General features: G+C 54.5%; 2 protein-coding genes across 8 annotated transcripts in view; both read left to right on the top strand.

Moving 5' to 3' along the window:
- The window catches only part of NDUFB6 (NADH:ubiquinone oxidoreductase subunit B6), a 2,883-nt gene extending 37 nt beyond the window's left edge, over positions 1-2,846 (top strand). The window contains exons 1-4 of the mRNA XM_063414488.1: positions 1-271; positions 347-439; positions 1,509-1,553; positions 2,694-2,846. The exon at positions 1-271 is cut by the window's left edge and continues 37 nt beyond it. Coding sequence (XP_063270558.1) covers positions 92-271; positions 347-439; positions 1,509-1,553; positions 2,694-2,762 — 387 coding nt within the window. The 5' untranslated portion in view covers positions 1-91 and the 3' untranslated portion in view covers positions 2,763-2,846. The remainder of the gene's footprint in view (positions 272-346; positions 440-1,508; positions 1,554-2,693) is intronic.
- Positions 2,847-8,853: 6,007 nt separating this feature from the next.
- CAPN15 (calpain 15) lies at positions 8,854-65,159 on the top strand. Of its 7 annotated transcripts, XM_063414471.1 has the most exons (16): positions 8,854-8,992; positions 14,212-14,604; positions 14,693-14,877; positions 17,490-17,530; positions 24,877-25,196; positions 50,926-52,420; positions 55,722-55,930; positions 56,144-56,327; positions 58,973-59,196; positions 60,099-60,224; positions 60,840-60,992; positions 61,158-61,319; positions 61,977-62,203; positions 62,374-62,534; positions 62,810-62,988; positions 63,299-65,159. In XM_063414471.1, the coding sequence occupies exons 5-16, from the start codon at positions 25,021-25,023 to the stop codon at positions 63,474-63,476; spliced, it is 3,474 nt and encodes a 1,157-aa protein (XP_063270541.1). In that variant the 5' UTR covers positions 8,854-8,992; positions 14,212-14,604; positions 14,693-14,877; positions 17,490-17,530; positions 24,877-25,020; the 3' UTR covers positions 63,477-65,159. The 7 variants fall into 7 exon arrangements, with proteins under 7 accessions (XP_063270541.1, XP_063270540.1, XP_063270542.1 ...); XM_063414470.1 differs by lacking the exon at positions 17,490-17,530 and having other exon boundaries at positions 14,696-14,877; XM_063414472.1 differs by lacking the exon at positions 17,490-17,530 and having other exon boundaries at positions 24,898-25,196.
- The last annotated feature ends 2,844 nt before the right edge of the window (positions 65,160-68,003 follow it).

Here is a 68,003-nt window from a genome sequence, read left to right as displayed (position 1 = left end):
GACCGGAGCGAGCCGAGCCGAACGGGACCGGAGCGAGCCGAGCCGGGCCGAGCCGAGCCGGAGCGAGCGGGCCCGGGCAGGCTGAGGCGCCATGAGCGGCCCCCTGGAGGATGAGAAGCTGCGGGTGCAGCAGCTCCGCGCCCTGCGGCGCCGCTGGCTGCGGGACCAGGAGCTGAGCCCGCGGGAGCCCGTCCTGCCGCCGCGAAAGCTCGGGCCCGTGGCCGCCTTCTGGGAGCGCTTCCTACAGCCCGGGGATGCCTGGCGGCAGCAGGTGAGCGGCGGGACGCGGGCACCGTGCGGCCTTTCCTGGGCCGCTGCCCCAGCGTGACCGTTCCTGTGCCCGCAGGTGCACAAGGTCTACCAGGGCAGCCGCTTCGTCTTGCTGCGGGTGCTGCTCCCCGCCTGGGCCCTCACCTACTACCTGAAGTACCACGTCCAGGTGCGTGCGGGGCGCAGGGGGTTTAAAGGGAATGCCCGGGAAGGGGCGGGGGAACGCTGGTAAACGCCCAGGGCCGAGGGGGATGGTGCGAGGAGTGATCCCACACCGGCTGTGTGAATGTGCTGCTTACATTCGGTTGTAGGTGAAGGTTGGTCCCCGTGGCCTGTTCACCACTTGTTTCCTTGGTGGGGTTGCACTTATATATAATTTTTGCGTGATACTTCATCACAAAGAATCACCCATGTGAGACCCCACCTGCAGAGCTGCTCTACCCCTGGGGACAACAGCAGCAGGACCTGGACCTGCTGGAGAGAGTCCAGGGGAGGTCACGGAAATGCTCCAAGGGCTGGAGCCCCTCTGCACTGGGGCCAGGCTGGGAGAGCTGAGGGTGCTTATCTGCACAAGAGAAGGCTCCAGTGACACCTCAGAGCCCCTGCCAGGGCCTAAAGGGGCTCCAGGAGAGCTGGAGAGGGACTGGGGTCAGGGGATGGAGGGACAGGACACAGGGAATGGCTTCCCACTGCCAGAGGGCAGGGATGGATGGGATATTGGGAAGGAATTATTCCCTGGGAGGGTGGGCAGGCCTTGGGACAGGGTGCCCAGAGCAGCTGTGGCTGCCCCTGGATCCCTGGCAGTGTCCAAGGCCAGGCTGGACGGGGCTTGGATCAACCTGGGATGGTGGAAGGTGTCCCTGGACATGGCAGGGGGTGGAAGGCTTAAGGTCCTTTCCAACCAAAACCATTCCATGATTTATGATAGTGCCCAGCTTTTCCTGTGATGTGAGCAGAAAGGTTGTGTCTGAATTGTTCCTGTCCTGCAGGAACAGCCCCGGGAATAACCAGGGCAGCTGTTGGTGTCGGAGGGAAAAGGGCCAGCCCTGCCCTCCCTGGCAGGTGTGGCTGTTGCAGCCTGAGGTACTTCTCTAAGTAATGGAAGGTTTAGTAAGACTTGTGCTTAGCACAGTTTGTATTCTGGAAGGGTCATGGTGCCCATTTTGAAAATCCTTTGTACCTCCTCTCAGTAACACTGTTCTCTTTACCCTTTCCCTCTCTTCTCCCTCTGCTTCCAGAAATCGCCGCATGGTGCGGTTATGACAAATCCACGGATATTCCCAGTAAGTCTCTTAACACTTGTTTTACCTTCCAGCTGTGTCACACAGATGGGAAGGGATTTCCAGGGAGGTTTGTGCAGCACCTGAGAAATGTCTAGTGATGACTTTCCCAAGGGATGTGCTGTGTCCTGTGGGCGCACAGGGACAGTGGGTTTGGCCACTTTCATCTTGTCCTCAGTCCCTGTTTCAGTGTTACCTCCTCTGTAGCACCTGGCTGTCAGAACCTGGCTGATGCTGCCCATCCTGGGTGGAAAGTACAAACATTCCCTTTGGGAACGTGTGTTCAAAGCCCCAGTGATTTTTAGCACATGGAATCACACAGGAGTGGCTCTGCTTCTCCTCATTGTCAAACACTGAGAATGCTGGTTCTGGCTTGGTTCCAGTTGTCCCTGAAGGTCCCCCACACTCATGTGTCCCCAAAGGGCTGTGTCACCTCACTTGAGGAAAGTTTCATGTAGCAGAGAGTGTCACAGTGTTTGGCCTTTCGTGTTTTCAGGCTGCTCTGAGCTGTTACTGTTTGGTGTAACAAGTCAGAGGGCAAATATTCCTACAGAAGGTCAACTCTGCCCTTTCTGACTGCTGCCCATTTTTGGCATAACACCTCCTAACTCTGCTCTATCTAAAATAAAATTATAAAATATTCCATCCCAAACAACCACAAAGCAACACACTTAAATTCAAGCTGTTGGCCTCTGTCTTCTGCCTAATTTTTCAGTCCAGTTAGGTCAGCTCAGCAGGCCAAGACTGTGCCTGGAGCTGGAACCAGCAGCACTGGGGCAGCAGGTAGATTTTTTGAGGGATTCCATGGTCACCATGGGCTCTAGGCTGTGGGTTTGGACTCACTGATCACTGGTGGAGTGGGTTATCCAGTGCTATGAGTATTTTTAAAACAAAACAGGCTCAAAATGTGTGGCCGCTGTTGTGTAGCGAAAACGAGGGGTAAAGCAAGTACAGACTCCGTGTAATTTTGCTGTGATGTTATTCCAGCATTCTGGGAGTGTTGGGTGAATGAGAGTGTTCTGAGTGAGTTGTGGTGAGAGTCCTGCCTAGCAGTGGGGACAGTTGCAGGTTCCCTGAAGGACTGGGCTTGGCAGGGGGAGTCTGGGTGCCACAGGAAATGCTCACCATGCTCTCATCCCACAGGGGGACAGGATTTTAGAGACTGGAGAGATCATGCCACCCCTGAAAGATGAGCTCCACAAGCACCACTGATGGCCAGGAGCCGATTTCCTCCTTGGGTGAACATGGCAAGAGCTGCACCTGCTTTGTCTCTTCCATAAAAATGTCTTTATTCTGCATTGTCTCAGCTCCTCTGTCCTTTGCTGTCTCCTTAGTCCATGTCATTCCAGGTGCTCCTTATGTGGGAGTTCATTATTGCTGGATCCTGGGGATCTCCAACCTCGTTCCTCACCTTTTACTGAGACCTGGCAGCAGGACAGTGTGGGCTTTGGGGTGACGAGAGAGACAGTGGATCCCAGGGATTTTGGAGCAGGCTGCTGCAAGTAGCAGAGTCGTGCTGAGCTCCTCACGCACACGTGGTTCTCCTCTCCCACTCTACCAAATCCTTTCTCCCAACCCGTTCTGACAGACTTCCAGTGAAAACTTAGCTTCCACCTATGTCATCCCACGTCTCTGCCTAGGGAGGGTGGCAGAAGAGGTACTGCTGCCAAAAATCATTTTTACCACTCTTTCCTCTGCCTTCAGCCCTTTCTGAGGAGGAGTCTTCCAGCCCCTGGGACACTTTGTATTGGGAAGACTGGTCTCTTTAAAGAGCAGGGAGCCAGAGGCAGTGGTTCCTGTGGGTCCCTCCCAACTTGACATGTTCGACCATTTGAAGTGTTTTAGTAGCTATGTTGGGGATAGGAATGGTTAAACCAGCAATCCAAAAGGGTAACCTAGGGTCTGTGACAGAATCCCCCATGGAGCCATGAGAGACCAGCCCAGCCCTAGAGTGTGAGGAGCAGGGGACAGGTCAGAGCCCCTGTACTGTGTTTGGGGACAGCCAGACCCTTCATAATGACTCTGGTAGGGATTTGAACCATCAGGACGTGGCAAACACAGGGAAAACTGTCCAGCAGTCAAAGGAGACCAGGGAGGCCATGGACACCAGGTCCTTGCCAAACCCACGTCCCTTTCTTTCCCTGGAGCAACAGTGGCTCAGGGTGGGACAGCAAGCGGGGAATGAGGTGGTGGGGCAGTAGGATCCTCTGGGTCATCACTGGGGGTCGCTGGTGGGGCTGGAGAGTGAGCAGGGGCTGTTGAGGAGCACTGGGAAAGTAGAGTTGAGGAGATGGGGTGTTGATGGGCTGTTGAGGGGTGGTGGGGTTGATAGAGGGGCTGCAGAGGGATGAGACCTGTCCTTCCCGAGGCCCTGGGGGTCCCTGTCACTGCCCCTGCCTCAAGGTGTGTCCAAGGCCACAGCGAGTCCACCCCCCTGGCCAGTGGCCTGGGGAGGCCTCCCCTCCCTGGGGTCCCCTGACACCCCCACCCCACTGACAACAGCTGGGGTACCCCAAATCTCTGAGGTCCCTGTGCACTTGTGCATTGCTTGTGAGGAACTGGGGACTGTGACATCTCCTGGGGACACCACACACCCAGGGGGATGCTTGATACTCCCAGAGCTCCCAGATTCCCCCAAGAAGGCCCTGATACTCCCAGGACTCTCAAATTCCCCTAAGGAAATGCTGACAACTCTCCTCCTCTACTGAGAATTCCCCAGGACTACAGGGAATTCCTAGTACCCCCAGAGTGCCATGAACATTCCCACAGCTCCAGCATCCCAAGACACAGCCCAATCCCCCATGTCCCCATGATTTGGGGCCCAGGGGGCCATTTTAGGCCACAGACTCAGTCCCAAGGACGGGTGTGGGGTCCTGAGATCACCTGGGGGTTTTGGAACAGACAATCCCCCCTGAGTAGGGGGGATGGATACCTTCCCCTCAAGCAGGGAGAGGTTTGAGTGTCATAACCACATCAAAAAAGACAACAGAACACACTGAACATACCCTGGCACAGCTGCAGCAGGACCATTCATCTCCATCCCCTCGGCTGTCCCACTGCAGGTGACAGCACATGGCCCTGGGTAGGAGTAACCGTGAGCCTGGTGTCAAACCACACACTGCTGACAGCTGCTGGATCTCTGCAATGACCATGTGCCTCCACAAATACAGTCTGGGTCTTCCCTGGGGCATTCCGGTACCTCTCAAAGTCGTCAAGTCCAATTTCCCTCATACCAGAAATGTGGGTGATGCATTCTCTTGACAATAAAAGCAAAACTCTTCTGGGTTTGTACCATATTGTTCCCTCAAATGCCTTCAGTGCTGCACTTAGATATTACACACAGGACTATATCTTCTGCTTAACTTTGAGATCCCTACCAGCTAAAAACATACCACTGATCAGTGATAGATGTACACATGGATAATCACAGAGTCATAGAAGGGTTTGGGTTGAAGGAGCTTTAAAGCTCATCTTGTCTCACCCCCTGCCATGGGCAGGGACATCTTCCACTGTCCAGGTGGCTCCAAGCCCTGTCCAGCCTGGTACTGGACATTCCCAGGGATGGGGCAGTCACAGCCTCTCTGGGCATCCTGTGCCAGGGCCTCCCCACCCTTATACAATACATACCAATTATGTATTTAGTAAAGGGTTGCATTTCCTTGTACCTGCCTTGCTGCAAAAAGCCTTGCATTGCAACAGCACAGGGAGGAAGATCTCCCAAATCAGTAATGGATCATATGACTTTCTGCCCAGCCCTTTGGCAGCCATCAGGACCTCCTCATTGCTCAGGCTGCAGCTGGGAGGGTTCAGGGCAGCTACCAGGAAAGAGTCCCTTGCCAGTGTGGAGGTCACAGCAGAGGTGACAATGGAGGGAAGGCTCATTCAGGCTTGGTGTCTTGGGAAACAAGGACTGGAAGATCCTGGGATATGGAACATGCAAACCCTTTCTCTCTCTCACCTGATGTGCTCCAGGCAGGAGCTGCAGTTTCCAGCACTGCCAGAACACAACGGGAATTCTCTCTGTGCATCCTCCAGTCCCTGCCAACCCTGGGTGCGTACCCCTGTTCTTGGCCAGCTGGGTCTGCTCCAGGCCCTCCCATGCTCCGGGGTATCCCATGGCACAGTAGCTCGGGATCAGTGCTAGGGGAGCTCCCAGAGAGTTCCGGAGCCGTGTCTGGGCTCACACACATCGATCCACGGCTGGCTGGATCTCAGCTGTGCAAGTCCACGGGGTGGGGAGGGCTGGCTGACACTCTCCCCTGCCAGATTTGGGAAGTGGTGGTGGGTGGGGGGAGGACCTTTGCAGCCAGAGGAAAGCAACGTTTGTACAGTCAAAAAAAGCTCAGGATGGCCCAGGCAACCCAGCAGCTCTAGGAAAAAAAACCCATGGAATGTTCATTTCAGGAGGCATGGCAGGTGGAGGAGAAGCTGGGGAACAGTCAATGTAGAGTTACAGTGCTTGAAAATTATTGTTTTCTGTGATGAGGCTTGCTCAGGGCAAACAGGAGGTGACATTCCCCTCACCTTTAGCCAGGCTTTCAGCCACGGCATTCCTTCATTCCCAGAAATGCAGCTCACTGCAATATTGATGCCTCTGCTGCAACAACTGAATGTTTGATCCACTTTATCACCAATGAAAGGAACAGGAATTTGTCTGGAATAACTGAAATCCTCCATCTTTCTCCAGTGCTCATAGATGCAATGGGCACTGCCAGTTATGGGCCTCAGTTTATCCAGCTAAAATTAGGGAATGTGAATCCCAGTTCATTGAATTTCTGACAGGCTGGGAGAGCTGGGAGTGTTCACCTGAAGAAGGGAAGGCTCCAAGGACACCTCAGAGCCCCTTCCAGGGCCTAAAAGGGCTCCAGGAGAGCTGGAGAGGGACTGGTGAGAGTGGATGGAGGGACAGGACAACTGTCCACTGCCAGAGGGCAGGGATGGATGGGATATTGGGAAGGAATTGTTCCCTGGGAGGGTGGGCAGGCCCTGGCACAGGGTGCCCAGAGCAGCTGTGGCTGCCCCTGGATCCCTGGAAGTGTCCAAGGCCAGGTTGGACAGGGCTTGGAGCAGTCTGGGATGGTGGAAGGTGTCCCTGCCCATGGCAGGGGGTGGAATGAGATGAGCTTTAATGTTCCTTCCAACCCAAACCTTCCTACAATTGTAATTCCTAACTGAACACGCTGAAATCATCCACTTTTTGAAATCACTTTCTAGCTGGGCAAAGTTTGCTTCATACATTTATTCTCCAAATAATGAGAGCCAGGCTGGTGATGTAACTCCAGCCAGGACCTCCCTGTCATGCCAGAGCTGGGGTCTGTGCCCTGTAGATGTTGAAGCCCACATGAGCTGTAGGGACTCCTCTGCTGTGTTCTTACACTGCTCACACTCATTAATAACCCTGAGCATACCAAAAGGAGCTGAACCCAGCTCCCATACATGGGCATGTTTGGGGTGCTTTGAGGAGCCAGCTGCTGTTCCGTAAGGCTGAAGAGATCAGGGATGAAGACACCCAGCAGGTCTCATGTGACCTGTGGGGCAGGGACCTGGACACCCGAGGGTACTCATGTGGCACCAGAGTGCAGCCACTGAATGTCCCCAAGTGCCCAAGCTCCCACTCCAGCTCATGCTCCATAGCTGGTGACAGATCTTACTGGGAACGCCCACTATCCTGGAGCCAATGTATTCTTTTAAGCCCAAATTCTCCCTTTGGATCCTGAGAGGATCCTGAGAGGTTTTGCCCTACAATGGGCAAGGCAGCCCCACTGGCCATGGCAGGATTCCTGGGGATGTCCTGTGCAGGGCCAGCGGTTGGACTTGATGATCCTGGTGGGTCCCGTCCAGCTTAGGATACTCCATGATCCTGTGATTTTGGGGATACCTGCTCTGTGCTTTCCTCAGGCACTGCTGGAGCACTGAGGCCTCCATTTCTCAAATTTTCCCAAAGAATAGTGGCAGAACTGCATCTGCAGGCTCTAGAACAGATCTCTCTGCAAATAAATGTGTTGATACAACTGGCAGTCAAATCTTACAGAGGGATGAAAGGAAGCCCCAGCTCTTCATCAGCTTTCGGTCCCTGCATTGTCCTACAGAGGGTCTCATGAACATTTGCCATTTCAGCAACCCTCATCTGACCACAGAGAAAGCCTAGGGTGCCCTTTGGGGAGGGTCCAACAGCCTAAAGAGAACATTTTCCCTATTTAGCAACTGTCCTGTTTCACTTAGCAGCCAGTAATTCCCCGCCAAGATTGGTGGCTTAAATTATGTATCTTTTGCTGGAACAACGACGACTGATTTCCCATCGGGGTGTGCTGGACCAGCTGCGTGGGGTCCCATCTGGGATCCCCTCCCCGTTTTCACTCGTGGCTCCGGGAGGGCGCAGCCCAGCACGGTGAGTGCAGCAGGTGCTGCACGAACTGCTCCCAGCTCTCATCTCGTGGGGTGGGAGGGTTTGAAGGTGCTTCTTAACCCGGCGAGTCTGGCCTGGGGCTGGGTCGGGATGTGAGTCTGGACTCCGAGGCTGGGTGGGGGTGCAGGCCCCAGCTGCAGCTGCCCGAGGGCCGCGCCCGCTCCCGCCATCCCACGCCGAACCACGGCTGCACATCGCCCGCAGCGCTGAGCACATCCCTGCCGGCTCCACCTTCGCTTCATGTGCCGCCAGGTCATTAAGAGCTGTAATTACGAGCGGCTTCTGCCCAGGTTGGCTCAGCCGCGGGCTCCGATCCTCACAGGGAACGCCCGGATCCTCCATCCCCTCACGGCGGCGCCTTCCAGGGGAGCGCGCAGGGACGCTCAGGGGCGCGCGGACCCTCCGCGTGAGGGCTCAGGGCTACGCGCCCGCCTTCCCAAACCGCGACTCCGGACGAATGGAACCGCGGGATCCCCGGAACGCGCCAAGACCCCGCAGGATCCTCCGGACCCTCAGCCCGGGCAGGTCCCGCCGCCCCCGAGGGCAGCGCCACCCGCGCTGCGACCCCCGGCCGGGGGGCGGCGCTCTCCCGGGGGCCGCAAGGCACGCTGGGAGTCGTAGTCCTCGCCCGCCGCACAGCACCCGCCGCCCCTCACCGGCCACTCCGGCCTCCGCCCTCCTCGCGCCCGGAGCTCACCGGTACCTGGGTCCCGAAGCACCGCCGCAGCCCGGGGCTCTGCCAGGCCTGCCCCGGCCCCGAACCCCCCCTCCCGGTGCCCCGCTCGGCCGCCGCCTTCCGCTTCCTGTGCGCGGCGCCCCTCGGGGCTCGTAGTCCCGCCGCGCTATTCACGACGGTCCCTGCGCCGTCTCCGCGCCGCACGCCCGCGGCCGGGACGGGGCGCTGCGCCACGGCGGCGGCGTAGGGCGGGCGGGAGGAAGGGCCGGCGGGGCGGCCGGGGCGGGTGCGAGCTGCTCCGCCCGGGGGAACGCGCGGGGCCGGGGGGACGGAGCGGCAGCGCGGCGCCTCCACCCCCAGGTGAGCGGCGATGGGGGCGCGGGGGAGGGAGCGGGGACGGGCCGCCCGCCCGGGGCCTCCCGCCGCGGGCCGCGGCTCCCGCCCGCGCCGGGGGTCGCCTGGGGCTCTCCCGGCCGGAGGCAACGGCTGGGCCAGGCCGCCCCCGGGCCGGCCCGCACCACCTGTTGCCGGTGGGCCCGAGCGGGGGCTGGAGGCCGTGGCGCCGGGGGAGGCGGGCGGTGCCGGGGTCCCGGCTCGGTGCTGTGCGGCGGCCGGGGTGCCTTGCCCAGGGCTTTGGGGGCACCTGGGGGCTGCGGGGGCTCCGCTCGCACCCCAGCCCGGGCACCCGCACAGCCGGAGGGGTTTTAACGGGCTTGAGGGTCGTGCAGCAGCCGATGGGGACGGGGAGGCTCCGTTAGGCTGCAGTGCCTGACTTGCCCCGCGCCCGGTGCGGAGAGACCGCAGCTCCCGGGTCCTCCCGGCTCCGGGGAGACCCGCTTAGGGCACCGCCGAGTGCCGGCTCCGGGCTGGAGCCCGGCAGAGCCCCCAGGACCCCGGGCTGCCTGTCCTTCAGGTCTTCACTCTCACCTCCAGCTTAGACGTCCTGGGGCTGAGCAGGGTTTTATGCAGAGTTTCTGAAGCCTCTGCGAGTTTGCCCTTTAGAATCAGTTGGCTGGCTCTTATCCTTGGGTCTTGAACATCCTGAGGCTGTTGGGTCCCAATGTCTCATCAAGACCCCTAGATCTTGCTGCATGTCAGCTCAGCTGCAGTTGAAGCCTCCAGGTCCTGGATGCAGGAGTCTTAGAGGATGGGATGGAAAAAGCTCTGTACTTGCCAGCCTCTCCATTTACTCAGCTCTCTCCTCTCCCTGCTTGTGCTCTTGGGGTATATTCCCCCAAGCACCAGGAAACAACTGTTCGGGGTGGTCATCTGTGGGCCTGTAAGAGGAGATGGGATAATGTGAACGTTGTGTTTGAAATGTCATACTGTTTCCTCCAAGCATTTTTTCAGCTGGGAATCTCAGTGAAGCTTGCCGCTCCGTAGGCCTGCAGGCCCAGGATGTGGCTGGGTGGCTTCTCATGGTCGGACAGAAGGTTATCTGGGAATTGCTCATTGCACGTGGCCTGGGGCACTGGTGCAGGACAGTGCTGCACTGCTGTGGGTCAGTCAAGAGCTGATGGAGACTGGGAGATGTGTTTGGAGGGAGCCAAGGTGGAGGTGAGGGGTGCATATCCCAGACTGTGGCTCTTGTGCCTCTGACTGCAGAGATCTTGCCACGCTTTGCACGTTGTCACCTGGGACTTGGAGGGACTTGTGCTTCGGGGCTGTGCTCTTCGCTAAACTGGAGCAGACCTGCAGTGACAGACTGGCTGCCTGCGACTCGTAGAGTCTGCTGGTGGCTTTTGTCTCACCGTTTTTTGAGATCCTGCTGAACAGCCTGGCTTGTGCCCCTGAGTGCCCCAGAGCAGGGCTGAGCTCTGCATGAGCATAATCTGTCCAAGGCATGATTCAAATTACCCTGATTTTATGTATGTGGGGATATTAACTCATTTCAAGTTGCATCAGCTTCTGTTTGTGTCCAAGGCTTTCACAGTTGAAGGCAGAAGGCAAGACCCAACATTGCTCTCTTCCCTGGGAGGGGTTGAGTGGCTGGAGAGCCCTTTGAAAGTTTGATGTGACTGGCTGGGTTTGCTAAGCCCGATTGCTTTGGCAGGAGGGAGAGCAGCCTCCTCCAGCCTGATGACTTGGTACATAAGGGAGCTGGAGGTGTGGGCCAGGCACAGTGTCTCCTGAACCAGAATAAATCTTGGAAAACAACCCAAAAGTGCTTAAGTTGCACGTAAAAAAGGTCGTGCCCAGACTCGGAGCTGTCTCATGGTGGTGGAAGGGCTGAGGGACCCCATAGAGGAGCCTGGATGCCCTCACATGCACTGATTACCCCTCACTCTCCTGGCTTGCTCCCCCCTTATCTTTGCTCTGGATACCCTTTATCTTTGCTTGGAATTCTGCTGGCTTTGCAGAGGCAAGTGGCCACGGCCCTGATGTTCCCTCAGCCAACTGAGTGCAGTTGGCTTTAACTCGTGGAAAACACGCTGCTCTCTTCTGTCCCGGAGGTTTTGTGGGAGCTTTCCAAGTTTGCAGCGGCTGCATGTGAGATCTGGAGAGAAACTCAGCCTGTGCCGTGTGTCCATGGTCATGTTGATCCCTGCTGGTAGAAACATCATCTGCTCCTATGTGGAGAAATGCAGTTTTCCTTCCATCTACCCGCTTCATCTGAATCTTGTTTTTTTCTGGCTTAGTTCTGACCCTTCCTGTGAGAGGGGGAGGGCCTCCTCCTGGAGAAGACCAGACCCTGTGGCATTTCTCCAAGTGAGGGTTTTTATGAAGCAGAGGGAAGCTGGAGTTAAGGACTGTGGCCGCCTGCGGTTAGAGGAGGCAGATTTGGAAAGCCCAGTGTCCTGCCACCATGGCTCTCTCCCAGTCCCCAGAGCTGGGGGAAACTGGGAGCTCCCAGTTTGTGAGCTTCAGATTTCCTGGAACTTGGGGCTCTGCGCAAGGTCGCACTCAGTGCAGCCTTTGGTGGGAAAGCTGCTTACGCGGGTGGGACAGGTGAGTCAGTGGCTTCCTCCTCATTTTCCGTCATAATCCCACTCTCTGGAGCGAAGTGAGCTGCCTCCCTGTTCCCTGGAAGAGGGATCTGCCTCTGCCTGTGTTTGCCTCAACCTTGCTGGTTGCTGTTGGAGCCTCCCTGAGAGTCTCCCTCCTCTTCAGGCCACAGTCACTGAGCTGGGCAGGGAGGAGCAGGCTGCTCCGAATTTCTGTCACATTTGCTGTTTGGAGTGTTGACACTTGCCTTGCATTTAGCAATGGCAGCTGAGGAAGCCAAGAGAGGCAGAAGAGCTGCTGCCTGCTCACAAGAAACATTTAACTCTTGCCCTCACAGCTCCCTTCTCCACGTGCTGGCAGCTCTCAGGTTGGCTGACAGGAAATGCCGATTGTGTTCCCAAAATTCGTTTGTGTTCAGTTGCTTAAAAGATGAGAGGGTTTTTGTATGCCATTTCCTCTTGCTCTGGAGGAAAAAAATCCTGCTGCCCTGGTGCCTGGGCAGAAGGGAGAAGGGGGAGCCCTGGCAAGGAAATGGGATCCAGAGAAATGTGTCACCAGCAGAAAGAGCAATTGTTTTCCTGCATTTCCATGGCAGAGCCTTGTCCTGTTCAGGCAGCCCGTGTTTGACAGCCAAGATAATACATTTATATTGATGTAATTAGCGGGACGTGGGGTTTGCTGAATGGCTTGGGGGCAGCCTGCTTTTCAGACTAACTCCAGCAAATAGATCAGGGAGGATTGGAAAGCTGCCGTGGGTTGCTGGAATTGGCCCGTTGGGTTTCTGGAGGTTGAATACATAACTGCTGATATTTCCTATTGTGCTGTACCCTGCCTATTTGAAAAGAAAATAACTCAAGGGAACGTGGGTCTATTTTTGCCAGCTTGAGATGATCAAGTTTGATTTCTAAAAACTGAAGCCGAGTCTTTAGGCTTGCACATTAAAACCAGTGTTGGAACCATATCTCTGTTCCTCCACAAATGCGTGCCTCCACACTTTGCCAACGGTGTAAACTCTAATGAGTGTTCATAAAAAAAGAAAGAGCTTTTCTGTTCCTGCAGTGCAGCCCCTTTTGTAGGAAATGCTGTGGGCCTGAGCAGGCTCAGCATCAGGGACGGTGACAGTGACACTGTGTCAGGGGACTGAGCTGGTGTCCTGCCCCAGCCTCGGCGTGGGCAACCCTTGCCAAACCTCAGGGTTATCAGTGCATTCTCAATTTGGTGAAATAGAGACAAAGACCTTACAAAAAGCTGTTGTCCTCTCCAGTGATGCTGCCCAGTTGCATTTCTAATATGATGCTTCCAGTGGTACCAAAGTTTCCCCTTCAGCATCTTTTTCCCAATCCCAGCCGAGGTAATTTCAGTTTACTGGGGGTATCACAGGCAGCTTTCCCAGCTTAAGTCTTTCTGCTCCTGTAACAAGAAGGTTTGCAAAGAAAGTTACTCATGGACAGCTTTGCTGGCAGCTAATCCCCTGTGTTTGTGCTGGTCCATGGAAGTGGGAGCACAGGGTCCTTGTGTGCTGAGCTCTGTCCTCTCCTGTGGCCATCCACAATCCACAGAGGCTGCAGCACTGATGTGGTCAAGGTCTTGCTCTCCAGCTTGCCCCTTGTCAGTCTGCTTCCTGCAGACTCTGGCCAGCAGGCAGAGCTTGGGAAGTCCTTGGAATTCCAGCCCAGCGGGTCTGTGCTGAGCTGTTTCCCTTCTTATCCCATGGTATGTGTTAGGATAAAGATGTGATGTGGCACTTGGGGGGTGCTCTGTCTGCTGGTGTTGGTCTCATTCCCTTGTTAGCTCTCCTGGATCTCCCACCTTTCCAGTGTAGGGGCAGCTCAGCGAGTACCTTAGAGATGGAATTCCCTGGAATTCCCTGTGTAGCTGCATAGGCCCTTGGGCTACAAGGATCAGGGTGATCCTTTTGAACCTGCAGGCTTCCTGAGTGAATCCCTTATTTGCTCATTACTGGTCCCCAAGTGGTGTCCCTTGCCCATTCTGTACACCCTCCCTCTGCTGCTCTGGTTCTGTTAGCAGCACCTGTCCAGGTGTTCACCACAGGGTGTTTTTTCCTTACTGCTTGGAATTGTCAGTGGTGGGGAGTGCTGGAAGTGCTCTTTGTGAGTTCACTTAGCCCAGGGGTATCACGCTGCATCTGATGGTGTGGCTGTGGGGATGGTGAGCAAGGTGAGGGGGCAGAATGGGGTCTATTGCTCTTCCATGCTCCTGAAGAGGCTCACTGATCACATGGTGCCAGCTGAATCCTTATTTTTGTCTTCCCTCCCCAACCTAAAATAGAGGAAGTAAGAGTGTGCTGGATAGCCAGACACTTATGGACTAGGGTTCTTGTTGTCTCCATCTGCTAAAAGCCCATCCCAAAGGAGAGAGCACTTTCCCAAAGCAGGAATTTCATTAAACAGGTTGTTTTGGGAGCAGAGACTATGAAGGAGGAAGGGGAAATATCTCGGAGGAGGGAGGTTTACCGAGGCAACTACTCAAACGTCATGGCTTCTGGGGGTGGGATGGGCATGTTTGGCATAATCAGAGGAATTTGTACTTCAGAATCTCCAGGAGATGTAGCTGCTAATGATGTCCTGGCTATGCAGAGTAATTAACATCTGTTTCTGTATTTGAACATTCAGGCAGCGTGCCCCGCCAGACATCGCTGCGTTCCCATCCGGCCCCTCGGGAGATCCTGCCCTGTTGCTAATTGCCGAGAGCTGTCCAGAGTCCTTCTCCATACGATCCTGCTGTGCTCCATCCCGCTGTGCTCCCGAGGTGTGGCATTCCCTGCTCTGATGACAGCTTGCACCAGGATGCTGAGCAGCGGCCGCTGGCAGGGAGTGAGGCCAGTGGTGGGCACGGAACTGTAAAGTCACAGCCAAAGGTTCTGAGAACACAAGTGAAGAGTCTGAGCTGACCCAAAAGCTGTCTCCAGGGGGGACCAAGCTCCAGCTGGATGTCCTGGGAAGCACAGAGCCCTCTGCGAGCTGGAGTTCAAGGGGATGCTGACTGAGGGACCAAAAATGTGAGAGGTTGGTTGTCTCTGCTGGTGCTATGCTGATGGGCCTGGAATCTCAGCAGTCATTTATTCTTACGTGCCTTTTTTTACTCTCTGTCCAGCAGCTTGGGACAGCAGCTGCTCCTCCCAGGCTTGGTGTGCTCCCAGTGCTCGGTGCAGGGGCCTTCTAGCATGCTCCTCCAGCTGGGCCACTCAGCGGGTGCCAGCAGCGGCTGCTCGGGACCAGGGACACCAGGCTGACCCTACACAGACTGGCACTGGACCTGCCAAGCAGGGATTGTGTTGGGTGAGAGGCTTTTCTGACTCAGCTGGGGCTGGGCTGGGAGGGGCTGGAAGGAAGGAGACCACCTCTCCTCTGGTTTGTGAGCACAGTTACCTGCTTCATGTCTCTCATGCCGCTCGTTCTTGTCTTTCCTCCTTGTCTGAATTCCTTCTCTGAGTGTTTCCGTGCTGTCTGTGTGAAGGCTACATGCTCAGATGGGTGGGGATACAAATGTCCTCTGGTTGTCTCATGGTGAAGAGGAAACTGTGAGAGTGGAAGAGAAGTTGTGGGGTCTTCCAGCACCTCACAATCAGTTGAAACTGCATGACTGTGCCAGGGCAGGGCAGTAAGTCAAGAAACTCTTCATAGCTTTGCCTGCAGTAACCACAGAGCTGTGGCAGTTCCCAGCCCACTGGGACAGAGAGGTGACTGTGCTGTGCCTTATGTGGCTGGGCTGCTCTCAGCCTGGGCATTCAGAGCCTGGGCTAGGGAGGCAGGACGAGGTGGTGGGAAGCCAGTCTGAGCTTGGACCATCAGGATACAGCATGTGTTGGTGTTGTCCTTGGATTCAAATGGTCCAGGTTGACGTGGCCTCATCCAGGTTGGGGCTTTGGATTAATCAGATGGATTAATTAACTGGTGCTTGCTGTGTGTTGGCCCATCTGGTCTGGCTGGATGTTTATGGACTAGCTGGAGTCTTTATGTGTTGTTGATGTCCAGCCACAGCAGAAGGTCTGCAGGAACCTCTCATAGCTTTGGTCAGTGAAGCCAGGCCATGAGCACTCCAGTGTTTCAGTGGTGACTGTCACCAGGTAGCTGCTGGTCAGATCTCCACCATGGCTTGTTCTCATAGATGAGAGGGATGAGGTGGTGTCCCTGCTCTTGGATCTGTTTTGATGCAGCATTGGAATGTCCTCCAAAAGTTACTGCCCTTGTTCCTGTTGCCTGACCTTGCCATGTCTTAGCAAGCAGAGCCTGCTGGAGGGGAGCCTGGGGGTCTGCAGCACCACACAAGGCTCGGGCAGCTGGATGAGTCTTGCAAGGCATGTGGGAGTGACTCAGTAACATGATCTCCTCTCCATCTGCCCCTTTGGTTCAGGATGCAGCCAGCAGCCGCTGGTTAAAGCTCAGCTCCCTCCCCGTGCTGGAGGTGCCTCACATGGCTGACTGGCTTTGCTCCACCATTACTCAAACCATCTGCATTGTGTTTCAGCCCTCTAAGACTACAACCTTTTCCTCATATGACCATTGTGTTTGTTCAAATGACTGGTCCCAGAAAATATTGCTTAAGGTGTGTGTAATTTAACACATCCTACAATTCCAGCTGTACTGGTGTAGCTGAAGAGGAGCCACTTGTGATGGAAACATCAAGCCAGTAAAACTACTCTGGTGAGGAGAGGGGAGGGTTGTGGTGGTGTTAGGCACTGCTTTGTTTGTATCATTTCCTTGTACCAGGTGTTTTCCACACCTATAATTTCAATACAGTATAATCTCCTAACAGAAGCAATGGCATGGCTGCCACATGAGTGTGCAGAAGGATTGATGTGTTTTTCAGGTGTCATCTGGAGGTGAAGAGGGGTCAGCAGTAATGTGGTGCTTTTGCATTAAGTGATTGTGCTGAGCTGTACTTTTCTGAGCTACAACTGTGGCTGCCCCATCCCTGGAAGTGTTCAAGACCAGACTGGATGGAACTTAGAGCAGCCTGGGCTAGTGGAAGGTGGCAGGGGTGGTAGGAGATGGGCTTTAAGGTTCCCTCCCACCCAAACAATTGTCATTTTATTATTCTAGATGAGGAACTTCCTCTCTGCCCCCTGAGCCTGTCACATCTTGTTCTCTCCCTGTGCTCACGGTTCCCTGTGCTCCTGGGGAGGGCAGGAGCCTCTTGTGCAGCTCTCAGAAATTCTTTTATCTCTTGGTTGTTTGTGATGGAAATGCCAAATGGCACCGTTGTCTGACAGGCTTCTCCCACCTCTGCGCTTGCCTGAGGCACAGCCAGAGATGTGTTGGCTTAAATCTAGGCCAGTTGGTTGGAAATTGGGACGTGGTGCCTGATGAAAGCCAGGGAAGGCCAAATTGCATTAAAATGGCAGAAGGAGACAGCCAGGTGCTGCTGCCTGTGTGGCTTGGGCAGGGCACTGCACTGAGGACTGGAGCTATCTCTAGGAATGGATGCAATTGGGTGTGTCTTGGGCAAATAATATATTTACTGTCTGTCTAATCTGTGTTAGAATTAAAGCTGTGACTGGAGTGTGTGGGGACATTGTGCTTGGGGGACATCTCCACCTCCTGCCTCTCAGACTTTGCTTTCCAAATCTGTGCCCTGAGTTTTCACCAGCTGTGAGACTCTTGCTGCAATTCTCTTCCCCTCCCTTCTGCAGTGGCCAGCCCTTCATCAGCTTATCTGTCAGCTTAGCATGATCTGAAGATACAATCCCTGCTGTCCTTTTGGGAACGACCTCGTGTTTGTGCTGTGTCTGGGCCTCTACAAATTTGGGTTGCTGAGTGATTGGGAGGAAGGAGCTTCATGGGTCATGAAGTCCAGTTCCGCGCTGCCGAAGACGGGCAGTCATCTCACACAGGTCATGAACTTGTCCAGGAACTAATTGTTGGAACTCATGCTGTGCTTTTTTCCCCAGTGCATCTGGAGCAGCTGGTCTAGAGATCTGCTCTTGGAAAGGTTAGAAACCCTCCTCACACTTCAGTGTCCACTTTTCTGGGGTTGGTTTGTTGTGCCTGTGTCATTGCAGAGTGTCAGCTTGCAGATGAGATGATGACTTGCACATTTTTTTCCTTCCCTGGTTTTCTGTAACCTTTATGTCCTGCAGCAGTTGTGGCTCTGGATGGAGATTTGTCCTGAGAAATGTGCTGAAGGCTGTTTTGTTCTCCCGTTTGGGCAGCTTGGGTTGGCTGGGCCCATTTGTTTCCTTGTTGTGCTTTTGAGTGTTTCAAGTGCAGGTGGAGCTGTGAGCTGCAGTTTGTGAATGTTAGCGAGTACAGAAGAGCACTTTTTGTGCTGCTGTCATTTCTGTCTTTTTTAATGTTTGTCCTTGCTACTTGTGCCATCTTGTCCCTTCAGGAGGCAGAGATGTCAGAAACATTTGAATCAAGGTGAGCCTGATAAAGCAGTGTATTGAAGAACCAGTGCCTGGCTCTTACTCGTGGCTCTTATTCATGTTTATCTCTAGCTGTGAATGTGCAATAACAACAGTTCTGTTCAGCACAGGCTGGCACAGCCTCAGACAGGAAGATCTGCTGTTTACCAAGCAACACTCTGCTATAAGTGAGAAAGAGGGGAAAAAAGTGGTTTATTGCTGCTGGGTAGCTCAGAGTGTAGTTAAACCTTTCTGAAAAAAGAGGAAACTAAGAGCACATGTGTTACTCAAGATGCATTTTTCCTGGCAAGAGTCCCATGTGTGTGCTCCTCTTGCAAAGCATCCCTGCGTATGCTCCTTCCCATTAAATCCATAGCATATTGAGAGCAAGCAGGCAAGAGCTTCCTGTTTTTATAATGCAACTGGTCTCAGCAGGCAGTCTGTCGAGGTGATTTTTCAGCCTGACATCTTTTGTAGCTGGGGCAGCCTGTGAGCTGAGTAGGATGACAGAACTCTGCTGCAAGGGTTATAAACACGGGAGGAAAAGATCTGGAAATAAGATCTGCTGGTAAAGCTTCCCAGGATAGGATGCTGTGGCTTTTGCTGTGTTGTTCGTTCCCTTGTGAGTCTCTCTGTGGCATTTCCTTGAGAGGGCCCCCCCAGCCCACCCCCGCCGTGGGGAGCTCCGGAGTCACCACAATTGGCCGGGAACCGCGGGACACACGCGGCTCGCTGCACTTCACTGGAGCAGTGTTAATTGACTTAACAGAGCACTGGGGTCGTAGGGATTTCCTTGTGTGGGTTTTCTTAAACATGTGTGCACTCAGACCCTTCTGCAGCAGTGCCCTTGTTGCCATTTTCATGCTTGTTCAGAAATTGCTTTGCAGTTGTCAGTGGAGATGAGGTTTGAAATTAACCCTTATTTCTGAAAAAACCTTCCTGCTTCTCTTTTTCTCTCTCCAGCTTGTGATTGAGATGCTGAATGCCCTTTCAGATCTGTGTAATCCTCTCTGTCAAAGTGACCAGGATAAATTTCCAGTAGCTCCCTGGATTATCTGTCACTGGTTTACAGTGTCCAGTGCAAGGGAGAAGAAGAAACTTTGTTCAGACTTTGATGGTAGTTGCTCTGTGGCTAAGCTGGCTCTGCCATACATCTACTTCTATTGATCTTTCACTTCAGGCTTTGGACACCGCTTCCTCTGCCTGCATACTTATGAAGAGTCAGTGCTGGGCATTATAAATGCAGCTTAGCCCAACTCAGCTGCTGTGTATGAATTTCTTCTGGGCTAAAGTTGGGCCAGAACCAGTTTCAAGGCAGCTGAAAGAAGGTAAAGACCCTCAAGCTTGCCTTTGCATGTTGGTGTCTGTGGCCAGAGATGTGTGCTGCTGTTCTGGACTTTGTAGCATGGAGCATGAAATCCTGTTCTGTGCTGGTCTAGGACTCTAGGGTCAATTATCTTGTTACCTCATTAATAGCCCATCTGGAAATCTGCTTCAACACAGTTCACTTCAGCTAGTGATATCTGTGCAAGTGGTGTACCAGTCTTATTTCTCACCAAGACCTGGAAAACAGTTCACCTAAAGTTTCCTGTCCCCTCAGTTTCCTGCAAGGCCAGAATATCTGATTCTCTTCTCTCAGCCTTCTGCCCCAGAACAAACATTTGGGTGGGTGCATTTCACCTTTCTCTCCTTTTTCTATGTCCTGTGCTTACTGCTATCTGCAGTGCTTACACACTGCCTGTCAGCCTCCTGCCTTGCACACCTGAAGGCTCTTTGGCCCTGGCAGGTAAGGCAGAGCTGTCTGAGTCACAGAACCCCGGGCAGCTCTGAGCATGAGGGCTGGAGAAGCCCCCCCCATCCCAGCTGAATGTGCCAACCACTGTCCCATCCCTGTGGTTATACCCCTGCCTCAGTCTGTCCTTGGAGGTGCCTTCCCACCCCTCCCTGCTCAAAGCTTTGCAAGGAATTGGAACTTGCTGACACCTTCATTTTCTGCCAAGACTGCAGCACTTGCGCTGGCTTCGCAGGTGAGGGCAGGGAGAAAGAACAGCAAAACTTTGTCTTGTCCCCAGCTGTGTGCATGACACCTGCTCAGCACAGAGTGTTCCAGCTCGCTTACTCCTGCTGCACTTGAGCCGTGGAGCTCTTGTTGGGTTGGCGTTTGCAGCTTGGGTTTCAGTGCTGTGTCTGCCTGAGGTGGGTGTCTTGTTGCTTGTCTTCTCTTCCCCTGTTGCCTTGTGGAAAGAGAGAGGATTTTTCGCTTCCTCTCCTGGGGTTACTTCTTTTCTCAGGGTCATCTCAGCCTGGTGAATTCCAGCCATGCTCTTCTTGGTGCTGGTGCCTGGTTCTGCACATCCTCAGGTCCTGCCATCCTGCCTGGAGCTTGGGGCTGGCTGGATCACATAAACACTTGAGCTCCTTTCCCTTCCTTGGCTAGCGTAACACCATCAGACACTCCCCTCTGCATTCTTAGCTATCCCAACCTGCTCTTGGGACTTTATAACCTTCTTAGGCTGCTGTGTCTTGTGCTATCCATCTTCCCAGCCCTGCACACCATTCCCTGCTTACCCTGACCTACCTGAGCATGTGCCTCCTTCAGGGGAGATCTGCTATGCATGGAGGCAGGATTAGGGAGGGACTGAGGGTTGGCCATCCCTTCAGGATGTCTGAAGTGATCTCCTCCTGCTCAATGCCCCCACACAGCTCCAGCTCCCCAGCTGCCCCTGAGCTCCTTGGTGTTTAAGGGTGTGAGTCACATCCCGCTGTCCCCAGAGAGGAGGCTGCTCCTCCAGGGTTGTGTGTGGGCACTGGACAATGAGAGCTCTTCAGGAGCCCTGGTTTCTCCCTGCGAGCAGCAGCTTACATGGGACTGAAGGCAGAGAGCTCCTCCTTTTTTGCTGGTGATGGTGGCACCAGGTCCTAGCACACCAGGCTCCCCAGGGAATGGTCACAGCCCCAAGGCTGCCAGAGCTCCAGGAGTGTTTGGACAATGATCTCAGGCACGGGCTGAGGTTGTTGAGGAGTCCTGGTGCAGGGCCAGGAGTTGGAGTTATGATCCTTATGGGTCCCTTCCAACTCAGGACATTCTGTGGATCTTAGTCCCAAGGCAGAGGAGCTCACACAGCAGAGGGAGGAGAAGGGCTGGTACTTCAGCTTCAATCTTAGAAGAAAGCCTCCTGCAGCTTCCTCTGGGCACAGCTTTGAGGGATGTATGTCCTTCAGGTACGTAGTGAGCCTTCTCCTGGGCCAGCTGCTGGCCCTCACCTCAGACCAGAACTGTCTGCAGTTCAGTATGTCTGATGGTATTTTCATTCCTGCATCTTCCCTGGAGCAAGGGAGTAGCTCAGAATTGACTTGATTTATAGGCTGGGCAAGTAGAGGAATTAATGAAGTGGCAAAATCTTGTCCCTGAGTTTCTAAGGCTGAGAACCAGGAGAGGCTGGAAAATTCAAGCAGGAGCAAAGCTGGCTCAAGCCACATGGATCAATAAATTACTAGGAAAAGGAGTGTGGGGGTATCCCATCACGAAGAGGGGCTGCTGCATGTGGGACCAGCTGGGGTGAGTCTCCCTCACTGGTTTCCTCAGTGGCTGCAGCAGCTCCAGGGACCTCTGCCTCTTCTTCCTGCTGTGTGACAAAGGGAAGAGCTTGGGGCTGATGCTAGGGAAGGTTGATCCTGCAACTTCCTCAATGCATTGAAACACACATGGGCTGGTTCCCTTTTTTTGTCCTTTTTTTCTTTTTCTCACTTCAGAGGCAAAGCCTACTTTGAAACTGGAGGGAAGGAAAGGGGGCTGGGTAGATCCCCACCCTTCCTGCCTGCTCTGCTGTGACACGAGAGCTGGGGCCCAAAGGGTCAGCACTGCTTACTGGGATGGAGGAATAAGGTTATGTGGAGGCATCCAGGCAGCTGCTTTGCTGTCCTGGCAGCAGGAGGAGCTCCATAGGACAGCTTTGCTGTCCTGCACACCTTGTACATGCCTGCTGCAAGGGTCTGGTGGAGAATTTGAGGAAGGGTCTGCATCACATACCGTAGATCAGAGTAAGAGGCTGTGAGTGGCTTGGGAGTGGCAAGATCAAACCTGGTTTTATTTTGGAAGCGATATTTTGGGAGCAGTTACACAGCATCAGTTCAAACCTGGTAATTATTGCAGCTGCGAGGGTCAGAAAACCAAAATCCAAACTCAGCATCTTGCTAAGGTGCTTAACTGTTAATTTCCATGAGTGAGATCCACCCTTCTCAAGACACTTCAATCTGTTCACATTGTTGCTTCCTCTCCAGATTAGATAGGTGGAAGCAGTGCTTTATTAATTAGAGGAAAAATCCTGCTCCCTCCTGCCAAGACAGAGAAACTCTTGGCAATTTGCTCCCTTTTAGTGACTGAAGCCTCCCCTGTTCAGCCACGTGCCTGCAGGTCATCTCCTGGGGCATCTCCCTGCCCAGTGGCAGAAATTCCTTAAAAATCAGACTGAGGGCTTCTGGAGAGGCTTTCTTCTTCTTTAATTGACCCCTTCCCTAGCTGGGGTGCAGTTTCCATTCTCATCTTGTCTGCTTGGAGGCTCCTCATTTGCTTAGCGTTGGCCAAAGGAGTTTTGGGGCTCATTAAGGTAAGCACATACGTGCTTTGCATTGGGCTGTAATGCTGCTGCCATGCCTGTTCTCAAACTGGTTCGCTCTCTCCCCACCTTTGGTCAATGCTCCCCCTTCAATATCATTGGCTGCTCTCACCTGGCATGGGGGTGACCCTGAGGAGAAGGATTTACTGCTTTGCCTGGAGAAATCCGATTTCACGCAGCACTCACAGCCAAGCAGCCCAGTTAGACCAGACAGTCTTGGAGATCACTCCGACTTAGCTAGGTTATCCTCCACCTATTTATAGCTCCCTTCCTCTCCCAACTCCACCCACCGTGGGGTTTTACTGTAGGTTTTAAAGCAGGAGTCCCAGCCTTTCCCCTCCCTGTGGAGTGGAGCTGCCTATTCTGGCTCCTTGGTGTGGAGCTGCTGGAGGAGACGGGCGGGAGAGCAGCACCACGTTGGGAGCCGGCAGCGATGCGGGCAGCAGGCGTGTCTGTGTCCTCTTGGGATGAGCTGAAACTGGCATTACCATGGGCAGCAGGAAGAAGCAAAGGGTTCTGCTTTACCAGCCTGAGGAAGTGGTCTTGAACCAGGCTGTGGAATTGCTTTATGTGGCATTTTAACCCAACTCAAGGGGGAAAGGCTACTGACGCCTGGGCATCTTTCCTCTGTTTGACTCAGCCTGCAGTGAGGGGCTGTTCTACCCATCTTGCCTTTATTTATCTACTTTATCATGATAGAACCCGAGTTTTGAGGTAAGAGGCAGTTTGTTCTTCTAGTAGGTGTCAAAGTTGAATCCCCTGTGCCTTTGCTGCTGGAGCACGTCGGGCCCCTGGGATGGGGCGGAAGAGCCAGAGACACCACGGGTGTGGGATGACTGATGCCTCCAGATAGACTGAGTTGATGATACTTGGAAGTGCTCTTCCCCTCACATCATGAGCTTTCGTTTAGCCAGAAAATCTGATTTGTTACAAATTATCTGCTTGAATAGCAGGAAATGAGAGGGGAAAGCGCCAGGGATCCACTTTGGTTGGATCTGCAGAAATCAGTGAAACCTTGCTGTTGGATAGTGGGGATGTACAGCAGGGAGGCAGCCCAATTAAAACAAGGAGGAGGTAGGGAAAACGGTGTTCTTGGGCTTTTTTAAGATTTATTTGGTTCATCCAGGCTTTGCAGGCTACAGAGACTGTGACAGAGCAGTTAACATTCTCCAGTTAATGACCTAATGCCGGCACATTCTGGTATTGAGCTTGTAGCAAAATTACACCTGCTCCTTGAGCTGCTGCTTTTGAGAGTCTATTATCTATCAAGGCCTTTCTTGATCCCTTAGATCAATCCTGGGATTGAAAGCTGTATTTTAGGACTCCTCATCTCAGCCTTTTTACGGCAAAAGTAGTTTCTTCGCAAAGGTCTTTCTGTGGTTCATTCATCTCCTTAAATCCTGGTGGGTAATTGAATAAGCTCAGCTGTGCTAATTTTTCCATCTTCCTTGTTTCTTCTTTTTTGCTCTTTAAATGTTACCTTGATCCATTGCTCCTGACATGCATCCAAATTGTCCTGCCTTTTCACTTGAAGGAGAGACATGTGTGTGTTTAAACTTCTTTTAATATAGAGAACATGAAATGTTTCTGGAGTTTAATTGTGGGGATGTTTGAAGAATACATTCTGAAAAGTAGGAAAGAGAGAGGGAGAAAAGGAGGAGCAAAGCCCCAGACCTGCTTCTGTGGGTAGGGGCATGCTCAGGATCAGCTAAAACCTGCCTTGAGCTGAAAGTAAATAGTCACAGAAAACACTTGTGCAGATCCCCAGTCTGTCCAGTTCCAGTCCTGCTGGGGTGTTAGCGGGAAACAGGAAGAGAGGAATATTTTTTTTACGTGTAAGCACACAAGCCATCCAGTCCTTGTAGCTGAGTAATTAAAACTGGTGTGCCAGTCAGAGCCCAGACTAACCTGATGTGTGTGGTCCCCAAGGGCTTCTTGTATGGGCACTAGGTGGGCCTGGCTTGTCCCATTTTCTGCTTCTTTCCCATGTATGAAGGGCTTTGTGTTGGGCTCTGCTGTGCTGCCCTCCATCAGTTGGTGCTTCCCTGTGCCTGGGAACTCCTGGTGCTTAACTTAGGGGGAGCCTCTTCTAGACCCCCACACTCCCATCTCCAGCAGCAAAAGCTGGATTCAGTGGCAGAGCCCTTCCCATCCCACTGAGCTCTGGGATGGGGACCCTGATCAGAGCATGCATTGATAGGCTTTAAAACTGGAGGGCTGTTGCTGAAATCGTACCTTATCTTTCTCTCTTTTTCTTTCCTTTTTCCTCCCTTTCTCTGTGTTTGTTTGTTGTTTTTTTTCCCAACTCTGATCAGAACCGACCCTCCTTTCTCCAGCGTGCTGGGATCTTTGCAGCAGCCCATGCCGCAGCGCCTCGCCCGTTCCACCCGAGCTGCCCATGCCACTGGCTCGGACCTAACCTAGGCTCAATCTCAGCGTGGCCTGGGCAGGGGGGAACCATGGGGAGCTCTGCCTCATCGCTGGCCGCAGAGACGGAGTCGGACCATGGCTTCAGTAGCGCGCCCTACCCGGGGCACCCGGCCGTGGGCTGGTATAGGAGCAGCCCCGGTGGCCCCGTGTGGGAAAGCGCCCTTATAACGCGGCAGCACCAGCACTTACAGCACCGGCTGCGAAGGTAAGGACCAGGGGAAGGAGCTGCTCACCTGCTCACCTGCTCACCTGCTCGCCTCTCAGCTTCAATCCGGGCGCTGCCTTTGGGACACGAGTTGCTTTGCATCCTACTCAGTGTTGGGTCGCTTCATTCAGAGGCTCAGTTCAGTTTCTTGGGAAGCCAGAGCCAAATTCCCACCTATTTGAGTGATGCCAAACCGTGGCTTTACACAGGGTGGCCCATGTCTCCTGCAGAATGGACTGCAGGACTCATCCCAGCTCTTCCTCGCTCACCTAAATTGTCAAGGTGGCTGCCTGGGAACAGGATCTCAGTTCCTTGTGTGCTGTGTTCTCGTGGCTCCTTTTCTTTCTGGCCTCCCAGCCACATTGTAGTATCACAGGTGGAGGATTGTACCTCCAGGTTGGGTGGCAATAAGTTGCAAGAGTTTCTGAACTCAGAAGAGCCAGAGAAGCAGTTTTCATGCAAAAGCAGTGAAACGCTTTTGAATAACAGATCCACAGGAATGAAACACACCAAAATAGAATTATTCTGAAAAACAGAATAGTTTTCAATTCCTATCCCACCTCGATGAAATCAGCACCCCAGATGTGTCTCTGAGCTGTTGCCTCTGCCCCTTTCACATCAGCCACTTGCAGTGAGGAGTTTGTCTTGTTTTTGGGAGGCTGGTGTCCTGCATTCAGTCTCTGACAGTTTGAGAGATTTATTAAAAAGCATCCAAAACCCCTCTGCCTGGGGACTTAGCTACAGAGGCTGCCGTGTTTTGTGCTGATAACGTTTGAGCCTTTGCCTAATGCCTGCTTTGTGTGGACTCCAGCCTGGATGGGTGTCCATACCTGCTTGAATCTGAAGCTGCTGGTCATTTAGGAATAGCTGCTTGCTCTGAGTGTCCCTGAGCTGTGCTGGCTTTCCCCTGGAGGTGTTTGCTGTGATGTTGGTGCAGTATCTGTGGTGCAGTTCTTGTTTTCCTGCCTTCCTGCTGCTGCAAGGCCTGGGTTGTGCTCCCCAGGCTCTGGTGCATGACTCCAGAGCCTCCCAGCAATGTCAGCTTTGCTCCTTTCTGGCCCTTTCTTGGGTCTTCTTGTTGAGCTGGGAACAGTGTGAAAACAGTAAGTTGTTGTCTTTACTCTCTAGCATAGACTTGAGTACCTTTAAAAATGATATTTTGTGCAGTTCCCAAATTCCGTTGCTGTGTGTGCCTGTCCTGTATGGCTGGTCTACAGCTCTGCTCGGTGGTCTGTGCTATGTGAGTTTGTCCCCTCAGGTTTAGAGGGATCCTGCAAACTGAGCTGGGTCCTTCCTGCAGGATTATCCCTTCTGGACTGCTGGTTTTCCCTTTGTTGCCTTGAGGAGTTGGGAAGGTGTCTCAGCTCACAGATGAACCCCTGGTATGGCTGTGCACAGCCAGAACTGAAATTTAGGAACTTCCAGTGTACACCTGGCCCTGGGCACTAAAAAAGGCAATGTCTCTGCAGCCTTGTGTGTGGCAGCTGAGGCTGCTCATGATTCCAAGTCTGTAGTTTGAGGAACTAGGTAAAATCTTGACATGTGGAAATAAATTTCCTGAAGAGCCAGCCTTGGTGGTGGAGCGGATGTTGGGGCAAGAACAGGAACTGCCGGTCTTGGCGCAGATAACGCCGCTGTCCTGGGGGGACAGAAGTGGCTTTTGTGATAATTCCTTATTTCCCCTGCTAAAGGGAGAGCAGAACTCATCCTGGCTCAGTGTCGCACGATTCCTGGAGACAGGAAAATCACCGGCCGTGATTCACTGAGCAGCGAGTTGCGTGGGAAGAACTCGCTCCAGGCAGTGATTATGGAAGTGGGTTCAAAAGATCTGAGATCAGCCAGGCATCAAAAGGGCCGCTGCTCCCAGAGCACAGCAGGGCCAAGGAGCAGCGGGTGATTGGTTTCCAGAGAGGAACAGATAAATATATTCTTTTAAAAAATTAAGTAAGTCAATAGAACAAGTCAGGGTAGGTATCGTGCCTGTGCATGTCCTCATCCCCGGAGTCATGTCGTTTAGGAAGGAAGTGGAGTACTGGGGAGTCAGTTTGAGGCCAGGCAGGAGTTCTGGGATAGACTTTGCCTTTCCTGCTGATTTTCTGTCCCTGCCTGCAGCCACCTTCAAAGCTGATAATGTTTTGGCTGCTGTGGAGCAGCACAGAGCCAAGCTGCTCTGGGCTGTCTCAGGGATGAACACAAACCTTCCTTGGCAGAAAAACAGGGACACAAATACTTAGCGAGTGACTTTGGTCTGTACTTGAGGGAGCTGGGGGAGTCATCCCTCATGGTGGGATGGGAATAAGGGGAAAAGTCAGTGCTGCTTGGTTTTCAAGATTTTAGAACCTGAGAGGAGGCTTCGCTGTCTCCTGTTGCCTGGCTGAGGCTGATGGTGTGGAGTTCCCTGTCTGCTGAAGACAGGGAGACAAGAAGGAGTGAAAAAAAGGACCTTAGTGGTAGAAGCAGCAGCCTTATGACAACCAGATTTGAGTCCCTGGTCTTTTCTGGACAGGGCTGCGCAGCCTCTTTCTGTGTGTCATATTTAAACAGGAGCCTGTCCCTTTCCCAGCGTGCCGGGAGGACACAGCTGCTGAAAGGCTGGAGGTACCAGATGCATGTTGGAGGGATCGGATCGCAGAAACCTCTGCTTAGGGCAAAGGTGTTGGGTTTAAATTCAGCCCTGATAGCTGGTGCAGCCAGACAAATTCTGGCTCAGCTGCAAGTTCCCTTTGGGCCTCACCTTGCTCATGTGCTTGAAGGTGCTTGGCCTGGGCTGTTGTTGGGTGGGAGAGTTCAGCTGAGCCTGGGGATCCATCGTGGCCAGGCTTCCTGACGTGCCAATCCCTTCCTGGAGCTGGGAGCAGGAAGGGGCAGTGCCACAGGCTTGGTGCTGGCAGCAGCACGTGGCTCCATTGTCGTGGCTGCCACCGTGGAATGGTTTGGGAGCTGTGGGATCGTAGAGGTTTCTCCTGCTGCTGCTGGAAGGGGTGGTGGCAGCTCTCCTGGGTGTATCCTTCCACATTGTAAGGGGTTAGGAGGGAATTTGGGCTCTGAACTGTTTCCTGATGAGATTTATGGGCATTCACCTATTCCTCACTCCTAGGATTCATGAAGAGGGTCCTGTTGAGTACTGAGAACTTCTGGATTTCACTCAGGAGAGGCTTTTGGGGAAAGGTTTGCAGGGTCTGTTTGGCTGACCTAAGTGTCTCTGCCCACTACTGGCTTTGGCTGAAGCTCTCTGAACTCCTTCTTCTTCTAGAGGATGTTCATGTTCTGTTCATTGTGCTTTCCTGCAGTGTTATGCTAAGGATTTTTATTTTTCTATAAAAGCCTTTGCAGAATGAAATACCTCTGGGTCTCAATGACTGTGGAGGGAGGAACACACTCTTTTATTATTCTTTTATTTTATTATGATATTCTAAAAATATGTAAATCTTTCTGCTTTTAGAGGGAAGTGAGGGGACCTGCTTTTGTTGTTGGCAGGTGGTGGGAGGGCACTTGCTGTGCCACCCCCTGCTCTCCAGAGGCACCACTTACTTCTGGAGAAAATCTCCAGGCAAGCCTGAGTGTCCTGGATGTTTGTGACCCCTTGGCTTAAATACATGAACAGCAGCAAGTCAGAACTGCTGGGCAGCATCACAGAGGCCTTTTCTGCAGGCTCTGCTGAGTTGTTTTGAGGCTGGTGGAGATTTTAGTAACTGAACTCTGGCATATGGAAGTGTGGCAGGGAGCTGTGTGGAGCAGGAATGTGGCTCTGTGCTGCTCCTTCCCCCCTTTCTGTGGCACTTGAGCTCTGAGTACAGCACAGAAGTGTCTGGAAGACACCAGGACAGTGTTTGGTCTGAAGAGAGGAAGGCTCAGGGGGGATCTTCTGGCTCTCCACAACTCCCTGACAGGAGGGTGCAGCTGAGTGAGGGTCAGGCTCTGCACCCAGGGAACAAGGGACAGGACAAGAGGAAATGGCCTCTTGTGCTATTCCAGGGGAGGTTCAGGTTGGGTACTGGGGAATAAATTCTTCGCAGAAAAGGTGGTCAGGCATTGGAACAGGCTGCCCAGAGCAGTGGTGGAGTCACCATCCCTGGAAATGTTCAGAAAGCATGTGGATGTGGGACATGGATCACTGGTGGTCTTGGCAGTGCTGGGGGAACAGTTGGACTTGACGTACTTAGAGTGCTTTTCCCAACTAAATGATTCTGTGTGTTTCTTGTTGAGGAAACCAGGGCCCAGAGAAATGAGATTCTTGGGGGTAAAAAAGCTCCTGGTAAAGCATCAGGTGACTGCAGCGAATCACCTGGTGATTGCCTGCTTCTGTTTTCTGTCATCAGATCTCGGTCTGGCAGCCTCAGCAGTACAGGTACTCCAACAGCCCTGGGGTGAGGCAGGCACAGATCCCTGGGTTTCATCAGCAACCTGCATGGATTTGGGTGTGCTCAGAGAGTTGATTTTGCACCTTTCAAGAATCACTGACTGTTGAGGTTGGAAGGGATCTCTCAGATCCAGCTGGCCCATCTCCCTTCCCTCCCCTCCATGCAAAGAACAGATGTGGTTGTGGAACAGATGGGGATCACCAACACGTGCTCTGACTGTATCCAAGAGGAGGGAAAAAGGAGCCACTCGTCCAAACCACGAGGGCACTGCCATCAGCTCTCATATTCAGGACATGCCTGCTCATCACACAGGAGTGAAGCCTGTGTTCCCCAGGTGCTGCAGTGAGGTGGGTGCATCCCTCTGCGGGTTGTGCTCCCTCTGGAAGTTGCTGTGGAGTTCAGCTGGGATTTGATGGAGTAAAAATGCTGCAGGTTGTTGTGGATACTTGTTTGACGGGAATGTTTGGCTTGTAACTGTTTGCTCACCAGGTCTCAGCAGAGCCCACAGTATCTGGAGCAGTGTCTGTCTAGCTCAAGGAGGTGTTGCAGTGCCAAGAAGTTGGCAGCATGGAATGCTGTTTCATCTGCCTGAGGCTCCCAGCCCTGCCCATCCGCTCTCCATGCTGCTCCAGCGGTCACAAAGCCTATTAGTTGTTTAAATTAGGGCTATTTATAGCTCTGGAGCCATGGATAACTTGGAGGGTGGTGCAGAGCCGTGGAGACCGGAGTTCTCAATAGATCACCAAACAAACCCTCCCTTTGCTCCCTGTGTGCCCTCCAACCTTCCTCATTTCCATGTCCCACAAGAGCCATCCTGCCTCAAAGGAGGTCAAATCCAGGGCAGAGGCAGCTGGAACGTGTCCTCATCTTATGCAATTGGCTAAATCTGAGCAGAAATGCTGACCCTCTTGCCTGGATGTTGCTGTCACAGCATGGAGAGCACAGCAGAGCTGTCCCTTTGATAGTGCCAGCCTGGAGAAGGGAAAAATCTGGTTTGGGGATGCTCTGGTGTGCAAGAACCTGAGCACTTTTGCTCCAGGACCATGAGTTCAGGTGCTTCTCCAAGTGCAGGTGTTGGAGAGCTTTGCTTTAGATGCTGCATTGCATGAAGGGGGTTAGCATCCAGCTTTGGCTGTGCCTAGATGCGGTCTTCATCTCTTTTGGGAAGAGGTCCTGCAGATGCAGTTCAGCTGTGAAGGAAGCTGGTCTCTTGTAAGTGCTGCTGTGGGAATATGTGTTTGAGGGCCTGGGAGAGCCCTTTGGTACTCGATGTTTTTCCAGGTGTGTTGGGGGTGGGGATGGGGAGGAATTGGTAGCTTGTGAATTTTTTTTGAATTTTTAAATTTTTTTTTAAGAACAGGGAACAGTAAGAGGAGACAGAGCAGGGATTTTTTTTTCCAGAATAACCCTTCTGCATTGATTCTTTGGCTTCATAGGGGAGGAACATGGTCTCATGTCTCATGGCAAATCCCTTGTCCCCCGGAGGTGTCACACATGTAGCCTGGAGTTGTGAAATAGTCTCAGGCCTCTGGCAGAAGCTGGTGGATGGATGTGATGACAGTGGGAAGCTCAGGAACCTGGCTGAGCTGCTGCAAGGAAGGAGGAAATGTAGGAAAGTGTGTGTTTGGAGGGTTATTTCTTCTTTCGGGATCAGGATGGAAACTGCGAACACATCCCCCTCAGAGTGTGCAGCATCTGTCCTGGAGGGAGATGGGCCTGCAGTGACCTCATGTTGTGGGCTTGTGAGAGGAGGGATGGAGACAGGAGTATCCTCCTGCTCTCTGGGTAGGCAGGGAGCTCCTTTCCCTCTCTGCAGCCGGCATTCTCTGGGGTCACTCCAGGGACCTTTGCTTCCCTCTCAGGTTACCTGGTACTGGTTGCTGTGAAAGGCACATGCTGGATTTCTCCAACCAGTAACTTAATCCAGTTTGACACTGGTGGCTCTGGGCTGGAGTCTGACTAACATGAGACACAAACAGTGAGGGGGGTGCTCAGAGCTGCCCCCACCTCCCTGCAGCCTCTTCCCCCGTGATCCCTGGCCCCGTGTCCCTGAAAGGCCGCCTTGATCCCAGCGTGGCTGGAGCCTGGTGCTGTGTGTGGAGGGGAGGCTGTGCTGAATGAACCCTCTGCAGGCCTTTGTTCTCTGGGATGAAACAACCCTCAGCACGGGGCTGCTGCCAACAGAAGGGCACAGAGAGGAAAGGGGAGCCCTGCTTGGGTGCTGTTTACATTTGCCAAGCTGTGCTGCATCTCTCTATTCCTGCCTGGGGAGCCACAACTCACTCAGGTGCCTGTGCCTTTTCAGCCACTCGCTTCAAGCAACCTGTCCTAGGCTTTTCTTTGACTTGGGCACCTTCCCGTGCTTCTCACCCTGCCAGCATTCCTGCTCTGCCTGGCAAGGCACCAGGATCTCAGCCAGCACCCCTTGCCAGCCAGTGCAGCTCACAGCACCCCCAGGCATCACTGAGTCCCTGCGAGGGGCAGGTGCTCCAGGTCACCGTGAGGAGCTGTGAAGAACTGATCCAAGGAGAAGGAAGCTGCTCCTGCATTACAGATGGCATTTCTGAGGCTGCAGCAGGACATCCAAACCAGAAGGGAGCTGGAAGTGGAGTGTGAAGGCAGCCTGGAGCCCTTCTGGATGGCAGCAGGAGAGCTGGGGCCGTGTGGGTGGTGAGGAGACTTTGGGCTGCAGGTGCTTGGAGGCTGCCAAGTCAGCAGCTTGCAGGCAGCTGAAGGGGCCTTGCCTGCCCTTGCCCAGAGCTGTGCAGAGCTCAGCTGGGTCTGCAGACGCTCAGGTTCCAGCCCTGCTGCTCCCAGTGCTCCCTGTGCATCACACACTGGGGCTTGTGGTTACACAGAGCTGGACTCTGGCATTTGGAGTGTGGCAGGTTGGCTACAGCAAAAGGGGATTTTGGGAGACTGGATCTTGCCAGCTTTTGGTGGGAGAGGACAGCATCTACACTCCTTGGCCTTCAGCAGCATTTCCCAGCTGTGGAGTGGGGGGAAGGCAGACACGAGCAGGATCTTTTGTCTTCCTTAAAGTCTGATTTTAATCTTCCTGCCTTGGAAAAGTGAAGCTATAGGTAGGTAGCTGGATAGATGTGTGTGTGTGTATACCTTTATTTTCTTCTCCTGCTTCCTTGGGACACCAAGGAGAGGACACCTTTCATTCAGAGCCCTGGTGCTGGCTGGCACATGCCCCATGCAGCACTGGGACATTCCAACAGACCCATGCCACCAGCTGTACCTGCTCTGCCCAGGAGCTGAGGCTTCTCCTGCTGCCTTACCCACAGCTGCTGTGTCTGTCTGTGGGGAGGGACAAACATGGAAACACTTGGTACTTCTGGAATGTGGAAAGACTCCTGTTCTGCAGGAGCTTTAGTCTGCAGCCCATGGCACAGAATGGAGTGATCAGTGCCATTGCAGCTGTCTTGCCCAACACTGCCCCTGTGGCATGTACAGTGACTGGCTGTACATTGAGCACTTTACACACAACCCCAGGAAATTTCCAGCAGAGCTTCACCCAGTGACCTGTTTGTCCTGGGTTATGTTTTCCTACAGTAAATGTGTCTTCTGGGCACACTGGTGTGGGCACTGCAGCCCTGGGTTGCTCAGGGACTGCTGTTGGTGGTGGTGTGGTGGGGAGGGCACAGCAGCTGACATGGTCTGGTGCAGCATTTCAGTCTCCAGGGCATGTGTGCGCCTTCCTCCTCTGTCCTATGCAGGTCAGCAGTGGTGTCCTTCAGGGTGTCCTTGAGGAGTACGTGTGCAGGGCTTACCCAGGGCTGTCTGTGAGCGTGTGTGTGACTTGATGAGGTTCAGGAGCTTTAAACAACAGCAGGAGCCGCTCTCCTTGATAGAAAACTCAGTATTGTGCTGCAGGGAAGGGACACTGAGCTGTTGGAGCAGCCCTACCCTGGCCTTTCTGTGCTGGCAGTGTGCTTCCCTCTGGCACATGGACTCGGGAGGGTTAATGGCACATACTCCAACCAGGAGCATCCTCTAGATTCCAGCTGTCAAACACTAAGTTAAGTGTGTGTCATCTTAACAAGGCAGTAAACAGTGCTACAGTCTGAATTACCCAGCCTGGAGGCCTCCAGGGTGCAGTATAACTTGTCCCTAGTAATTCCAGCCTGTCTGCCTGCTCCTGGAGTCAACCAGATGTGTTGCTGGCTCAGTTATGGTGGCAATAGCTCTAGAGCTTGGGATATGAGCAGCAGGAGCAGGTTGGGATGCTGGGTGGTCGTGTGGCTCAGTCTGCCCCAGCACAGTGTTGTTCTGCACTATTCCTGGCCCTTCCACATAACCCACCAAATCCTCCTCTCTGTCTCCAAGAGGCTGGAGAAACCAGACAGCCCCCAAAGGGCACCGTGATGCCGAGCTGCATCTGAGGCCAAGTGTGGATTCCTGTGCTGAACCTGTGTTTGGTGGGGCATTGGGCCTGTGGTGGATTTCTGGTGTGCTGCAGTGCCCCTGTGTCCTCCTGGAGCCTGGGGCTGGCTGATGGGATCCTGGAGGTGCTCTGTGACTGGCAGCTGCCTGGGATAGCCTCGAGGCACCGTTGACTTGGTGCTGCTGGGGCAGGAGGTGCATGGAAGGGTTTTGTGCTAAGGGAACCCCTGTCACTGCCTACACAGGATGTAGGCAGTGGATATAGTCCAGAGTCCGCTCTGCACACCCAGAGCTATTTCGCCTGCACACTGGCTCTGAATGTGCAGGCCCAGGACTGTCCTAGAAGCCCCAGTGCCAGGAAATGAAAATGCCAAGTAGGCTGTGCATGATGAAGCATTCCCAGCCAAACTGCAGGAAGGTCAGTGAGTTTTATCCCGTTGAGCCTCAAGGGAACTGTGGCTAATTGTCCCCTCTAAAGTTCAGGAACAAGAGAAAGAGGAGTGACCTTTATAGGTCAGGAGCACACACACAAACAGATCCATTGCTGTTGATGGGACTCAGCTTGTGCACAGGATTCCATCTTCTCCCATCTCCCTTGCAAGAAGGAGCTGCACTCAGTTGCTGGCTGAGCTGCTGGCTCTCAGAGAGAGCAGTGGCAGGGTTTGAGAGCTGAACTGAAACCCCCAGCCCTGTGGTGGTTTCTGGAATGAGGAAGGAGGCTGGCCTGGCTCTTTCTGCGGGGATGCCCAGGGGCTGAAGCGCCAAACTCTCCTTGGCTGTACTTCTGAAATTCCTCCGTGGTTTTGGCAGTACAGGACAGAGGGCTGGCTCAGGGCATGGGGAGTTTCCCTGATGTCAAAGGAAAGCCGTTCTGTTGAAGTTCACTGCAGAGGCTTTGCTTTTGATTTTTTGAAGATTGTGTGTCACCCAGTTGCAGAGCAGAGCCAGGATTCCCTGGGAGCTGCAGGATTCTCTAACCTTTCCTTGGCTTCTCAGGAGAGGGGGCAATGGTGCCTCGGTGGGGGAAGCACATGGCTCTTTGCACTTGCAGAGATATCAATCCATGACTTGACAGCCTTTTTCCTCCAGATCTAGTGTGCAGAGCTGGCAAGTTCCTGGGGGTGCAGGGGATAATTTAGCTCATCTCCAACCTCATCAGGTAGGAATGATGTTTAACCAGTGTCAGAATGGGAAGGCAGTGGGTGATGTTTGTGGTGGGGGTGTCCCTTCTCCTGTCCTTGGTGGCTGCAGTGAGGAAGTCATGTGAGCAGCCACCAGCCTGCAGGTGCCCTGTCCCTTTAGTGCCATTCTCTGCCAGCTGTATTTATTGAGCCTGACAGTTCAGGTGCTGTGGAGATGGATGGGTTTCTATTAGCTGTACCCTGCGTGTGCCCCGCTGTGAAGCGAGCCCAGGCATTGGCATTGCAGGGTCTGAAGGCTGGAGCACCACAGCTGGAAATGCAGAGTGATTGGCTCAGTGGAGATGTGAGAAATGGAGCAAACAGCTTTGGAGCTGTGGTGTTGCTCCTCATCCATTTCCCCTCATCTCTCGTTCACTCTCTCTTCCTCTTCCCCCACCACTCTTCCAATTCTATTTTAACAGCACTACAAATTGCAGCATAAATCTTTAGCTGAGCAGCAATTTGGCTTGGCAGCCACCAGTAAATTTCCTCTTGCAGCCTCCCCATGTGAGGGAAGTCGCAGCGGGAGTAGGGAGATGTGGGTGAGTTCTGAGTTTACAGTCCTGTCAGGTTCTCCTGGCTCTTTCCAGCTATGAGCCCATAGCCTTAGTCCCACATCTCTCTAGTCCTGGGAAACAGGAAAATTCTTCTCCCATCCCAGCCTTCAGTTCAAACATCAGTGTGTTGGGAAGTGGTGTGAAACAGCCTCAAACATGGAACAGGAGGGACACTAGCAGAAGTTCCAAATGCTGCTGTTCAGGTGTGTGATCCTAAAGTTGTTCCCTGTTCTTGCAGACAGTACAAGGTGGTCTTCATCTGAGCAAATGGACTGGTCCCTGCCAACTACCCTGCACACGTAGATGCGTTTGTTACCTGGTGCAGAATGTGTGTGTCCTCCATGCATTGTGGTGGGAGGAGTGACGGAAAATAGCTCTGAGTGGTGTGTGAAAGGCAGAACTTTGGCCGTTTAGTCCATGCAAGGGATCTGTCTGCACAGTCCCACACTGGGAGCTGTTTGTCCCTGCGATTGTTTTCCAGCTGGCGGTTCTTTGTCCCTGGATATGTCCTGCCTGTGTTTGTAGCCCCTTGTAACCCTTGACCACCCTGATGCTGGGAAAGAGTTCTTCCCTGTGAGGATGGTGAGCCTCTGGCACAGGTTGCCCAGAGTAGCTGTGACTGCCTCATCCCTGGAAATGTCCAAGACCAGGCTGGATGAGGCTTGGAGCAACCTGGGATAGTGGAAGGTGTCCCATGGAATGAGATGGACTTTGAGGTCCCTTCCAACCCATTCTGGTTTCTGTGAATGTGAAACCAGGATAAAGTCCAGACCATGCCTTCGTTTTGGCTGCTTCTTGTCTGGATGTGAAGCTTCAAAGGCATTTTCCATTCTGGATTCTTCAAACACTGGACAAGTGTGGAAAGACACAGGGAGAACTCTGCCTGATGTCAACACCACTTGCTTTTTGTGTGATATACCGGTGAGAAAACTGGGGTGCAAAGGGGAGAGGCACCTGCTGCAGAAGCGTATTAGAAAACAGAGAGATTCTGGGGCTTTGGAGCAGTGTTTCTTTTTTTACAGAGAAGCATGAGTCCCTGCAGTGCTGGCTCCAGATGGCCACCTCACCCCTCTCTGTTCTCTGGGGAGCACAGGCTCTTTGAGGCAGACCACAGACCCTCACGTAAAAAGAAATTCCTTAATTGGCTTAAAGACAGAGACGAAAACAACAAGTAGAGGTTCCTCTTCATCTACCGGCTTTCTTTAGGGGTTGCTTTTGAAGTGACTGTTCAAACATACCTCAGGTGTGGGGAGCTAAATCGATGGAAACAAGTGTCCTTTGGTCCCATGAGTCCACCCTCCTTGCTGAAGCTGTTCCAGCTCCTCAGATGAGAGAGAAGCTTAATGAGTTCAGCTTCTTGCTCCTTTCCGTGCCTCCTCCCCTTCCTGCTGAAAGCAGGTAAGGCTGTAATGTGAAACACAACTGTGGGTATCAGCCCCATCAGTACTTCCCTTCCTTCCCACATCCTCAGCTGGAAGGCCTCACTGCCTGCATCCTGCATCCTGCATCCCTGTGCTTCCTTCAAAGAGCAGCCTGTGCTACTCTTGAGCCCATTGCAAATGGAACCTGGAGAGAGTTGATCAAAACTTAGTCCAAGGATCTCCATGCCCAGATCTGTGAGCTCCTCCTGTGGTACCCTGGCAGCTGGGGTGAGGGACACAGCAGGTTTGTCTTGGGATGCTCTTCTCCCCCGAGAGAAGCTGGGCTCCTGTGTTGTGGGATCTTTTATTCAGTTGTGCTAACCCAAATCATGTACAGAGCTTTTGTTAGTGGTACTGGGGTGATGGAAGACCTCTATAAGCTCCTGGTTAGATCCTGGCATTGGTCTTGTCCTGAAGATTTGGCTTTCATCCTGTTCAGGGGGTGGCAGCTGTCCTAGAAGGGGCACAGCAGTCCTGAGTATCTCCTGGGCTGGTATAAACCTCCTCAATAGCACTGAAGGACCTTTTGTGAGGTAGGTGAGCTGGAAACCCATTCACAGCCCTTGGGTGATGTTTGCAGGCAGAGCTGGCTCTGCTCCTCTGGGGCCAGGCACCGATGCCTGCCTGCTCAGAGGTCCTGGGAGCCCTCTGGATCTCAGGATCAGATTCCCCCCACTACATACACACACCCTTTAATAGCTGTAGTAAACCATATGCCCCTGTTACTGAAATAGAATAAATTTAAAAATGGAAAAGCCTCCAGGAGCATCTGCAAGTTCAGCACCTGTGGAAAATCAGCAGCTGAAGGAACTGTATATGAAGTGAGAGCAGGGAGAAGAGCCCATGAAGGGCTCAGTGGAAAAAGAGGAGTGTTTGGAAGTCTTTCATCTTCCCATTGCAGTGTTAGATGCGACTCCAGCTGCTTTCTATTCTGGGATGCAGGGAAGTGTGCTCCCACATGTGGCTATTGCAACTCGGAAAGAGCCGCTCCAGATTGACCCAAAGGTTGGGAAATCATTCTGCTGTACAGTAAGAGGAATTCAGAGGATGGTGAAGGTATATTGGCAGGCCTTGAGAGAGTCACGTTTCATTTCTGAATTTGTCTTAGACTTAGTGGTCTGTCAGTGCTTTGGCTGCTGTCTAGTCCCCATGGAAGGGGAATCCAAGGCTCTCCAAAACACCATTGTCTGCAGGCACAGAGCTGCAGAGGTGCACACAGAGAAGTCTGTCCAGGTGTGAAGCTGTATTCTTTTTGGGTGCTGGTGGTGTTTCTCAGGCTGCAGTGGGAAAATCAGTCCCAGTTCTGTCTGGAGCCCCACCAGATATTTTGTGAGAAAAAGGGAATGTGGCAGCCAGGCAGGTGTTGCAAGCTGAGGAGGACACAGCCATCTCTCTGTATTCATTAGAGACCAAATGGACACTGGAATTCCTTTGCTTCAGCAGGGGTTTCTCCCCCTGTTCTCTCCTGGCTAGTTCAGACAACTGGCATCCCAGATTCTCCTTGTTTCAGGCTCCTTAAAAATTAAGAATTTTATCTCCTGTCCTTCTGGACTGTGAACTCTCCACAGTCAACAAGAAATTCACTTATGAGCTTGAGATGAAGATGTGAACATCCCATTTGTGCTACATTGCTAGATGCTCCCTAACCCTATGTCCCATGCCAGACACTTCTGCACAAGCTTCAACTCCTTTTTGAGGCTGAAGGGCCAAGGCATGACCCCCCTGGAGCAGGGGACACTGGGAGGTGGCACTTAGGAGCCCCAAGAGTGGGGGACGAGCAGTGCTGGCTGGCTCACACGGTGCTCGCCAGCGTCCCAGGAGGGCAGGCAGGGATCTCTTGCAGCCTGGTTCTCCCGATGGTTTTCCCCCCAGGAGTGATGCATATCCCACTTGACTGCCAGGCCCTCCCCTCTCCTGGTGTGGTTCACCAGCTTTGACAGGAAGGGCCAACCCCGCTGCAGGCTTTCACCATTTGTCACAATAAATTGCTTCTTCCTCCTGCTGCATGGGGGAGATGCTGGTTTGTTTGCCCTGAGTCTGAACAGCACCTGAGGCAGCTTCTCCCACTCCTTGCTCTTCCTCCCCCCAAGCCTTCAAGGAGAGCAGAGCCTGCTGCAGCTGGCAACAGGCTCCCCAAAGCTTGCCTGATGAAGCAACAAATTTTGTGTGCTCTTGCATTCAGCTGCTTGACCTGACATGACCTGGGAAGGGGAGCAGAGCTGGGGAAGGTGCTGATGCTCTGGGAGCAGGAGGGGCAGGAGCAGTCTGTGAGGCTGGTGCGGTTTGCTGCTGTCCGTGGTGGCCCCTCTGTAGCCCAGGTCAGTACAGCAGGAGGGCCTGGCTCCAGCACAGCAGCTGCAGCAGGCCTTGGTGTGTCGTTTCCAGCACCTGGCAGGGAGTGTCAGTGCACTTGGAAGTTGTGTGTGGAGCCAAGGACTCAGTGGACTCTGTGTGTGTGTGTGTGTGTGTGTACAAACTGCAGTACCCAGTTCGACTGGGACTCTGCTTTGTGCATCTTTGGATGGGGTTTCTGATGTAGGAGAGGGGACATTCAGGTTTGCCCTCTGCCTTCTGACCTTCTGTCACCCAAGGAGCTGCCCAGGCACGTGAAGAGCTAGCAGGGTGTGCTGCTGGTGGCAGTGGCTGTGGGGGAACCTCCATCTTCGCCTGCCCCTCGCTGCCGGGTGATGTTTGTAACATGGCTGCAGTGGCTTCATTACTGTGCCCTGATCAGCCACACACTGAACTCCAGGGATGCCGGGAGCTGCCAGAGTTCCTCTCTCCTCCTCTGGCCCCTGGCAATCTTTCTTTCTCACTGCAGATCAGTGCAAAGCTTGTTGGCTGAGATATTAAGCATGAGCTGCTTTCCTGAGGTCCAGGATTGGATTAGCTCTTCATTAAGGCCTGTTAATCACGCTGAGGAGCCTGACAGCTGCTGGCCATGGAGCACAGTGCCCTGCTGCCTTCCAGCTCTCCGGGATGGGCCTGCCCTGGGTGCCCCAGTGTCGCTGGCAGCCATGGGAAGGGCACTGCCTGCTCTGGCATGGGACAGGGCAACTGCAGAGCTTGGCCTGAGAACTTTCCTCGTTTGCAGGAAGAGTTCCCAGCAGCAGCTCTGCCAGCAGCTAGGAGGGTGACCAAGGGCTTTAAGCCCTAGGAGAGGAGGAAGAGGAGGCTGGGGGCTCTGCTTCCACCTGCCAGGCTGCAGCCCTGCTCTCCTTAGTCTCAGACCTCATGGAAGGATGAGTCTTTCTCTCTCCCTCCATCCCAAATGGTACCAAGCTATTATTACTGTTGGTTTTTGTATTAATTGCACCCTGGAGCTATGCTTTGATTTATTTTATCAGGGAGAATTCAGGGAAAAAGGTTTCTGAAGCAAATAGCAGCCAGCCCAATGTAGGGCTGGGAACTGGAGAGACAGAAGGAGAGAGGGGCTTGGCAGTGCCCTCCCACCTCCTCCCTGTGGCTATGCCTGGGAAGCTCCAGCACCCCACAACCCCTGCGGGGCTGTGTGAGGGGCAGGCAGACACTTCCACACTCGTGTGGCATCCCCCAGCAGCACAGGCCTCAAAGGCAGCAAATGGCTTTGAATTTCCTTCTCATGCTGGGAAAAAGGGGTTTGGAGCTGAGCTGATGGTGCTGGCTGTGGGACTGAGGTGGGGGCCTGGAGCTGCTCAAACCCATCCCATGCTTCGCTCTCCAGACATGAGACACCCAAAGAGATGTCCTGTGCTCCATTCCCTCCTGCCCTTCGTCTGAAATCCTCCCATCTTGAGCTCTTCTGCCCATCCCTCCCACTTTTCCTACTCAAGACTCTGTTGGGTATTGAAATTAAAACCTGCCATGATTAGAAATGAATTAGTGTAGCAGAAGTATTAAAGAACATCATCTTCCCAGCTGTTCCTTCCCAGCATCTTGCTAGTCCTAGAGCTGGTGCATTGGTCATAAATCCTCTCCCTGCTGTTCTTGATATTCCGATTTCTATACATCTTACACTGTCCTAACACCAGAGGAGGCTTGGAGATCTATGTTCCCATCCCTGTGTGATGTGACCTGCTCACATGTTCAGTGCTTCTTCTGTTTTAGGCCGTCACAAATTTTGCTGGACAAGTTTATTTTATGTGGGAAACTTTCTGCTCAGACCACAGATGGAGTGTAGTTATAAAAACCACACAGGATAGCTGATGCAGTTTTTACCAGGCTTTCAAAAAAACAAAACTACATTTCTCAAAGTGTTTTCTTGCTCTAAGCGTGCAAGAAGCTGAAGCTACAAGTATCCAACAGAACTTGGGGCCATCAGTCTTCTAGAATTCGAGCCTTTTAATTGACAAAAAAAGATAAAATTCTTGAATTCTTGTATTTGCTGGAGGACTCTGGGCTTTTTTCCCCTGAAAAAGCAGCCTTTTTGGGAGCTGCTGGCACGCTGAAACACTCACTGATGTTTTGGCAGAACCAGAGGTGCTTTGTGCTTTCTACACCCAAGTTACACCAACTTCATGCCACTGTGACAAACTCCTATACCTCCTTTCTGTATTTGCTCTTGAGAGGGTTCAAATACCCTTTATATGCAGATTTCAGTCAAAGTCAGTGTTGTGTAGTCAAAACAAGGCTGTTGAGCTCATCCCCTCCTTGAACCAATCAATGTGTTAATGAGCATAGTACGATGCTGGCCTGAGTTTAGGACACAAATTTCCACCCCCTGCTATAATATTTGGGTGCAAATGGAGCTCGGTATTTTTTGCTTTTAATTTCCCCAGGCACACAGACGACTGGGGAAATTAGGTACAGAAAAGGTAAATAAAGTCATTGAGTAAGAGGAATGATGGCAGCAATAGCGCTGTGCTAAATTGGTTTCTTTGAAGTAAAGTGTGATTGCAACTGCAGAAATTTCCCCTGCTTGCGTGAAGGGAGGCAAGATGAGGTTATTAATTATAACAACAGGCTGGAATTGATCTTAATGAGAAACAGTGCAGCTTGGGAGGAGCTGAGGCTGTGCTGGTGCCTGTCTGCATGGCTGGGGCTCCAGAAGGACCTTCCTGGGCCATTCTGCCAGCCTTGCTGCTCCAAAGCTTTTCCCATGATGATCCCGTGCTACTGAGTGCCTCCATCCTGGGTTTTGAGGCGGTCACATTGCTGTTGGCCTTCTCATCTGGGCCCTGCATCTCGATAACCTTGACAGGTGCAGGAGGTATTGCTTTAGGGTGAGAGACTCATCAAAAGCTCGTGAATCCAGAGCCTGCAAAACTTTTGAGCAAAGCTAGAACCTGGACTTTGCTGACCTCCTTGGAATACTCAGTCTGCCTCCTCCTTTTGTATCCCCAGGGATTGTAATTGTTTCCCTGGCAGACATCTGGGAAACCTGCTCATTAGCCAGGGAGCCTTTGGGAATGGTCTTGTCCCAGCGTGCCTGTGCTCTGCCAGCCAAACTGGTTTTCTTCTGAGAGCTCATTTCTTACAACACTGCAGCAATTAAGGTATATTAAAGGCTAATCACGCCCAGCCTGTTTTTCTCACAAGACAAGCCTTCCAGATTCTGATTCTGCTTTGATGAAGAATGATGAAAGTCTCTTGTCTCCTGTCCATCAGTTTAGGGTAATGCTCCCTGTGTGTCCCTAGGCTGAGAGAGAAGCCAGCGTGAGGCACGCTCCTTCCAGGTGTGTGTCACTTGGCATTCCTGCAGCAACTCCAGTAACTTTGGAGGGCAGATCCCTCCAAAGACTCTGCCCCTTCTCTCCCTTTTCCTGAACAAAACCCAGGGATATCAGCCATGAAGAGGAGTCTGCAATGACAGTCTCCTCAACTTCCCTTCTCCGTCAAAGCCAGACTTTGGTGTGTGTCACAGGAGCTTTCAGGGTGCTCCTGTCCCAGCTGTGCTTCTGCCCTCCTCCTGTTTCTCCCCACATGCTGAACAGTTGCCTTGGTGTCTCTTCATGGCTGGTGGAGGATAGAGGAGTGTGTTCTCTGTCTCACTTGCACCCCTTACAAGCACTTGTATTTACAGAGTATTGCCTTGGAATTGCCCAACGTTCTCAGACACAGCGTGGGATTGTTGGAGTGTCCTGTGCAGGGCCAGGACTTGGACTCATGATCCTGTGGGTCCCTTCCAGCTCAGGACATTCTGTGCTTCTCTGAAGTCCTTTCTTGCCTGTCCCACAGCAAGATGTCCCCTCTCATCCTCACATCTGACTGGTTTTGGGGAGGTGACAAGAAAGTAAATAGCAGGAACAGCTGCAGTTTGAGAGTGTGTTCTGTGGCTTTGTTGGCTGCCAGAAAACTCCTGTGCTAAGTGCACTCTGTACAGCTGGGCCAGTGTTTTTTCTCTCAGACCTCTCATTAGCAGAGTTCAGCTTTCCCCTGGGAACTTCTCATTAAAACTCCCAGCCTCTTCTCTCCCTGGCTGTTGGAGCACATCTGAGCTGCCAGAGCTGTGTCCAGTGTGGGAAAAGAGGAAACGAAATAGAAACTGTGCAAGAACTGTCTGGAGGTTTGGTGCAATGGGACCAAGAAATTCCCAGGAACTGGAGTGCGTCATCAGCTTGGGAAACTCTTCGTGTCTGTCTGAGCCTCTTGGCACCTCTAGGGAGGATTGTGTGGTGTTGCTGGGGCTTTTATGGCCCCATTCACCATGAAGTGCTCACCCTTGCACGGTTTCCTGCTCCAGAATTAGACCTCTTTTCCCTCTCTTCTGCTTTGATGAGAGGTTTTCACCTGCCACCATTGCTTTATTAAACAAGACAAATCCAGTGGTCCTGTTTCAATTAATTGCACGTTATCACCAGTAGAAAATGCCATTTTCTGTATAAATGTGATTGTCCTGGTCCTGTGAATGGTCAGGAGTGCTGATATTGGGCAGGGAGGAAGGAACCTCCAGAAAGAAGGGATGTCCTGGCCACAGGAGAGTTTGTCATGGAAAGGGAGCAGGCTGGTCCCTTGGCTGATTTTCCATCCCCGACCTAAGCTGTGTTTCTGGGAACTCGTTGACAGTTTGTCCTAGATTGAAACTAAAGAGTGAGAGCAGATATAAATATATGATAAAGCTCTGGAGTGCTCAAAAATTAATATTTCAGGATCAAGAAGTCTTTATTTCCTCAAGTGCTTCAACAAAAGGAGGAATTTGTGTAGTTGTAGTTGTTGTGGTTCCCTTCCACCAACTGAAGGAGCAAAGGGAGTTCAGAGCAAGGCCCCAGCTCTGGTCCTGGCTGAAGGGGATGCCTGGTGTCACAGGCTGCATGAAGAAAGTGGTGACCTTTTTGCAGCTGTTTTTGGTGTTGAGGCTCTAAGGTGGTCAGGGTGCTGCAGTGTGAGTCCTTCAAGAAGAGGGTCAGGGAGCTGGGCTCAGTCAAGAATTAAATGCAAGAAAGATGTTGCCCTGCTGGAGTGAGTCCAGAGGGGCCCACTGAGTTGATCTCCTAGAGCTGGAGCCCCTCTGCTGGGAGCCAGGCTGGGAGAGCTGGGGGTGCTCACCTGGAGAGGAGAAGGCTCCAGGGAGAGCTCAGAGCCCCTTCCAGGGCCTAAAGGGGCTCCAGGAGAGCTGGAGAGGGACTGGGGACAGGGGATGGAGGGACAGGACACAGGGAATGGCTTCCCACTGCCACAGGACAGGGTTAGATGGGATATTGGGAAGGAATTGTTCCCTGGGAGGGTGGGCAGGCCCTGGCACAGGGTGCCCAGAGCAGCTGTGGCTGCCCCTGGATCCCTGGCAGTGTCCAAGGCCAGGCTGGATGAGGCTTGGAGCAGCCGGGGATGGTGGAAGGTGTCTCTGCCCATGGCAGGGGCTGGAACAAGATGATCTTTAAGGTCACCTCCAACTCAAACTATTCCATGATTCCATGATTAGTTCCAGCTGGAGAGAAAGCGTTGAAGGAGCTCTAGCAATACCTACAGACAAATCATCCAAAGGTCAGAGCCGGGCTGCTCACAGAAGCCCATGGTGGGAGGGCAGGAAAGAACAAACATAGAGAGAGTATCAGACTGCATATAAGGAGGATTTCTGCCCAAGGACGGTCAGTTAGTTGAGGTCGCTGCCCAGAGAGGTTGTGAAGTCTCCATGCTTGGAGGTTTTTGAGACCAGGCTGTCTAAACCTGCTGCAATCACTTTGAGAGATTGAGCTTGAAGCAGGAGTTTGGGCTGGAGACCACCATGAGGTCTCTTCTGACCTGGGTTACTCTGGGATCTTCCATGCTTGCTCTTGTGGAAGTGGAGTGCTGCTTTTGCACATATACAGAGAGGTGCAGGCTCTGGTTTTTGGGAATGTTTGTGCCATTGCAGTGGGACCACGTGGCACAGCCTGACGGATACTTTGACACAGTGCTCCAGGAAAGCCTGGCTGAGTTAGGGGAGGGTCTCTTTGCTGTCTCTTCCCTTGCTCAGCAGATCTGGGAGAAAAGGGCAAAGAGACAGGTCCCTTCTGGTGCTTTATTTTTGTCCATGTTTCTCAAAGACAGAATTTCCTGAGTTGGAAGGGTCCAGGAAGAATGGGGTGAAGGTCACTGGTATTAAAGCCTGTTTTATTTTCTTGTTTCACTTTGGAGGCAGGATTTGGAAGTACTTATGCAACCTGCCCTGTTTGGATGATGCCAGCACAGAGCTGGTGACACTTTCCTTTATAGCCTTGGGGGTTCAGAAGTGTGAATCAGAGACTGTTTGTTTCCACTGATGAACCTATAGAAACTTGTACCAAGTGGAAAGTCCCAGCTCCCGGTGTTTCTGTGTTGCTCTGCCAGTATATCTGCTGCAACCTTCCAGGTCCAGCCTCCCAGCCCTTGCCTGGCTCTGCAAGAGTGAGTCAGCTCAGCCAACAGCATCTCCTCGCCCGGCCTTCATGATCCCAACCCACGTGTGCTCCTAACAGTGCACTGCCAGAGGGATTCTGAGTGGATCCTGACCTCCTGCACCCCTTCCTGGTGGGCACAGGTGCCTTCTGCTCCTGCTGGCTCTGGAGATGTGGTAGGTCCATGTGGGAGAAGGCTCAGCAGTCCTCTCTTAGGTCAGGGTCTGCAGTGCTGCTGAAAGAAAATTAAATGGGAAATATTAAATAGAAAGCATGCGGTTGAGGGGAAGGGATTCACAGCTCACAGACATCGAGGCTGGATTTGTTTCGGATTTTCTGGTAATTTTTCTTCCACAAAATTCTAGTGCTTTTTCATGTATTTGTCAGTGAGGATTTTGCTGGGATGCATTGTGTGTCAGAGAGCTCAGTGTTTGTGTTGCTGACTGGAACAATTGATTTTCATTTATTTGTTTATTTACTGCAGGAGAGAAATGAAGCCGTAAGTTTTAAGATTTTAGCTGCTCTGGAGGAGTTTTATTTAGAGAAACAGCCAAATTGTGTTGCTGTGTGTGATTGACACAAGCTCCTCTAATCCTGTTGCCAGTGTGGGCTCTGCAGCAGAGCCCTGGGGTCTCTCACTCGGTGTTCAGCTCACCTAGAGTTGTTCTCTGGCAGACCAGGGTGCTTCTGCCCAGGGCTGGGTGCTGTCTCCTGCCCTGGAGCTCAGCTGCACTTCACACAGCCCTGGCACATCATCAGCTCCCTGCCAGCAGGAAAGATGCAAACTGCAGAGTTTGGGGCACTTCCCGATTTCCTACCCTGCCTTGTTCCTTCCTGTCTTGCCCTGCTTCAGAGAAGTCTTGGGTCCCGGATGCCCAAAGATGGTGGTGATCCCTGGACAGTTTGGTGCCTGTGTCGGAGCCAGGGCTCTGCAGCAGCTGGACACACAGGGCTCAGCAAACCTCATCGCTCAGCAGAGCCTGGGGCGGGGATATCACTGTCCTGAAGTTGTGTTGGAAGGTGACCAGCTGGAACCTTCTTAATCCCTGGAGCAGTGAGGTTCCCTGGGACCTGATCAGTATGTTGAAAGCTTCCTGCTTGGTTGAGTACCTTCTATATTATTTTTTAAGCATGATAATTACACTGCTGCAATTGCCAAGGTAGGGGCACTTCTGCCAACGCGGTGGTGCCTCCTGCCAGCTGATGTCTCGTGCCTTAGTTGGGGAGAGCTGCTGTGGTGGGAAGCACAGCTGTGTGGGTGCAGCCCCATCCATGCTGCTGGAGGTGTGGGGTTGTAGCCTGTTACCCTTTCCTTGCACCCCAAGCTGCCCTTTTTGTGTGCACCCCAGGAGAGCCTCCAGCAGCTCCCTGCTGCCAGGCTGCAGAGCGGAGCCCTCGGCACCATGCTCCCTGTGAAGTGTTCCCCAGGAAAGCCCCACCGTGGGTGGGTGCTGCCAGGTCCCAGGTTTCGGAGGAGCTCCCCTCCTGCAGGAAGGTGGCAGGCAATGTTTATCTCAGTTGTGTTTGCTGAGGTTGGAGAGTGACTGTGTTAACATGCAGCAGATGGGCCTGGTGAATAGGTGCTGGAGATAACCCTATTTCCTCATGCAGTCTTGTTGCCTGCTGGGAAAGGAGCCAGCCAGGCTGTTTAAGGAGAAGTGTGGAGCTTGGACAGGCTGAGGATGGATTTCTCCTTCAGCTGGTTCAGTTTTGGGAGGAAGTTGTTGCTGTGGGGCAGAAGCTGCTGCCATAACCCACCGTGTTCTGGCATGGGTTGGACCGTGTAAAGGCAGGTTCCAGCCTGGTGCCCACTGGGATCTTTGGACCCTAAATTTAATTCCATTCCAGGCAGGGACTGGAGCTGTCCATCAGTCCTAGGCAGGAGTGTGGGGAAAGCAGCCTGGTGTCCTGCCAGTCACCAAGGCTGGGAGATTGATGGCTGGGAACCTGGAACTGTGGGGCACAGCTGAAGGTTCGTGTCTCATGTCCTCTGCCATGCTCTGTGTCTCCCACTCACTTTCAGGGAAACCGTGTGGCTGCTGGGCACCACGATGTGCAAGAGAAGGCAGGGAAGTCTCCTGTCAAAGCTTGTTGTACTGGTGGCCCAGCCACTGCAGGATTTTTGAGGGATGAGCTGATGGTCCTTCTGGAAGGCTTTTTGGTTTTCCTGAGAAAGTCAAGTAGGTGTAAGTCCCAGCAGCAGCTGGATAGTGTTAGGGGCTGACTCCTGTTGCATGGGGCAGGAAGATGGGACGAGGAGGGAGACAGTGTGACCAGAGAATGTCACAGCTCCCCAGGGCCATTCCAGGACACTGCAGTGTCCTGGCTTCCACCTCCCTTCCAGATGCCTGGAGTCTGGATCTCCTGCCCAGCCAAGTGAAATGGTGCTGCCTTCCCTGAGCCTGCAGCTTGCTGCTGATGCCACATCAAGCAGGTGTGGTGATGCGGCTCATCCCCGTGTCCCCTCATGTGGTACTTCTTTGAGGTTATCCTGGGTTTCCCCCTCTCTGTGGGAAGGGACAGGGTGATGCCTTCCACGGTCCCTTGGTGGCATTGCTAGAAGCCTTTGTTTACTGGGTAGGACCATGGGTGTGTGAGGGATGTGCAGGAGGAAGATTGGTGGCTGAATGTCCCAATCCACAGAAAGCACTGCGGCATCCGTGTTTCGGAGTGGATTTTTCGGAGCCAGTGCTCTCCTGCATGGTGTACACTGAGTAACAGCATGGAACACTGCAGGAGGATGCAGGTGGATGGCACAGGTTGCTGACAGCCTTCCCTTGCCTTTTGCTGATGCCTGTGGTTTGATGAACCTCACCCAGTAAGACAAATGGATGTGACAGGACCATGGTGCCCTTCGTGGTCCCATTTGCTGCCAGAGCCAGGCAGCAGCTCCTTCCCTTCCTCTGCCTGAGGAATGATCTCCCTTTCAGATGTTGTGGACATGGTGCTGCCACAGGGGAGAAGGGATGTACAGTGGCTCCCAGCTGTAGGACTTGAGGCAGAAAAATCAATGTTTGTATTTCTCGTAGCTGGGAATAACTTGAGTAAATAAACACCTTGCAGAGTTCAAATGATGCAGGCACCGTATATGAACCAGAATGAATGTTCAAGCTCTCTCTTGCAATAAAATGGATTTCTTGATTTCAGGCTTTATTTAGAGAAACATTTGATTTAAGAAGGGAGTTGAAGGTTATATCTGTTCTCTGTGAGGTGGAGCTGCTCTTCCAGTGGCTATGGAGCACGGTGTGGAAATGTGGTTGGATTGCTGCTGCTGCTGGGCTGTTCCCAGGAGAGTTTCTCATGCACCAGCCAAAGGGAGGGTCACTGCCCTCCTGCCCAGGGGAGTTCTGGCTGCATCCTCTGCCCCTCCAGACCTCTCTGCTGCATTGCAGTCTGCTCAGAGTCTTGGGAAGCTGCGTGTGCAGGTGCTGCTGCTTGGGATTCTGGAGGCCAGCCAGGACCCGGTTCCTTCCACAGGCTGCACCAGCATCTCAGAGCTGTCTGTGCCTGCCCTTTATGGGATTAAACACCTTCCCTCCCTTTGTTCCAGCCAGTGTGGTGGTTGAAGGGACGCTGGAGAGGGAGCCAGTGGTGAGCCCACTGAGGTGCACTCCCATGACTTAGGCTGCTCTTGGTCTTCAGAGGTCTGACTTTGCTGTTCCTGGGAAGAGCTGAGGGCACGGGATGGACTTGGAGGCTTCTCTGCACAGTTGACCCTGTCTGTGGTCTCAGGCAAGCAGAGCAGGGTGGAAGGGCTTGGGAGGACCCTGCTCTGCTGGTGAGAGGCAAAGCTGACCTCAGCTGAGACACAGCTGAGCTGGGGTTGAAGACTGGGTTTAAGACTTGGCCATCTTATCTGGGAGCAGGAGTGTGTGGAGGGGGGGCTCTGGGCTCCTGGTGCATGTTTAACTGAGGGAGGGCTGGTTTGTCCTTGTGTGAAGGAGGAGGAAGCAGGAAACTCTGCTTTAGCCCCACCTTTGCTCCAAACTGCAGAAAATGACCTGGAGCAGGGGACAAAGGGCACCATGCAGGGCTGGGGTTTGTTCTCAGTGTGAGTGCACACATGGCATCCTGAAAGCACCGGGAGGGCTGCGCTGGGGGAAGACTGCTCCAGCAACGCAGGGATCACCATGGTCAATGGAGCTGCTGCTGCTGCTGCACTTTCTGAAAATTGAGCCTGCTGAGAAAATGTAATTGTGACTTCCTGCCTTGGGACAAGACGGTTCTGTCGTGTGTTGGACCCGTTCTCCCATCAAGGTTTCAGGCATTCCCAGGCAACGTTGGAGGTTGAAACAAAGGGCTGTTGCAGCCAAAAGGGCATTATGGCCTCTACTTCACAGATAAGTGGGTAAGCAGCTGGAGCTGGGGCATGGTGCCCCTTTGCTGAGCTTGGAAGCTGCTGGTGAGCTGTCCTGGCACTGGTGCACCATGGAGCTGCTGCTCCCAGGCTGGCTGGGCCAGGCTTCTGGCCCCAAAACCTACAGCCACGTAGAAGCACCTCTGCACACCAAGCTGTTTTCCTTGGCTTGGTGGTGTCTGGTGTGGGATAACACAGTTATCCCAGTGTGGATAAGTTGTGTGGAGCTGAAAGGAGAGGAGGAAGACAGGAACAGAAAATGAGACAGAGGTGGGGTAGAGTAGAGAAGGAGGAGAGAATTAATGCTGGAACAGCAAGAAGGCAGAGCAGGGTGTCACCTCCTCCAAAGAGTTCCAAACGACCTGCAGAGACACAGTTGCCAGGGTTGTGCACAGAGATGGTGTATTTGCTCACCAGGGCACAACCCCACTGTGAGCATGGGGTCAGTGGGTGCTGGGCTGCTTCTTTTGCTCTTTCTGGAGCATTTTGGATGGAAGCCAGTGCATTACCATGCACTTGGAGAATTTGTCAGTGCCAGAGGAGCAAGTGCCTGTAGAGCAGTGACTGGACTGATGGTTGTTTCCTTCTTCGAAGCAAGGTCCTGACCATGCCAGCCCAGGAAACACGGGGTACTGCTGGCTGTTGGGTGGCCTTGGCCTCAGCCTCACGCTGTCTCTTCTTCCTTGCAGCCACTCCCATTCTCCCGGCTCCATGGCTGCAGTCCGTGAGTGGTCCTGCACGCGCTGCACCTTCCTGAACCCCGTGGGCCAGCGGCAGTGCTCCATCTGTGAGGCCCCCCGGCAGAAGCCCGACCTCAACCACATCCTGCGGCTCAGCGTGGAGGAACAGAAATGGGCCTGTGCCCGCTGCACCTTCAGGAACTTTCTGGGCAAGGAAACCTGTGAGGTGTGCGGCTTCACCCCGGAGCCGGGACCCAGTGGCTCCCCCTTGCCCGTCATCAATGGCATCTTGCCCAAGCCTGCCGTGCTGGTGGAGCCCAAGGGCACGTCCAAGGAGGAGGCTGCCAAGGCGGAAAGCAGCAGCGAGGACTCAGAGGGGAAGAGCCCTGATGAAGCAGAGCTGGAGAGCGGCTGGGCTTGCCAGCGCTGCACCCTGCACAACACGCCCGTGGCCAACTCCTGCTCTGCCTGTGGTGGCCCACGCAAGCTCTCCCTGCCCAAGATCCCACCAGAGGCGCTGGTCGTCCCTGAAGTCATCACCCCGGCCGGATTCCACATGGCCCCCTCCACCCCGCAGCCTTTAGTCTCTGCAGAGATCTCGGATGGTGATGCCGTGGCCCCCCACGGCCCGGTGGCTATGGAACAAGAGGCCCAGAAGATACCAGCCTTCAGCCCCTTCTCCCCGGGGCTCCAGAACAACCCTGTGCCCCGAAGCCGGCGGGAGGTGCCCCCACAGCTGCAGATGCCGGGCCCCGAGGGCTCCCAGCCCGCGGCTACGGGCGCCGTGGGGCAGAAGGGCTCTCCCCAAAGTCAGGCCAGGGCCGCCCCTGCCGCACGCTTCCCGGACCTGCTGTCCAACAAACGGCTGAGCGTGCTGGAGGAGGAGATGGAGGTCAGTCCGTCCCACTGGAAGTGCAGCTCCTGCTCCCTGCTCAACTCTGCCGGGGCCGGCAAGTGCGAGGTTTGCAGCACCCAAAAAGGCAGTGACACCATCAACCTGGTGGGGGACTCAGTGAGGTTCACCCCGTGCAGCCCCTCCAGCCCTGACTTCACCACCTGGTCGTGTTCCAAGTGCACCCTCAAGAACCCCACGCAGGCACAGAAGTGCAAGGTGTGCGGCTCCTCCAAGCTGCACGGCTTCCAGGAGCACGGGGCGCCGGGCGAGCCGGCCCCGCGCTGCCCCGACTGCGGCGCCTGTGACAGGGCCAGCTGCTCCTGCGGCTCCAAGGCGCCGTCCGCACGCAAGGTGGCCCGGCTCTTCCCGACCCCGCTGCCCGGCGCGCAGGACAGGCCGGGCCAGTGGGCCTGTCCCGCCTGCACCCTGCTGAACGAGGTGAAGGCCAAGCACTGCGCCGCCTGCCACACCCCCCAGCAGTACATGGCCCAGCACAAGGGCCTCAAGCCCCTCAAGAGGAGGGAGAGCATGCACGTGGAGAAGAGGAGGCAAACAGATGAGGGCGAGGCCAAAGCCCTGTGGGAAAACATCGTGACCTTCTGCCGGGAGGTGAGTGCTTACTTGTTCCTGGCTTCCCTTTCTGCCTCCCCCATAGCTCTGGGGCAGCACTTTCCATGCCTTGCGTTCCAGGGATCTTCCCTTGCAACAGCTGGATGCTGGTCGTTAGACCTGAAATGTCATATTTCGGTGCAGAATGATCTCTGGGGTGAAGACAGCCCATACAGCCTGGTGCAAGGGTGAGGAAGTCTAAAACCTAGTGTGCTAAACCTGTTAACTCTTTTACCCAGAGGTATTTTAAATCAGTGAGAGAGAACTTCTGGGATTAAGGGGACATCGTCAGGAGGTCAGTCCATCTCCTTCCAGTGGTGGGAAAGGTGGGGAGTGTGTCCAGGTTTGCTGGTGGCACCGCTCTCTCTTGGATGCAGGAAATCTGGGATGCAATGAGCAGAGGCTCAGGATGAGCTCAGGCAAAGGAACTGTTGCTGCTGCCAGCAACTGCAGGTGTTCCAGAACCACAGGCTAGGCCTTGGCCTTCATGGTTTGGATGTTGCAAATGCAGAGGTGCAGCACAAACGGCTCCCTCTGGCAGGCCAGCTGAGCTGTAGCTGTACCCTGGCTCTAGTTAAAGGTCTCAGGAGTATGTGCCAGTACCCACCTTCCCACTGTAAAGTGTCTGGTCCAGTCAGTTGGGTTTCAGCCTCAAACACCACTCTGATGGCCTCATTTTTTTCCCTATATGGTATGAAAAGCTCCTGTGAATGCTGCTTTCTCTGGCCTCCTTCAGGGGAGGCCTCCAGCTCTTCTGGACCAGATGGAAAGGGAATTGCAGTCCCATTTTGACGTAGAGACAAGGCTTTTCCTGCCTGGTCTGTGTCCATTCCTGTGCCTCCACTGCACAGTCCAGGGAACAGAGATGTTTGGCTCAGAGGGGAAGCTCTGAGAATGATCTTGTTTGGGCTTGTGGTTTTTTTAAATTGCTGCATGTACTTCCTAACAGGCGTGGGTGTCTTTATAGCAGAGACCCAGATTCTGCTTATCCCCCTCTTTTAAGCAAGTGAATAGCCTCTTTTGTGGGCAGGGAACATCTGTTACATCAGGAATCAGGCCTGAAGGATGAATCATGAGGATGGCCAGGCTGAATTAGCAGCGTGGCACTGCCAGGAAGGGGAGCCTGCCTTGCCCCGTCCTGCCAAGCTGGGTCGGAGCCTTGGCTGAGCCTGTTGTGCTCCTTAACTCCGCAGTAATGGGCTGTTAGATCCTCCTGGGCCATCTCCCAAAAATTCCTCGTCACCCAAACCTCAGCTGTGCTCTGACGCTGTTCAGGCCCGAGGTTAGGCCTGGCAGCAGTGGAGGGACGGTGCTGTTGCCGTCTTTGTGCTTGCTCTGCTCTCGGTGTCACTCCCAGTGCCCCGGTCAGGCTGGCGTGTGAGGCAACCTCCAACGCCCTGCTGCCCGAGCGCTCCTCAGGCTGTTCAGCCTTCGCCTGGAGGAGTCAGGCTGGCCAAGTTCTCCTCCGTCTGTTGTCCCCCTGCCCCACGTCATGTGGAGCAGCCCTTCTTGCTGCTCCCTGCCAGGATTTCTGCTCAAGCTCCTGCTGTGGGTTTTCCTTCCTCTGCTATTCCAGGGATGCCTTTTCCAACTCTTACCAGTGTATGGTCCCTATTTTACCTTTACCCTTTCTCTTCTGTTGGGGAGTGGTGCAGAGGTGACCTCTTCCACTGGAATCATGGAATCAGAATGGTTTGGGTTGGAATGGACCTTAAAGCTCATCTCATTCCAACCCTGCCAACCCACCTCATCTTCCACCAGACCAGGTTACTCCAAGTCCTGTCCAGCCCAGCCTTGAACACTTCCGCAGATGGGGCAAGTACAGCTTCCCTGGGCAGCCTGTGCTGGGGCCTCCCCACCCTCACAGGGAAGAATTTTTCCCCAGTATCCAATCTAAATTTCTCCCCTTTTAGTTTAAAACTTTCCCCTTGTCCCATCACTGCTTGTCTATGTGAAAAATTGCTTTTCCTCTTATTAATAAGCCCCCTTTAGGCACTGGAAGGGGTTCTAAGGTTTCCATGGAGCCTTCTCCATGTGAACACCCCCAGAGCTCCCAGCCTGGCTCCAGAGCAGAGAGGATCCTGCCCACGGAGCATCTCCATCCTGGTCCTGTTCTAACAGATCCACATCTTTCTTGTGCTGAGTCTTCCAGAGATGGACAAAACTGGGGTCTCACAAGGGCAGAGCAGAGGGGGACAATCTCCTAGGTTGTGTCCTTATGGCCCTGCACAGCAAGTTCTGCAGAGTCCAGAGATCCATGTGCAGGCATGGGTCACAGCCAGGGTGTGACTGAGGCTGCTGGAATGGTGGCTGCTCCTCAGCTGCACGGGGCAGATGCTCCCCTGAGAGAGCAGGACAGTTATTAGCTGAAAAAAACCCTCCTGCAAAAGAGGAGCTGGACGTGCTAATTGAGGTACCACAAAGGAAGTATTCAGGTAGGATTACTACAAAAGAGGAGGTTAACTACTAGTTGGGTGCACATGAAGCTAATTTAAATCAGAGCCAGCTTTTGCTGAAAGAATTTAATTTAATTTAATTAACAATAACAAAGAAACACCTGTTCTCATTTCATCCTGTGTTAGACTGAAAAAGCCACCCTTGTCCACTTGGTGAAGTTCTGTGCTTCCATCCATGTGGTTAATGTCTATGAATTTACCTGCCCTCCACCCATCCTATTTATTTATTATGCAGTAGCTACTGCAGAAGGGCTGGGACATGGGATACCCTCACTCGGGAATTGCCTGCCTGGTTGTGGTCTGGCTGAATGCAATTGCAAAAGCTGCCCCTCCCATCCCCCGTGGATGTGCCTGGGAGGTGGCACAGGGCTGCCAAACCCAGCCTGTCCCCTCTGGGGCAGGGACAAGGCTCGGACTGAGGTGTGTTTGTGTGCCAGGTGGCTCCTCGAAGCCTTGCTGTTTGCAGGCTTTGCTGCTTCTGGAGGCAGCCAAGGCACCCCACAGCCCAGCTTTTAGCACCAACACAAAAGTGTGAGACGGTCCCTGCCTGGGGAGGCTCCTGTGAAACACAAAAAGGCAGATTGGAGTCACAGCCCAGAGCTTGGGGCCAGAGAGGTGAGCCTGAGGCAAGGCTGAATGCTGGACCTGAAGCACAAAAAGCATCTCTGCTGCTGCCAGCAGACACCAGCCTAGTCCTGCCCCTTGCAGGGCTGGGAGGGGACTGCCTGGGCCAGGCAGGAGGGCAGGGGGCTCTGCTGTCTCTCAGGGAGGCAGCGGGAGGCTCTCCAGGCCCCCCAGTCCCAAGTGGCTCCAACTGATGCTCTTCTTGCCTTTTGCTCTCACAGAACAAAGTCAATTTTGTAGATGACAGTTTCCCCCCTGGCCCCAAGTCCGTGGGGTTCCCAGAAGGGGACAGTGTGCAGCAGCGGGTGAAGCAGTGGCTGCGGCCCCACGAGATCAACTGCAGCATCTTCAAGGACCGCTCAGTGAAGTGGTCGGTGTTCCGCACGCCCCGGCCCTCGGACATCCTGCAGGGACTGCTGGGAAACTGCTGGTAAGGGTGACTGAGCCGGGCTGACCCTTCCCGCCCCTTCCCTCTTTCCCCCCTCTTCCTCCAGCTCTGGCTTGGCCCCCTCAGCCCTACTCAAACCCATTTGTGCCCCCAGGCTGTAGCCCATGCTCTGCCTCACCCCCTCCCAGCGCTGCGTGGCCGGGCAGCTGGTGCTGCCCGCCGTGCCGCGCTGAGGCCGCCCCGCCTGCCCGGCAGGTTCCTGAGCGCCCTGGCCGTGCTGGCCGAGCGGCCGGAGCTGGTGGAGAGGGTGATGATCACCAGGACTCTGTGCCCCGAGGGCGCCTACCAGGTGCGGCTGTGCAAGGACGGCACGTGGACCACGGTGCTGGTGGATGACATGCTGCCCTGCGATGAGTGTGGGTACCTGCTCTTCTCCCAGGTCGGTGCCACGGGGACACAGCGGTGGGCAGTGCTCCAGGGGGCAGGGAGGCTCATCCCAGGCTCTCCCAGGAGAGGCAGCGGGAGGAGGCGCTGCTGGGGTTTGTGTGAGGCCCCTACTTTGTGCTGCATTTGGAGTCTTAGAGTCACTAAGGTTGGAAGAGGCCCCAAAGATGAAGTCCAACCACTGATTAAATACCCCCCGCCCACTAAACCGTGCCACAAAGTACCACACTGACTGGTTTTTTGAACACTTCCAGGGATGGTGATTGCACATTGCCCTGGACAGCCCATTCCAGTGCCTAACCATCTTTCATTAAGGATTTTTCCTGATATCCAATCCTGTCTCTGTTCCCTGGGAGCAGAGCCTAACCGCTCCAGCTGTCCCCTTCTGTCAGGGAGTTGTGCAGAGCCAGAAGGGCCCCCCTGAGCCTCCTTTTCTCCAGGCTGAGCCCCTTTCCCAGCTCCCTCAGCTGCTCCTGGTGCTCCAGCCCCTTCCCCAGCTCTGTTCCCTTCTCTAGACACGTTCCAGCTCCTTAGTGTCCTTCCAGCTGAGCCAAATGCCACTGACCTTCTTGCCCACCTGGGCACATCTCATTCATGTTCTGCTGCTGCCAAGCAGCACTCCCAGGTCCTTTCCCAGCACTCCCAGGTCCTTTCCTTTTGCAGCTGCCCCAAGCCTGGAGCTGCTGGGGGATGCTGTGACACAAATGGAAGATCAGCACTGTTTGCACCCTGTTTGCAGCTCTTTGCTGTATCCTCAAGACAGCTGAACTCTTTGAGAACGTAATATCCCTCTATTTAGACCCCTTTTGGCATTTCCCAGGCTGCAGTGAAGAAGTTTCATTTACAGTTGCTTTTTCTTCACCCCTCCTTGCACTGCAGCCACTTCAGTTGCAGGGAAAGCCAGCCTCTTCCTGTAAAAGGAAAACATTTTAACTTGTGTTTTGCATTTTGAGGGACTGAGGGAAAGCTGTTAGTTTCCTCTGAGGGGAGGTCTGTCAGCTTGGCAGTGCCAGGGAGGGACTGTGGAGAAGGAGGGGATGGCACATGGAGCAGCGTGTTCCGAGCCAGTGCCCAGTTGCTCTGAGCACACTGGGGTGGCATCTGCTCGGATCAGTGGAGCTCCCTCAGCCCCTCCAGGACATCGCTCTGCCCTGCCCTGCCCTGCCTGCCAGGCCCAGGGGCTCTTGCTGGGATCATGTCCATGAAGGAGACTGAGAACATCTCTATTGAAACTCAGGGGGCAAAATCTGCCAAAGAAAACAAAGTACCACTGTTAGGAGGAGACAGGGACTGGGACTGCTGGCTTGGATTTCGTTCTGCAAATCCAGTCCTCTGGGTTTTGACACACAGCCATGTCAGGACAGGAGTCAAACTTCAGAGAAGGGAAAGAGTTTGTGTCTACATTCTGCCTCTCAGTAGACAGAGGATACAGATGCATTTCTTTATTTCAGCATAAGATTTACCTGTCTTGGGTTTTACCTTTTCCTTCTATCTTTCATGAATTTCAAGTCTGCTTTTGGAGTTTTTTTTAAGGTTGGAGGTTTTCACATGGGCTGGAGTTGCCTTGCCTCTGTTTCCAGGGGCATCTGAATCGTGATGAGATTTTTCTGCTGAGTGTTCAGCTGTGGGAGCTGGATGTGGGGGATAAAAAAGGAAAATCAGAGTTTTAAAAATAAAAGAAAATCAGGCTCTTATCTGAGCTCCCTGGCTGCGGTTCAGGCAGAAATAAACAACATGGATTTTGTTGAGTGAGGGACCCAAAAACCAGCAAAAAGCACTTTTAAGCTCTCTTTATCCATCAGAAAGAAATCTTCACTGCCCTCCTTTCCTCTGCCAGCTCTTGGCTGCCACCTGTGAGTCACACAGGCACAATGTACCAGTGATTTTCCCTGCTGCTCTGCAAGCACTGGATACCAAACCCCATTTGCTGGGAAAAAAACTTGCATCTTGTAATTTGGTCTTGTAATTACTCCCTGTGCTGGAGTAGAGGACTTTGCCAGTCCAAGTTTTTGGAGGTTGTCCTTGAAGCAGTGTCTGCGTTCCCTGGGTGGAATCCAGTCAGTCCCGTGGCCGTGTATGCTCTGGGCAGCCTCCTCTGCCCAGGGGTGTTGGTTTGGGTTTGCAGAGATGTGTGAGTTAAGGGCAGCTGTTGCAGATTGCTCCACATCACAGAATCCTAGAATGTCCTGAGTGGGAAGGGACCCACGAGGATCATGAGTCCAACTCATGGCCCTGCACAGGGCGCTCCAACAATCCCTCCTTGTGCCTGAGAGTGTTGTCCAAATGCTCCTTGAGCTCTGGCAGCCTTGGTATCCTCTTCCATTATTGAATGGTTCTAAGTTCAGGTTGAAGTGGACGGAAGGGGCTCAGGGTGGGCACGCACCCTGCTAGCCTCATCACTGGACACTCCAGGGTGCAGCTCTGTCAGCATCCAGGCCTCTTGGGTGTTCATTCCAGGACTTCTTCCCAAGGGGAACTGAACACTGAGCAAAGAGCAAACGGGTCACCCATGGCCAAGGGGATGGGCTCCTGGCATGGCCTTGCTGCTCCTGCCTCTCCAGCCCCAGGATGGCTGGGGTGAGTGTGAGGGGCTTTCCCACCTCCTGCCCAGGGTGCTGACATGTCCCTCCCTCTCTGCAGGCGCAGAGGAAGCAGCTGTGGGTGGCCCTCATTGAGAAGGCTCTGGCCAAGCTGCACGGTTCGTACTTCGCCCTGCAGGCCGGGCGTGCCATTGAAGGCCTGGCCACGCTCACGGGGGCCCCCTGCGAGAGCCTGATGCTGCAGGTCAGCTCCACCAACCCTCGCGAGGAGCCCATTGACACTGACCTCATCTGGGCCAAAATGCTGAGCTCTAAGGAGGCTGGGTAAGACGAGGCAGGAGCAGGGGTGCTGGAGAGGGGGGTGAGGGGAACATTCTTGTCTTTAGAGGCTCAGGAGAGGGGTTGCTGCATTAACTGGGGCGGAGTCCACCACCCCTGCCACTCATCTGGAGCATTGGTGGAGCTCCCACTCGAAGCTCTAAGAAATTATTTCTCCTATGAGTAATTCTCATATGAAGTTAAGAGCCTGGTGAGCTTCCCCTGCGTGTCACTGCTGTCTTGCAGGAGTTAGGAAGTGGCACTGAGTCCACTTGCTTTGCTATGAGCTTTTCTGTTGTGTGAATGTGTGACCCTGCCCATGTCTCCCACCCATATGTGACATCTTTGCTCATGACACCAGGTTCATGCTGGTCTAGAGGGGGCACAGCCAAGGCAGAGACCTCCTGCTTGTCACTTGGGCAGGAGGGCAGCTGGGTTGGCTGAAGGCTGGGGTATGGAGCCACATGGATGGATAGCTCCCAGCACATGGTGTCCCTCTAAACCTGACTGGTGCAGTCCTCCTGTCCCAGCAAAATAGTGTCCTCACCCCTGCCAACTTGTCTGGCTGTTGGATCACCTGCCTTTCTCTGTGGCTTTCTGCCAGCCAGCAGAAGTGGGCAGGACCTCGGGGCCTGGCAGAAATCAGGGAAGATTTGGGGCAAAGCTCCCCAGTGCAAAGCAGCTCTCCTTAGAACCTGGGCTCAGCATGCATGTGGGCAAGGGGAGGGAGCTCTGGCCAGCGGGCTGGGCACTGCCTGGGGAGTGTTGTTGATCCCAATGGTGTTGTTGCAGAGAGGGAGCATCCAGGAGCCTCCTGGGAGGAAGCTGTCCCATGCCTTGAGTGACAGGGATGAGCTTCCCCCATGCCAGGCCTGGCAGGACCCTGAGGGTTTGCTGTCCCCATGCAGGTTCCTCATGGGCGCATCCTGTGGCGGAGGCAATATGAAGGTGGATGACGTGGCCTACGAGAGCATGGGGCTCCGACCCCGGCACGCCTACTCCATCCTGGATGTGCGGGATGTCCAGGGCTTCAGGTGAGCTCCTGCCATGGCACTGCAGCTGCTCCTGCCAGCAGACCCAGCAGAAACCCTGGGGACAGATAACTGAGGGCGTGTTGGACAGGACCCTGGGGGCTCTTTGGTGTTCCATCCTCATGGCCAGCAAGGATGACACTACCCTAGGATGTCACATAAATGCTGTTGTCATTTATGCTGTCCTTGCCTGGTGCTGGCTCCATGTCCAGGGGTAGAATGTTTCACCTGGTCTCACTAGACACAGATGATGAGCTGAGCTCTCACTTCAGTGAGGTGCTCAGAGCATATTGTTTACCTTTGAATGGAGGAGGGATAGAAATGGGTGCTACCCTGACAACTGGACTGCTGTAAGAAGCTGTATTTTCAGACATGTCACTCTCAACAGCCTCTCCTCTGCTGAGCCCCTTCCCCACAACACCTGGCTGAGCCCCTTTGGGCAGGGAAGGGCAGAGGGAGCAGCAGCAGCTCCAGAGCCACAGGACAGGGACATCTGGTGCCACAATGTGGTTGAGATGCTGTGAGGGCTTTGGAAGGCAGGAGTGATGGGGTGTCCTTTGTGGAGGAAGGCTGGGTCTCCCCTCCCTCCCGGGTCTCTGACACTTCCCCCTTCCCCAGGTTACTGCGTCTCCGGAATCCCTGGGGCCGCTTCTCCTGGAACGGCAGCTGGTCGGACGAGTGGCCGCACTGGCCGCTCCCCCTGCGCCACGACCTGATGCCCCATGGCAGCAGCGAGGGCGTCTTCTGGATGGAGTACAGCGACTTCATCAAGTAAGGCACTGCCAGGGGCAGGGCTGTGGAGCAGGGCTGTGGGGCAGGGCTGGATAACGGGACACGGGGTCATGATGGGGCGGGCGGGACCGGTCATCCCTAGGGAATGTGGGTGTCCTGCACCATGCAGGGTGCCCCATCAGGACTGAGCCCACTTCCCGACAGGTATTTTGACTCCGTGGATATCTGCAAGCTCCATTCGGACTGGCACGAGGTGCGTGTGCAGGGCATGTTCCCCAACAAGGCCAACGGACCGGTGACAGTGACATCACTGACGGTGTTGGAGCGTGCAGCTCTGGAATTTGCTCTCTTCCAAGAGGGCAGCAGGTGAGCTGGGCAGGGCAGCAAAACTGGGGGGGCTCAGCTTGGAGAAAAGGAGGCTCAGAGGGGACCTTCTGGCTCTACACAACTCCCTGTGACAGGAGGGTGCAGCCAGGTGGGGGTCAGGCTCCAGCTTTCAGACAGGACAAGGGTAATAAACAGCCTCAAGTTGCACCAGGAGAGGTTTAGATGGGATATTGGGGAAAAATTCTTCACTGAAAGGGTGGTCAGGCCCTGGCACAGGCTGCCCAGGGCAGTGATGAAGTCACCATTCCTGAAGGGATTTAAAAACTTCATGGACATGGCACTTGGGGACATGGGTTAGTGGTGACCTTGGCAGTGCTGCATTAATGGTTGGACGTGATGATCTTAGAGGACTTTCCCAACATTAATGATGCCACAATTCTGTGATCCTGTGGGCCTAGAAGAAATCCAAGCACATTGGTATCTCACTACATGGCATCCCCCCAGGGTCACAGAGCTCATGCAAGGGCCCCCATCACCATCTCTCCAAATCTTGGGAATTGCTCATGTTTAGCTGGAGCCCAACTCCCAAATGCAGGGCTGGTTCCTGGGGCAGGATGTTTGGGGCAGTGGAATAGCTGTTCTCTGAACCTGCCGCCCGTGTGCTGGGTGACATGTGACCCTTCCTTCCTGACACAGGAGGTCAGACACAGTGGACAGCCACTTGCTGGACCTGTGCATCATGGTTTTCCGGGCCACCTTCACCAGTGGGAACAAGCTGAGCCTGGGCCGGCTGATGGCCCACAGCAAACGGGCCGTCAAGAAGTTCGTCAACTGCGACGTGATGCTGGAGCCGGGCGAATATGCTGTCGTGTGCTGTGCCTTCAACCACTGGAGCGCTGCCCTGGCCGGCCCTGCTGCCCAGGGTGAGGGCATGAGGGGCCCTGGGGGAGGGAGAGGTGCCAAAGCCCTTGGTCCTCATCATGGGGACTTTCTTGCATGTTGCACATGCATCAACCCAACAGCACCGTGCTCCTGGGGATTGTGGGTTTTGGTAACAATTCCCTGATCCCCCTTCCTCTGGGTGTCTCTGCAGCTTCCAGTCCCACCAGCAGCCGACCAGCCGCTGAGAATTCCAGCTACATCCTGGCCATCTACAGCTCCCGCCTGGTGATGGTGGAGCAGGTGGAGGCGCAGCCCACCACACTGGCAGATGCCATCATCCTGCTGACTGAGAACAAGGGCGAGCGCCATGAGGTGGGTGGGGGGCACAGGGCGGGGGCTGCAGTAGGGAGGGGGTGATGCTACCAGAGGGAGCCTGGACCTGTGGGGTCCTCGGGCAGGGGTTGGGCAGGGCTGTGCCTGCCAGAGCTGGCACCCCCAGATGCCTACCCCTTTTGCTCCCTGGAGCAGCATGTGGCACCCCATCAGATGGGCAGCCCTTGGCTAGGGTGGAAGATGCCAGGGCAGGGGTTTTGATTTGGGGATCGTGTGCCCAGAGGCTTCATCCCCTTCCCTGCTGTCTGCCCCAGGGCCGTGAGGGGATGACCTGCTACTACCTGACCCACGGCTGGGCAGGGCTTATCGTGGTGGTGGAGAACCGGCACCCCAAGTCCTACCTGCACGTTCAGTGCGACTGCACCGACAGCTTCAACGTGGTGTCCACACGCGGCAGCCTCAAGACACAGGACAGCGTCCCCCCCCTGCACAGGTCTGGGGTAGGCAGGGGTGGGTCACGGGGCTGCCATGGGGCCAGCAGGAGGCTGGGAGAAAGGCAGAGCCAGGGCTGGCAGGGAGGCACAGGCAGGGTGGGATTGTTGAGACAGAGGTAGGATTGCCAGGACAGAGCGGGGATTTCCTGGACAGAGATGGGATTCCTGGGACAGACGTGGGATTGCTGGGGCAGAGGTGGGATTCCTGGGGCAGAGATGGGATTCCTGGGGCGGCGGTGGGATTGCTGGGGTGGAGGTGGGGTTGCTGGGGTAGAGGCTGCTGCCCTGAGCCCGTGGCTCTTTCCACAGGCAGGTGTTGGTGATCCTGTCCCAGCTGGAGGGTAACGCCGGCTTCTCCATCACGCACCGCCTGGCGCACCGCAAAGCCACCCAGGCCTTCCTCAATGACTGGATGCTGACGAAGGGCACCCACAACCCGCTGCTCACGCCCGAGGTCGCTGGGCTGCACGGCCCCCGGCCCCTATGACAAAGAGCCTCCCCCTCCCCGCCCCACTGCCCCATTCCTGTCACTGAGCCTCTGGCCCAGGGTGCCCCCCCGAGCCACCAGCGCTGACCTGTGGGGCAGAGCCAGAGCGGCACCCCCAGCACTTTGCCCCCTGCCACGGGGTCGGGGCGAGTTCTCGGGGCCAGCACCAGCCCCGTTCGCTGCCCCGGCACCGCTGCCCCCCACGCACTTTACGAGGAGCAGTTGGGGGCATGGGGCCATCTCAGGATCCCACCTGCCCTGTACCTGCGCTGGGCCTGGTGCCCTCTGCCCGCCCCAGGGGCTGTGGGAGCGGGAGGGGCTGGAGGCTGCTGTCAAGACCCTTCCCAGGCACCACGCTCAGGACTCTGCCCCTTCCTGTGGCACCAGGGCACTGGTGCTGCAAAAAGAAGAATATACCTCTGATGTCTGTCCGTCTGTGTGACCTTCCGTCTGTCCCCGGGCCCTTCCTGCTGTCTTGTTGCCCCCTTTGTCTGCTGCCAGGACCAGCGTGGGCTGGGGGTGCCAGGATCGTGGTGCCACCCATGTCAGGTGCCCTCCACCCGTGCTGGGGCTGGGGGGGAGAGGGCACAGGGTTGTTGCAGATAGCTGCTGCTGAGGGGGTTTGGTGTAATTGGGGTGAAACTCCGAGGTCTCACCACCTCCTTGGCACCTTTGGGGAGCGAGGCCTCGGGGTGCCGCTGGCGTGGGCTGCGGCACCGGAGCCCCTCTCCTGTCACACAAGTGTTACTATGCAAAGGCGGCCGGTGGGAGCAGTGCCTGGAGAGAAGCCATGGCCCGAGCTGGGCTCAGCCCCCTGGCACTGCCCTGTGGGTCCCCCCATGCCCCATGGAGAGAGGGTGGGCAGCAGGTCCAGGCCTGGGGTCAGGGAGCAGCTCCCTGGAGTTACCACAAGTCCATGTGCTGGGGAGGGGGTGGTTTTCGGGGGAAGCAGAGAGCCCCCTCCTCCAGAGCCTGAGTGCTGTGGGAGGCAGTGAGCACAAGTCAGGGGCTGCACCTTGGGGTGCTGCTGGCCCTGTGGGTGCTCCGAGGTGGGGGCTGATCCTGGGGGAGCTCCACCCCATGTTTTCAGGGCATTGTGGCTCTCTGACTTGACGTGTATGTGTGTGCGTATGTGTGTGTGTGTTTTGGGGTCTCCCCTGGTTGCCATCTCCTTCCTGAGCTGTGTGGATTTACAGCTGAGGGGGGTGATGGGCAGTGCTGGACCCTGTTCTGGCAGAGACCTTGCTGGGGGGGTCCTGCACCCCAAACCCTGCACCAGCAGCTGGGCTGGGCACGGGTGTGGGGGCCTCTGCCCGACCTGTCCCTCTGTGTCCCCCGGGCATGGGGGTGGGGATGGGCTGCCCTGGCACCCTCCCAGCCCCTCCAGCTGGGGCTGCTGAGCCAAGCTCTGTCTGTATTTCTGTTTGTTGATCTGTTTTCTCTCTTTCCAGCTCCTTCCTCCTTGGGATGATTTGTCCTTCACTTTTTTTTTCTCCTCTCTCTCTCTGTCTTTCTGAGCTGTGAATATTTTTAACCCTGTAAATACTGTCCAGCTCTTCAGAATCATAGGATATTTTATCAATTGTAAATCAGATCAGTAATCCCTGTATGATACGAATTATCCATGGGTGGTTTTCAAACTCAGGTTCTGATGGACCAAATAAAGTTTTGTTTTTTACTGAAGCTGCCTGGTTTTGCTGTGGAAGAGACGAAAGGGATGAGTGGGCTGGTTTGGGGGTCAAAGCAATGGGTCTTGAAGGCATTTCCGTGGAGCAGTGGAAGTCTGTGCTGAGAGCTGAGCACCAAAAAAAAAAGGGTAATCAGAAGTTGTTTAGCTGCGCTTCGGGGTGTGGGAGCTCAGAAAGGGGCGGAAATAAAGCAAAACAAAAGCAAAATCCAGAAATTCCCATAAAATGCGCCGTGTTCTCTCGCAGGGCCGAGCAGGGCTGTGCCGTGGCCGGGAGAGGGCAGCCACCGTCCGCCTGAATGCTCTCCCGCTCCTGCCTCAGTTTCCCCGCCGTTCCGTTCCGTGCCAGGCAGCGCCATGGCCGTGCCCGCTGCATCCCCGGCTCCGTGCCGAGGCTGGGGGTGCAGGAGCAGCCCTCCGTCCTCTCGGCACCCAGGGCAGCACCCCTGCTCCCGGCCGTGCCTTTGTCCGGCGGCGGGGCCGCCTGGCGCGGGGAGAGCTTTCCGGCTGAGCGGAGGCGGCCGCCTGCCAGCCCGCTCTCGCCCGGGGTGGGCACCTTGAGACCAGTAGGGAGAGACAGAAGGAGAGGATTTCGGTCTTTCTTACAGCAACTTGTAATAGATTTTTCCGGGCGAAACATCTTTGCATTCAGAAGGCCCTGTCACAAGCCATCAGCCTCAGCCGGGGAGAAACAGATGGAGAGTTAATTTTGGCGGGGAGGGCAGTGCCACGCTCCCTCCTCTCCCTCAGTCTGTTCAGGCAGAGGAGCCGGGTTTAACCCTCGCGGCCGTGCAGCCCTCGCTGCTGCCTCCTGGCCATCCCGGGGGGCAGTGGGGCCCCCACGGTCCCCCTGCGCCGCTCTGTGCTGCTCAGTGCCAAGGACACGCCGGGACATCGCAGGGCAGTGACCTGGTGGTGGCTCTTGCCGTGATGACCAGCCCAGGTGGGTGATCCTGTCCTGCCTTCCCACGGCCACGGCTCCACGTCCTGGAGAGCCTCGTGCCTGCCGACGCACTGGGAGGAAATCCTGCCACACCAGGAGCTTGGCACGGCAGTGCCCGGTGCAGCCGGGGACGCTCGGGCGTGCTGGTGGTGCAGGGGACACCGTCTCCCAGGAGAAGGCCCGTGCATGGCAGTGGAGGGCAGTGATTCTGTCTGGACATTTGGGGAGCCCTCAGTACACCCCAAACATCACGGACCGGGCCGAGAGCTGCGGTGTAGCCACGGAAGGGGTGGAAGTGAAATCAAACCCAAACTTTACCAAATTCCCGAGGGCTGAGGCAGCATTAACTGCTTTATAATTACAAATAATCGTGTGGCGAAAGAGAAAATTGTGTTTGACACATCAGCTCTGGAGGAGGGTGTTGCTTCATCAGGAAATTTGTCATCCCTTGGCTCTGTCAGTCTTAAGCCTGAGGTCTGAAGGAGGAGATGGGGATGGGCAGAGGGAGCAGTGGGCCAAGGAAAGGATGGATGGAAGGGAAGGAGGGATGGAAGGGAAGGATGGACAGCAGGACATTGTGGAGGGGAGATGGAGGAGTGCTGTGGTACTGAGCCGTGTGAAGAGCAGAGGCACAGTGACACTGAGGCAGGGAGCAGGCAGGGGCTGTCCCAGTGCCCTGGCACAGCTGTGACACCTCAACCAAGAGGCTGTGACTGCAAAAATGACAGCACAAGTCACTCGAGGGTTGTCCCCACACACCAGCTCATCTGGTGGGACAGTGTGAGCAGGGCAGGTTGCCAGGGCCATGTGAGCCCACCCCACTGCTGCTGCCATCCTGCTGGTCCCCTCCACCTGCAGGGTTGGTGCTGCTCCTCCCCGGGCACACACGAGGATGCTCGGGCAGATGAAGGTGGAGAGTGCTGAGGCCCTGGCACAGGGTGCCCAGAGAAGCTGTGGCTGCCCCTGGATCCCTGGAAGTGTCCAAGGCCAGGCTGGACGGGGCTTGGAGCAGTGGGAGGTGTCCCTGCCCATGGCACGGGGTGGCACTGGATGGGCTTTAATATCCCTTCCATCCCAAGCCAGTCTGGGATTCTTGGAGGCAGTCGCTGTCTCATCAGCACGGTCACCACCCCTCGACCTGCTGAGCCCGGGGAATATCTCACGGGGGCAGAGGTGGGAATGAGGGTCCTTGCTGTGGGATCTGGCCGGGCTCTGGCCTCTTGTCAAGCCCTGGCACCGCCGGGACCCCACGGCTGCTCGGGTGGGGGCATGTCAGGGAGCGAGGGCTGGAGCGCTCTCTGTGATTCACTCTGACTATAATGGGAGCTGCTGGTGAATATTTTATGGCTCCCACAGGGCAGATAGAACATATTGTGCATTTTACGCCACAAATCTCCGCCTGGAGACAGAGGGAAGCTTAAAAAAGAGCAGCACCAGTGCTGAGCTGGGTTGAGGGGGGCAGAGCTGCAGCACCGGTGCCAGCGTGAGCACTGCAAGGCTGTTGTCACCCACCTCTATCCCCCTCCCCGGGGGTGCCGATGGGTGCCCCGAGCCCAGCACCGGCCCGGGCACAGGGGATGCTCTGCGGCCACAGGACCGAGCTGCCGTGGGTGGCTGCGGCGGCTGCGGCCGCTGCCCCGGGCCAGGCCTGGCAGCTCTGCGGCTCTGCGGCGCAGGCGAAGTGCTTTGCCCGGGGCTGAGCCCTGCAGGAGGGTCCCTGCCTGCGCCCCGGCCTGCCTTCCCCTTCGTCAATAATGCAGCCGCTGCCCCGGGCGCCCGCCGGCGCTGCCCGCAATAATGGATCGGGATGAGAGCGGCCCCCTCCTCAGCCTCCGCTGCGTCCCGCGCTCTGCCAGGAGCTGGCGAGGCATGGAGGAGCCTTCACCTTCACCGGCAC

This window comes from Prinia subflava, chromosome 17 (genome assembly GCF_021018805.1).
Source record: "Prinia subflava isolate CZ2003 ecotype Zambia chromosome 17, Cam_Psub_1.2, whole genome shotgun sequence".
Taxonomy (NCBI): domain Eukaryota; kingdom Metazoa; phylum Chordata; class Aves; order Passeriformes; family Cisticolidae; genus Prinia; species Prinia subflava.
Note: the sequence above shows the minus strand (reverse complement) of the source record. Positions and strands in the feature narration are given on the sequence as shown.

What these genes read in the sequence shown, in the direction of transcription:
- CAPN15 (XM_063414470.1), top strand. Translation starts at nt 25,021, where the DNA reads ATGGGGAGCTCTGCCTCATCGCTGGCCGCAGAGACGGAGTCGGACCAT. An exon ending in TTACAGCACCGGCTGCGAAG is followed by an intron (nt 25,197 to 50,925) that starts GTAAGGACCAGG and finishes TCTTCCTTGCAG; the next exon opens with CCACTCCCATTCTCCCGGCT. An exon ending in ACAAGGGCGAGCGCCATGAG is followed by an intron (nt 62,535 to 62,809) that starts GTGGGTGGGGGG and finishes TGTCTGCCCCAG; the next exon opens with GGCCGTGAGGGGATGACCTG.